Source organism: Cervus canadensis, chromosome X (genome assembly GCF_019320065.1).
Source record: "Cervus canadensis isolate Bull #8, Minnesota chromosome X, ASM1932006v1, whole genome shotgun sequence".
NCBI lineage: Eukaryota > Metazoa > Chordata > Mammalia > Artiodactyla > Cervidae > Cervus > Cervus canadensis.
Window position 1 is genome coordinate 137,989,277 of NC_057419.1, and position 72,089 is coordinate 138,061,365.

At 40.4% G+C, this 72,089-nt stretch overlaps 3 protein-coding genes across 8 annotated transcripts in view; 1 reads left to right on the plus strand and 2 right to left on the minus strand.

The window, feature by feature from the left end:
- ATG4A (autophagy related 4A cysteine peptidase) overlaps window positions 1-9,526 on the minus strand; it is a 75,646-nt gene extending 66,120 nt beyond the window's left edge. For 2 of the 5 annotated variants that reach the window (XM_043457822.1, XM_043457818.1), the window contains exon 1: window positions 6,954-7,169. In XM_043457822.1, the coding sequence (XP_043313757.1) occupies window positions 6,954-6,963 (10 nt within the window). In that variant the 5' untranslated portion in view covers window positions 6,964-7,169. Of the gene's footprint in view, window positions 1-6,953; window positions 7,170-9,503 lie in introns of those variants that run through there. The other 3 variants (XM_043457820.1, XM_043457817.1, XM_043457819.1) reach the window with 2 other exon arrangements.
- PSMD10 (proteasome 26S subunit, non-ATPase 10) lies at window positions 7,152-15,636 on the plus strand. Of its 2 annotated transcripts, none has more exons than XM_043457823.1 (5): window positions 7,152-7,375; window positions 9,637-9,735; window positions 10,871-11,017; window positions 11,118-11,284; window positions 14,001-15,636. In XM_043457823.1, the coding sequence occupies exons 1-5, from the start codon at window positions 7,262-7,264 to the stop codon at window positions 14,152-14,154; spliced, it is 681 nt and encodes a 226-aa protein (XP_043313758.1). In that variant the 5' UTR covers window positions 7,152-7,261; the 3' UTR covers window positions 14,155-15,636. The 2 variants fall into 2 exon arrangements, with proteins under 2 accessions (XP_043313758.1, XP_043313759.1); XM_043457824.1 differs by having other exon boundaries at window positions 11,118-11,205.
- A 6,054-nt stretch (window positions 15,637-21,690) lies between these two features.
- Window positions 21,691-53,198, minus strand: VSIG1 (V-set and immunoglobulin domain containing 1). Its single transcript, XM_043460079.1, has 7 exons — window positions 52,985-53,198; window positions 38,926-39,089; window positions 30,921-31,119; window positions 24,834-24,989; window positions 24,327-24,446; window positions 23,853-24,000; window positions 21,691-23,066 (listed from the first exon to the last, which is right to left on the minus strand). Exons 1-7 carry the CDS (start codon window positions 53,031-53,033, stop codon window positions 22,751-22,753), a joined length of 1,152 nt encoding a protein of 383 aa, XP_043316014.1. The 5' UTR covers window positions 53,034-53,198; the 3' UTR covers window positions 21,691-22,750.
- Between the last annotated feature and the right edge of the window lie 18,891 nt (window positions 53,199-72,089).

The following is a 72,089-nucleotide window of genomic DNA, read 5'->3' on the forward strand; positions in this document are numbered from 1 at the left end:
CCTTGGAAACGAACAGAGATCATTCTGTCGTTTTTGAGATTGCATCCAAGTACTGCATTTCAGAATCTTTTGTTTACTATGGAAGAAGAATACAAGAGCATTATACCTTTGTTCCTCATCGCCGAGCCCTGACTGCAAGCCTTCATCTTATATAAGCCCCTAGACTCCTCATGGAAGGAGGGGGGCACAGTTCTTAAGGCATGAGCCTGCTGTATCTCCCCTCTGCCAGTTGAAGATTAAAGTCGTCTTTCTATTTCCTCCAAACTCTCCATATTTTTTTTATTTGGCTTTGGTTGCCAGAGAAAACCAAGATTTTGACTGCAACAATATCACTATGCGAGAATGGATAAAATAAAAAACAATGACAACAGTGGCAAGGATGCAAAGAAACCAGATGTCTCATATACTGATGGGAGTGTAAAACGCTATACAGCCACTCTGGAAAAGTTTCTTTAAAAACTAAACATACACTTGCCACATGCAGGCATGCTAAGTCGCTTCAGTCATATCGGACCCTTTGCAACACTATGGACTGTAGCCCTCGAGGCTCCTCTGTCCATGGGGATTCTCCAGGCAAGAATACTGGAGTGGGTTGCCTTGCCCTTCTCCAGGGGATTTTCCCAACCCAGGGATCAAACCTGCATCTACTGCAGCTTCTGCATTGCAGTCAGATTCTTTACTACTGAGCCACTAGGTATGTGCACACTTACGATATGACCCAGAAACGACTTTCCTGGGCATATATCTCAGACAAATGAAAGTTGTGCTCCGTTGCCCAGTGGTGTCTGACTTTTTGCAACTCCATGGACTATAGCCTGCTAGATTCCTCTGTCCATGGGATTATCCAGGCAAGAATGCTGGAAAGTTGTGTGTGCTAAAGTCACTTCAGTCATGTTGCACTCTTTGTGACCCTATAAACTGTAGCCTGCCAGGCTCCTCTGTCCATGGAAGTCTCCAGGCAAGAATTCTGGAACGAGTTGTGTCCTCCTTCAGGGGATCTTCCCAACCCAGGGATCATACCAGAGTCTCCCGCATTACAGGTGAACCCTTTAACCGCTGAAACTCCAGGGAAGCCCACTGGAAAGTTATGTCTGTGCAAATTCTATACTCAGATGTTTATAATAGTTTTATCTGTGACAGCCCCAAAATGGAAATAACCAAAATGTCCCTAATTAGGTGAATGGTTAAACAAACTGTAGTATATCCATAGCATGAAACACTCCTCACCGGCAAAAAAGAACAGACTATTGATACATGTATCAACTTGGATAGATCACAAGCATTGAACAAAGCAGAAAAAATTGGAAAAATCACATTCTTTATGCCGTCATTTACATAAAATTCTCAAAAGGACAAAATTATAGAGTAGGAAAACGAATTCATATTTGGCAGGGGTTATGGATGATGGGGGTGTTAGGTGTGCCTATGAAGGGATAGCTCTCTAGTGAAGGAATATTTCTACATCTTGGTTGCAATCATGGTTGCACAAATCTACACAAGTGATAAAACAACATAGACCTGTACATATACAACATTCCAGTGTCAGTTTCCTAGTTTTTTTTCCTAGTTTTTTTTTATATTGTAGTATAATAATGTAAAATGCAATGATTGGGCTAAACAGGATGAAGAGTATGTGGAGCATTTCTGTACTGTTTTGGCAACTTCTTGGGAATCCTTCATTATGTATCATAAGTTAAAAAATAAACCACTTATAAAGCAAATAACTCAGAAAACAAGAGTGTGGAAGCTAAAACCCAAAGAGCAAGTAAATAAAATATTTTATAATAATAGCCTATAACAACATGCAGTTTTATGAAGAGAGATTTTAAATGGGGAAGATTTGCATAGGCCAGTTACGTATAATACCAAGATCATTTTTATCTGTAGGATTAAAACATGAGTTAAAAAATATTAGAGCCACAGATTAAAATACCTCATCGTAAACCAGCCAACTGGCTATTATGAATTGCTTACAATTAGTCACATAAACAAACAATGAAAAAATTCTGCAAACAATGAAAAAATCATTCGTGAAGTGTCTTCAGATTAGTTGTTCAAACTTTATCTAGTAAGTGGTGGGAATGAAGAAGTTTCATATTCCTATGACTGTCATACAGTTAATTGATTTGTGTATGCTCTGTGTAGGATGTCCTCAAGTTTGTTTCACTACAGATTATATTCATTTCCAGCTGTGGTAGGGAAAGAATATTTGCACTGGGTAAAATTTTTAGTGATAATTAGAAAGGAGCAAATAGGGGAAACCTGCCTCTCCCACCTTGGACACAAAATGATAACCACTAGCCATATGAAGCTATTTAAATTTTTAAAATTAAAATCAAATTTAAAATGTAGTTCCCAGATACATTTCAAGTGTTCAGTGTGACTAATGGCTACCATATCAGAACAGCTTAGATATAGAACTTTTCCATCATCACAAAAAGTTCTCTAGAAAAAAGTGTTGCTCTAGAGCATGAAAAACGTCATTTCCCCACAATCATAGGTAGTGTTACAGCCCAAAGAGCTCTGACAGGAATTAGTATTGCATTATCTGAGGTTTTCATTTACACATAATTTTATCTTCAGCAATACTGAGCAGTATGTTGCAGTGGTCAAGTGCTAGGGTTTTAGGGTAGAATAGCACTGGATTACCATTTTAGCTCCAACCTTTGCCAAGTTGTGGGACCTCAAGCATGCTATTTTGCTTCTCTGTGCCTGTATTCTCCTTTTTTTCTTTTTCTTTTTTTTTTAAGGTGGGGACTCGGGAATATGGAAACTCCCTCAAAGGGTTGTTGTGAAAGACTAAATGAGAAAAGTGCAATACCTGACATATGTGATCTGTAAATATTATTCTTGAAGTCCAGATGATGGATTTGACTTGTTCTAGTACCTAAACTCTAGATGGCCAATAGAAAAGGGAATATTCAATTGTACAAGTAGCAAGGGAGTCCATCCCTAACAGGGCACCCCTTTGACTTTTGATAAATAAACAGTAACCACACTGTTCCTCCATACTTGGGGACAGTAACAAAAGAGAAGACATCTTCTCCCTTAGAGATCTATTTGTCTTGCAGCTTTCAAAAAGTGAAAGAATACCTTACCCTTGTCCTTAAGGGATTCAGAATTGAAAGCTAACCACCCAGTCATATCAAATAATTTAAAAGCACAACACACCATCTATAAAAGGTTACCTGAACAAGTCACTCAGTAGTAGGGGCACTTGGAGTTTGTCTCCAGCTGTTTCTGGCAATCAAATCCAATTTATTGATGTATTATTATAGTAAAATGTTACTATACCCAATCCTTTGTGAGTACCACACAACAGGCCTTCTGTACCTCTGAAATCAACTGGATATTTATTGAACACCTACTAAATACAGGACACTTTCACTATACACCAGCCATTAGCAAGCTACATCTGGCAAGTCAAATTAGGTCCATTTTGTATTTTCCTTATGGTAAGGAAGGTATGAATGACTTTTACATTTTTTCACCTGTTAGAACTGCCTTCACCCACTCATACCAAACACCAAATGGCCCTGGACATTAGCTTTTCCTCCAGACTTGATAATGTTTCTTAATTAATTCAACCTAAAATTCCAAGGCAAAAGAGCACTTATATGTGAAACTTATACAGTAGGAAAGTCATTTCAACAGCTAACACTGTTTGAATCATAAGTGATGCCAACACGCTTTATACACTTTCCATGCTGTTACAAATCAAAACAACAAAATCACAATGAGATAACACTTTGCACCCACTAGAATGGCTGTAATAAAAAAAATAGACATTAACAAGTGTTGGTAAAGATGTAGAGGAGAATAGTATACATTGCTAATGGGAGGGGAAAATATACAGTCACTTTGGTAAATTCTGGCAGTTCCTCACAAATTTAAACATAGAATTTCATATGGCCCAGCAATTCTACTCCTAGGTAGGTACCAAGAGAAATGAAAGCATATATCTGCACAGAAACATGTACATGAATGTTTATAGCAGCATTATTCATAATAACCAAAAGGCAGAAGCCAACCAACTGATGAATGGATAAGTAAAATATGGAAAGTCATATAGCGGAATATTATTTAGCCATTAAAATGAAGTATTGATACATACTACAATTTGGAAAAACTTTAGAAACCTTATGCTAAGTGAAAGAAGCTAAACACAAAAGATTTTTGTATGATTCATACACATTGTATGATTCTATTTATATGAAATCTCGTCAAATGAAAATCCATAGAGACAAAAAATTAATTAGTGGTTGCCCAGACCTGTGAGTGGATATGGGGTGTAAGTGAAAAGGGGCACAAGGTAATGGAAATGTTTCAAAAATAATACTGTGGTGATGATAACACACCTCTAAATACACCTCTAAATACTAGTAACAATAAATTGTAGAGTTTTTAAAAGTGTACAACACCAAAAGCACATCTCATAAAAGAAAAAAAGGATAAATTATATCTCATCAAAATTTTAATTTTTTGCATCATTAAGAAAATGAAAAGACAAGTAACAGAGTGGGACAAAATATCCACATACCATGTATCTACAGAGACTTGTATCCACAATGTATAAATAATTTTTACAATTCAACAATAAAAAGTCAGTAAAGACAATAATTCAATTTAAAAATGGAAAAGAGGTATGTATGTTTTAATAAGTAAATGAAAACATGCTCATCGTCATTAGTCTTTAAGGAAGTACAAATTACAACCACAAAGACATATCATTTCACATATATTCAGAATGGCTAAAACAAAAAAACAGACAACAACAAATGTAGGTGAGGAGGTGGAGAAACAGAAACCCTCATACATTGCTAGCAGAAATGCAAAACAGTGCCACCGCTTTGGAAAATAGTTTTGTAGTTTCTTATAAAGTTAAAGATAAATTTGCCATATGATCCAGTCATTCCACCCTTATGTTCCTATCAAAGAAAATGAAAACATTTGTCCACACAGACTTGCACACCAATGTCCTTAGTGGCGTTATTCTTAATAGCCAAAAACTGGAAACAACCTACATGTCTAGTAAGCAGACAGACAGAATGTGTTATAGCCATATAATGTAATATTATTTGGCAATAAAAATTAATGAAGTACTGGTACATGCTATAGTATGGAGGAATCTCAAAAATATGCTAAGTGAAAGAAGACAGGCATAAAAGACCACTTCTTACTTGATTTAATTCAGATGAAATGTCCAGAATATGCAAATTTATAGCGACAGAAAATAGATCAGTGGTTACCTGGAGTTGGGAGTGGGAAAGAACTGTAAATAAATGAGTATGAGGGATTTAGCGGGGAAGTGAAAATGTTCTAAAACATGATTATGGTTGCATCATTCAGTAAAGTTACTAAAAATATTGAACTATACACTTGAAATGGGTGAATTTTATGATATGAAAAATATATCCTAACAAAGTTATTAAAAATAGGAAAGGAAGAGTAGGGGAAACTGGATGAGGAATACACAGGAATTCTGCATTATCTTTCCAACTTTTCCATAAACCTCACACTATTCTGAAATTTAACTAAAAAATAACAAGAATATGTTTGTGCATTCATACCTATCTGTGTGAAAAGACATTTATAAAGATGAAATGTGTAAAATCTCGTTACAGATGAGCATTAACATGAACATTTGAAACTATTTCGATAACAGAGAATAATATTAGCCCCAAATAAACAAAATGTTATCCCCCAAAAAGAATTTCATTATTCTCATTAGTTGTCCTGTATTACCTAAAATAAATGCTCAATTATTATTACTATGAATTTTATCAATAAACATTTGCTGAAATTTGTTTTCTCCTTTGTCATATAAGTACCTACACATTATCTTCGATTTTGTTTTTTAGCCCACAGAGCCTACTATCTGGTTCTTTAGGGAACTCTGTTCTACAATATTACAGGATAAATATAATCAGTCTCCTTCTTGAGTGTATTGTTATCATTACCTAGTTTTGGCATAATGCCCTTAGTATATTAGGTGCTCAGTCCTGTCCGTCTCTTTGTAACCCCATGTCCGTGGAACTCTGGAGGCAAAAATACTGGAATGGGTAGCCACTCCCTTCTCCACGGGATCTTTCTGACCCAGGGATCTAACCACGGTCTCCTGCATTGCAGACAGATTCTTTACCATCTGAGCCACCGGGGAAGCCTGTCCTTCCTTAGCATAGATCCTATAATTTTGCCTTTTGACTGACAAAGTCTAAAGATATTTACTATGTAGCTCTTCACAGAAAAGTTGCCAAGCCCTGTTCTACACCATAACAGGGTAAATATAATCAGTCTCTTTATTGAGTATATTCTTATCATATTTAGCTATGGTATGATGCCAGTCTGGATATCCCCTATAAAGGATAAGCCGTGCATCTCTTTTGCTGTGGCACTATTTAGGATTCCCACAAATAGAAACACTATTAGCTTAATAGTCTAGCAAAACCTCGATGTCACCTTTATTATGGTGATATTAAAGAGTCAACACTATAGAAAGAGTCAAGATGACCCTCAGGTTGTTATGTCACCACGCCATGGACTCCGTGAGATCTCTTAGATATCAAGTGGCTCCTATGGCATCACACCCTGCCTTTGGCATCACCCTGGCACATCACCTTAGTGTCATATGCTATCACTGTTGTGGCAGAATTCTGCCCTAATGCCACTCCACCGAAATGTCAGCATAAATAACCCCTACTTCCTTCCAATCCTTTGGCAGCAGCAGGAGCGATGGGGAGGGTGGCCGCAGGCACTGGTTCGAGCTCAAGAGGTAATACTCAGCTGCTTACCGTCTTCCCTTCCGCTTACCACTGCAGGTCAGGGCCCCCAGGACAGGACTTTTTTGGCTCCCATAACTCTCTTGCCATGACCCCGCACCCATTTCGCGTCACCGACTTAGTGCCCCAACAGCGACCACCCACCCCGGTTCTACACGAAGCCGCTCCCCATACCTGACTCCATTCTCCAGCTGTCATCCTGGGCCAATTCCACCGGCCACTTGACTACGGTGGCCGCAAGGGACCCTGGGACTCGTAGTTCCGCGCCGCTAGGGGCAGAGTCAGGGAGAGTGGCGAAGGCGCCTCCCTGCCCGGAACTGCGCTCAGACTGCAATTCCCAGAGGCGCCCTGCGATGGGAAAAGCAACGGAAGACGAGAGGATGGTGATTGGTGGAGCTCTACGGGCTCTTGTGATTGGCACTCGGAGCCTGCGAAGTGAGGAGGTGGTGGGTCTGGCTGCCCCGTGATCCTGGGAAAGCGAAATGGAGGGGTGTGTGTCTAACCTAATGGTCTGCAACCTGGCCTACACCGGGAAGCTGGAGGAATTAAAAGAGAGGATCCTGGCGGATAAGTCCCTGGCCACTAGGACTGACCAGGTAAAGCAGCGCTGGACCCTCTCCTCAGGCGGCGGCGGCGGCGGCGGCGGCGACAACGTGGCTGCGCAGCCCTGCCCAGTCCAGGGGGAGGCCGGTTCCGAGAGGGCGGGATTCCCGCCCCCGCCTCCCCATCCTTACCCCTGGGTCACCTCAGGACTCGGGATAGAGCGGCCCGATCTAGCCTCGCAAACCGCCAATGTTTCCCCCCCTCCCCCTTTGGCCCGGTACTTAGCTCGCTGTATTTTGGATATTTCTAGAACGTTTAGCTCATTTCTCAGAAATGCCCAATCTTTGAGGCATCTGTGAGAAGGAAAGTTTTTTTGGATTTTTGAAATGGATTTCTTTGCTTTTATTAGTGATTTTATTCGAGGCAACATGTGTAACTGAACGCCTCTTGTGTGTCAGGCAGTTACTGGAAGGAGCAGACGTGTATAAAATAATCCCAAATCATATGTCCGATTCTAAATGTGGTATTCTTCGGGAGAGAAGTTGACGTGGTGCTTTCAGAACATATCATGGAAGGACCTGATTTAATCTGGCTTAGAAAAGCCGAATCTTGTAACCCTAAAGGCTTTGCAAAGGAGGGAAGATCGACTTATCTTGAAGAATGAGAGAGGTTTCCCTGGAGGATGAATGGGCAGTTTAGGCAGAACCGAAACAAAAGAGAGTGGACCTTGGGAAATGTTTCTTTCTGCTCTCCTACTTAAGGAACCCTCATGCGTTCACCCTGAGTTTCTAGAAAGATTCATGGTGCCCTCAGTAAGCCAACAAACATTTATAGATTGCTTCCTGTTTGACAGGCACCGTGCTAAGCACTAGCAAGACAGTGTCACATAATTAAAAATCTCCATTTTGTGTCTTTGGGAAGAGAATTAGAAGTCGGGAGACTTCTCTGGAACTTTCCTTTGTTGCTAGGAAAAATCCCTTTTCCTAGTTTGCCTTTTAGTTTGGTCTGGTAGTGTTTAATACTTTAGATTTAATTTAACAAAATTAAGATTTAATAATACTTCTAACCATTCTTCATCAAATCAATGGCATAAAAAGGGGAGAAACTATTCAGGATCAAAAGACTTAAACAATTGTTGGAACTTGTGGACCTTGTATGGATCCTGATTGAAAACAAGCTAACTGCAAAAAGACATTTGGGGTACTGTTGGGGAAATCTGAATACAGACTGGGTATTTGATGTTATAAAGGAGTTAGAGTTAATTTTAAGCAGTGTAATAGCTATGTAGTAAAGTATTTTTTTGGAGAAGGAAATGGCAACCCAGTATTCTTGGCTGGGAAATCCCATGGACAAAGAAGTCTGGCAGGCTACAGTCCATGGAGTCACAAAAGAGTTGGACAGGACTTACGGACTAAACAACAAAGTGTTTTTTAGACACTCAAATATTTAGGGATGAAAAGTCATGATATTTAAGATTTGTTTTTTAAAATCTCTTTAAGAAAAAAAAAATGAAGCAAATGTTAGAAAACATTTGTACAATGTAAGTGATTGGCCTATTTTTATATGAGTTTGAAATTTTTGTAATAAAGCTTATAATACTGTTTTCTTTTGCACAGAGCTAAGAAATATAGCAGTCACTGCAAAAAAAAAATAAGAGCGAGAAATTCTTTTTGAGAAACATGACTAACTCCTTTCTAGCTTATTTTTAAAAAATAATGTTGCTTTCTAATTCTGTGTGTAGTATGTTTTTAAAATGGCTGTATAGGGAATCTCAACTAGTTTTATGAACATTTCCTTTCCATAAGATTCACTTGTTCTTTCTAGAGCATCTAGAAAATTCAGGCTTGTGTCCTAACATTTGCTAGCTATCTGACCTTGGTCAAGCTGCTTACCTTGAGGAATCTTAGTTCCCTAATCTGTAAAATGGGGATAATATATACTATATAGGATCATGGGGATTACAGGAGATGATAGACGTAAAATTTTTAGCACAGTGCCTGACATAAAAATATGTACATAGCCAAAGTTCTATTGCTGCCAAAGCACTGAAGTAAGTTTTTTGCTCTATTGCTTTCATGGGTCTATTCTACCCAGAATTACCTACATTCATCAATGTATTCTCCGCATGGTACTAAAACCTTAGGCTCTCTTATATAAGTAATGTAGTTTAAGGTTACCTACCTGAGGATCCAGTCCTCTCCATTTCTTGTTTCCAAACCGTATGTTCACTGGCTCAGGATTAATATGTTCTGCTTTCTTGTCTTAGTTCTTCTACTTCTTTTCAAGAATTACTGCTTCTCTGTTTCCCGTGTAGGACAGCAGAACAGCATTGCATTGGGCATGCTCAGCTGGACATACAGAAATTGTTGAATTCTTGCTGCAGCTTGGAGTGCCAGTGAATGATAAAGATGATGTGAGTACTAGGCAGAGTTGATAAATTCCCTGTTATCTTTAGAGTCCAGACTGGTGTTTACTGAAGCCCAAGAATTAAAGTCACAAACAAATTTTAACGTTTATGACTAGGAAGTTGCAGCATGGCACCAGTGACCAAATACAGGACTGGTGGTAGCATTATTTCAGAATGTTAATTTTGCCACTCATAGCCTGTAATTTAAGGTAAGCATGCAGATCAAGTCTTATTGCAATGACCACTAAGAGACTACAAACCCTTTTTTATTATGTTAAAAACTTTTTGGTAAATAGTGCCTAGATATTAGAATGAGGGCCTAGAACCTTTTTTGTTATATAGAGATTTAGTGCAATAGTACTAGTTATATTAGGGTAAGACTTCTTGCAGGAGACCCCGGTTCGATTCCTGGATTGGGAAGATCTGCTGGAAAAGGGATAGGCTACCCACTCCAGTATTCTTGGGCTTCTATTGTGGCTCAGCTGATAAAGAATCTGCCTGCACTGCGGGAGACCTGGGTTTGATCCTGGGTTGGGAAGATCCCCTGGAGAAGGGAACGGCTACCCACTCCAGTATTCTGGCCTGGAGAATTCCATGGACTGTATAGTCCATGGGATCGCAAAGAGTCGGACTCAACTGAGTGACTTTCACTTTCACTTTCTGAAGAATAAGGGTGAAAACTTTTTATAAGCAGGTTCCTTTTCAAGGATGCTTGAGGAAGTAATATTCTTAATGGCAAAAAAAGAAAAATAATGGAGGAACAGTTGAGCACAGTATGTATGTCCACATAATAGTATGCAGTCAATAAAGTTATGATTCCAAAGAATGACAGAAAAATTCCTACAACATGATGATAAGTGGAAATTGTGGAAAATACAACTTAACGGAGCTTGATATCCTATGATCCCTATTTAAAAACACATTAGAGTTAGACTTAGGTAGTCTCCATGTTACAGAATTATGGATGCTTTTCTTTTGTATGTATCTGATTTCCAAATATCCTGCAGTGCTTAATGAGGGAAAGAGAAAGAATATATTTTTTTAAAACCTTTCATACACAGCTCTGTAAACCCTGTCTTAATGTTGGCATTAATCCCTGTGACTTTTCTGCCTTGTTTGTGTCCGTCCACCTCTTTTACAGGCAGGTTGGTCTCCTCTTCATATTGCTGCTTCTGCTGGCAGAGATGAGATTGTCAAAGCCCTTCTGGGAAAAGGTGCTCAAGTGAATGCTGTCAATCAAAATGGCTGTACTCCCCTACATTATGCGGCTTCCAAAAACAGGCATGAGGTAGGGTTCCATTCCTAGGCTGCTGCTTTTGAGTTCTAAACCTCTACGCAAACACAAATATTAACAGATATCTGCATTGTTTTCTTTTACATCTTCCCAGATTGCTGTGATGTTACTGGAAGGTGGAGCTAATCCAGACGCTAAGGACCATTATGAGGCCACAGCAATGCACCGGGCAGCAGCCAAGGGTAACTTGAAGATGATTCATATTCTTCTGTACTACAAAGCTTCCACAAACATCCAAGACACTGAGGGTAACACTCCTCTGTAAGTGACGAGTAGCAGTCATTTGTATTCTACCTGACGTTAGCCCTCTTGCACTAATTCTTACACATTATTTTTTTTAATTCTGCTTATAATACATGTTTATGGCCAAAAAAAAATTGAAAATACATAAAAGTATAAAGATAAAAATTCAAAGTGCCTATCAGCTTGCCACCCGGAAATAACCACTGATAACATTTTAATGTATTTCTTCCCTGTCTTTTATATGTAAATATGCATACTTTACATATGCTTTTTTTTAAAATTGGAACCATATTGTGTATGTAGTTTCATATCTTGTGCTTTTTACCTCATACTGTAAGCATTTTCCAATGTTAATAAATATTTCTAAAGTGATTTTGAATGCCTATACACAACGCTATTTTATGGATGTGCCAGAATTTAATAATTCCTCTATTACTGTATATTTAAGCTTTTTTGAGTTTTCCACTATTATAAATAATGCTGCATTGATCAAACTTTATATGAAAACCTTTGGCCATATTGCTGATTAGTATCTTAGTGTAGAACTAGGATTGTTGGGTCAACAGATACACATTTTAAAACAGTTGCTGTGTATTCCCAAATTACTTTCAGAGAAGTTGTATTATTGCCTCCTTCCAACAGCAGTTGGAGAGTGCCTATTACCCCTCTCCAACACAAAAAATATCCTTTTCTTATAGGAAAAATGGTGTTTCAGAGTTGTAACTTGCATTTTCTTACTATCAAGGAAGCTAAACATTTTTAGTGCCTATGACTATATTTCTTCTCTAAATTATAGCTTTCTATATCCCTTTCTCTGTTTCCTTTTGGAAGATTAATTTATTTTTACTGAGTCATTTGCATATCCTTGACATAGTACAAATATTAACATTCTTCCATGCTAGTTGAAAATATTTTCCCAGTTTGTCTTTAAATTTTGTTTATTATTTTTTGAAATAACAGAAGTTTTCAACTTCTATATAGTCAGATCTATTAATCTTCCCTCATAGCTAGAAAATGCTTCCTCACCCTGAAGTTAGATAAATATTTACCTGTATTTTGGGGCTTCCTGGTGGCCTAGATGGTAAAGAATCTGCCTGTAATGCAGGAGACCCAGGTTCAATCCCTGGGTCAGGAAGATCCCCTGGAGAAGGGAATGGCTACCCACTCCAGTATTCTTGCCTGGAGAATTCCATGGACAGAGGAGCCTGGCAGGCTACATTCCATGGGGTTGAAAGAGTCGGACACGACATAGCAACTAATATACTTTCACACACTACAATCAAGAACTTAGGCATTTTCATTGCAGATCCAGTTTCTTTATATCTTTTGGGCTTCCCTGGTGGCACAAATGGTAAAGAATCTGCCTACAATGCAGGAGACCCAGGTTTGATCCCTGAGTCGGGAAGATCCCCTGGAGAAGGAAATGACTACTCACTCCAGTATTCTTGCCTGGGAAATCCCATGGACAGAGGAGCATGGTGGGCTATAGTCCACAGGATCACAAAGAGTCAAACACAACTGAGTGACTAACACTGATTATACTATGTACACTTAAGTCACCTGTATTTTATTACTGTTTTACAAAAAAAAAACATTGCATTGGTTTGGTTTAGTTACTGTTTTTCATTTAACTCAAATGCATCTGGCATTGATTATGTATGACCTGAAGCCATCCTCTACCTTGATATTTCTTCTACAGTACTTGGCCACTTTTATGCCTTATTATATGGTGACTTTTTTGAACCAGAAATTCTATGAGTCTTCTTCTTAGTCCAGAGTAAGATTCAATTTTCTTAAAAGTATTGTTTTCTTAACTCTGTTTTAAAATTTTTCTCTGTAGTTCTGAGTGGCTTTATTTAGAAAAACATGCATGTTCTAGCCCTTTTCTCCAAATAAGAAAGGGAGGGTGGCCTGGAGGAAATTTAGGAGTCACAGGCAGTGTTGGGCCCTGGGAAGAGCCAAAGATTAAGGAATAGTTAGATGCTATTTGCGCTATCCAAACTCAGCCACTTAACAGCTATATTAAATACTTGCATTAAATAACTTGGAGAAGTTATTTAACTTTCCTGAGTCTAATTTTCTTATCTGTAATATGAGATGTGTAAAATTCCTTCCTCCCTAAGGTTAAATAAAATAACATGTTAAGTGTATAGTACTCTACCTGGTAAACTGTTAAGTGCCTCACAAGGTCCCCACCCCCACCCCCGCCCAACTTACTGCTCAGCCATGTCGTCATCATATACAAAGACTTTAACCTCTGTTACAATTTCAACTGTAAAATGGTGATAATAATACCTTGTTAACCTACAAAGTGCCTATAAAAATCAGGTGACATAAAAATTTTTGTAGACTGCTTTTCCAATATTTAAACCACCCAAGTTTCTATTAGCAGATTATGTATAGAGGTTTTTCTAAATTCTAACCCAGAATTATATGTGTTTGGTGTAACCTACTAATCTCCATAAAATGAGGGCATTGTTCCTTAGGCTGGCATTTAGATAACTTTTGTTGTAATAGGGTCAGAATTGTTATTTATGATCTGAGATTATAAAGCTATATTCCACTGAATTTTAACTTATAAACACTCTTCTCCATGGAAATAGATTTTCCTTTCAAGATTAAATAACTTTCCAACATCACACGACCATATGCAGTTTAGACTACCTGTCAAGAACTCCTAACCATTACACAGAATTGGAAATGATTAATCAATCTCTGTGGTCCTTCATTTCAGACACTTAGCCTGTGATGAAGAGAGAGTGGAAGAAGCAAAACTGCTGGTGTCCCAAGGAGCAAGCATTTACATTGAGAATAAAGAAGAAAAAACACCTCTGCAAGTGGCCAAAGGTGGGCTGGGTTTAATACTCAAGAGAATGGTGGAAAGCTAAGCAGCTTGGATTTAGTCTTACTTTGTTAGTTTTGTGGCTGTTCCCTAATGTACTGGTAACTAATGTACTTGTGCACAAGACATCATCTATGAATGACGAAGTTTTTTCATCTCCCGTCTTATAAACATGTTTACTATTGTTCCTGCCAAGTTATTTGTTCTTAGCTTACAACTTGCTTTCCAGGCATTGAATAACTGTTGACATTGTTCTACTCTTTTATATTATTCTGTATTGAATTTTGGTTAATTCTGTGCAAGTGATTCTGTGGCTGTTGTGAGTCTTAAGCACCCTATCATGCACCCTCTATCCCCCTTTGAGGCAGAACAACCCCAGTAGCACCAGGCCAATTGTTTTGCCAAATGTTTCTAGGTAGATGCGAGAATGTTCCTCCATACAGTTGAAACACATCGTAACTCATTTTTCAAGATCACTCAGAAGCCTATGCCACATATTTCTGTTTTTTCCGACAGTACGGTTTAATTTGTTTTCGTTATCGGAGGAATACTTACATCTTGTGAGGACCAAGTTTTCGGTTCGGGGATCCTGTCCAAGTTTGGCATTCATAAACACTAAAATAATAAAATATAATCACTTGGGTACCAGTGTCTTTTTTAATGAGCTGTTTCCCTCCAAAGTAAAATGTATTGTTTTTAAAAAGAAAATTTTAAAGTACCTATATTAAATCACACCATATTGAAAAGAATGTCAATTTTGTTACCATGATGTATAACAAAAACGAATTTTGATTTGTATTTCAGTAGCTAAAAAAATAAAATGCTGAATCTCCTGATTCTTCTTTCAAATCAGTTAGATACTCACTTAAGCCTTTAAAGGCTTTATAAAGATACTTTTTAAATTTTTGGTAGCTCTAAAGTCAGTAAAATTAGTGAAGCTTGAACTGCAGCTAAAATATGTAAAAATCTTCTGAATTGCTAATTAAATTGGAGCAAAAGAAAATTAATAAGTATAAACTTGATCTCAATTTAGGGAAACATTTTAAATGATTACTAGCCATAAAATCTAATGAACTCCAAGTGACTCTTCTAATTATTTTTTATTTGAATTTTATGCTGCAAATATTGCTTGAAATAAGTAATCCAAGTGAGTCCACAACCTTCAATTAATTTGAGGTCAGAAACTTAATGACTGGTATCTAAAATGAGTTTTGTAAACACAAATGTGTTGTTGATATGCAAACCCTTTTACATAAGTATTTTGAGTGCTAAGCTTTACAGTTATTAATCAGGGAAGCATATTCTTATAGAACTAGACTTTGTTTATTGAATGCGAGAGATAGAATTGATGATGGGAAATAATTTCTTGCTAATGTTTTTAGCGTGATAACAGAGTAAAGTTGTATCTAATAGAGCCTGTTAGGCCTGAAGGTATTCATAAGTGCTGAGTCTTTTTGTCTGAGGTAGTAAGTTTTATGAATGTAAAAGAAAACTCATCTTAATTCTTTAATAAACAATACAGATGGAACCAAGCCTCATGTAATTTGTAGGCCTTTGGCATTTTATTCCATTTTATTTTTTTGCCTGTATCATGTGACACTTGGGACCTTAGTTCCCTGACCAGGGATCCAACCTGCATCCCCTGCATTGGAACTGTGGAGTCTTAACTATTGGACCACCAGGGAACTCCCTTTTGGCATTTTAAATGAAGTGGCTTAACATTTCAATCACTAAAACTGAGGGTATTGATGGCCTCAGATATTGATCAGATTGTTTCATGTTCCCTATAGGAAACCCAATAGAGATGAAACTGATTCAAGTTCAGCAGGTTTTACAGTTATGTTCAAAATGAACTCAGGAAAGATGACAATTTTAATTGTAGAGCTTAACTGAAAATATAATATGGAAATAATAGATAAATAAAAGAGTGGAAAAATTACATTCCTATTTATTGGAGGGAGTCTGCCTTATCAGTGTGGTTCTTTGAGATTCAAGATAATTAATTGTACATTTTCCTTCATAATCTCTGACTTAACAATTTAGTTGACCCTAGTGTTTTGATTTCCCAATATAACTATACCAACTACACTGAATTCATTACATGGCAGTGTTTTCTGCTTTTTGTTTCCATATCGTTTTACACGATCAAGCCCCCAGATTCTTCTGTTAGCAAGTTTGATATAATATGGGAGCTCCTCACTTGGAGGTGTATGACTATAACTTCACAGTTGTACTGACTGCCTAAAATTGAATGCATTTTAATGTGCATTTTTCTGGCAAGAGGGTTTTGTAGCTTTCGTCAGATTCTCAAAGGGATGTATGACTTCTAAAAAGGTTAAGAATACCTGGTTGAGGGGAAGGATGGGAAGAAAGAATAGTTAGGGCGTTTGGGATGGACACTGCTTCCCCAGTGGCTCAAAAGAGTCCACCTGCAATGCAGGAGACGTGGGTTCAACCCCTGGGTTGGGAAGATCCCTTGGAGAAGGGCACAGCAACCCCACTCCAGTATTCTTGCCTGGAGAATCCCATGGGGAGAGGAGCCTGGCAGGCTGCAGTTCATGGAGTTGCAAAAGAGTCGGACATGGCTGAGTGACTGAGAATGCACACATATACACACTGCTATATTTTAAATGGATAACTAACAAGGACCTACTGTATAGGACGGGAAACTCCACCCGATGTTATGTGGCAGCCTGGATGGGAAGGGAGTTTGGGGGAGAATGGATACATGCATATTTATGGCTGAGTCCCTTTGCTGTCCATCTGAAACTATCACTACATTGTTAATTAGCTAAACTCCAATACAAAATAGAAAGTTTAATTAAAAGGAATCCCCAGTTGAGAGAAAAAAATACTGAATCAATTATCAGCAGACATAGGTTCTCCAAAAGTAGAATACCACACTTTATAAATTTTTACATCCATTCGCCATTGTAGCCATTAAGAGGGCAGAAATCATCTCCATTTTACAGATGATCAAACACCAAGAGCTAGAACTACAGCCAACACTAAATTTCCTGGATCTTGATCCTGAAAGAAAATGATTCATTTTCTTTCCACCTCTACTCAAAAAACAGTGGGCCAAATGGAAGGTACTGTGACATTTTGACAATAATCCATTACTTGTAATACCCACCCACTGAAGCTGAAGCTCCAATACTTTGACCACCTGGTACAAAGAGTCGACTCACTGGAAAAGACCCTGATGCCGGGAAAGACTGAGGGCAGGAGGAGAAGGGGGCAACAGAGGATGAGATGGTTGGGTGGCATCATCAACACAATGGACACAAATTTGAAAAAACTCTGGGAGATGGAGGACAGGGAAACCTGGCATGCTGCAGTCCATGGGGTCACAAAGAGTCGGACCCGACTTAGCAACTGAACATACACGCATACACACACACACACTCCAAACCCTGTGCTTTTCTTTACATTGGTGGACTTGCGGGTGATTTATTTTCTGGTTTCCCAGAACCTTCATTATCATCTTTGAATTATTTTTTGTTTTTAAACCAAAGCTTCAAAGACAAATGGGATTATTGAATCTTTAGATTGGTTTGAACCTTTTATGAGACCCCATAACCTGTTTTACGGGCTTCCCTGGTAGCTCAGCTTGTGAAGAATCTGCCTGCTATGCAGGAGACCTGGGTTCGATCCCTGCGTCAGGAAGATCCCCTGGAGAAGGGATAGGCAACCTGCTCCAGTATTCTTGGGCTTCCCTGGTGCCTCAGATGGTAAAGAATCCGCCTGCAATGTGGGAGACCCCTTGAAGGAGGGCACAGCAACCCACTCCAGTATTCTGGCCTGGAGAATCCCATGGAGAGAGGAGCCTGGTGGGCTGCCGTCCATGGGGTCACAAAGTCGGACACGACTGAGCAACTAATCACAGCACAAGCAAGCACGACCTGATTTACAGCATGTAGACATTGTAAAACCACCTTTTATTACTAAACCTTGGGTTTGTTTCATTGAATTTAGTAATTTGGTGCAGTTAAAGGAACATTACACTGGGAATCAGATTGGGTGGGGTTCTATAGGAATGACCCAGCTTTTTAAAAAATATTTTTGTTTATTTGGCTGCACCTGGTCCTAGTTGATGCATGCAGGGTTTTCCATCTTTGTTGCAGCACGCAGGATCTTTAGCTGTGGCGTGTGCGATCTAGTTCCCTGACCAGAGATAGAACCTGGGCCCCCAACATTGGGAGCATGGAGTCTTAGCCACTGGACCACCAGAGAAGTCCCAGAATGACCCAGGTTCTTAAACAACATTCATCTCTTCCTGTCTCTCCCACCAAGATTATAATTCTGCATGATCTCCTACTTCCACCCCATCATTGTCAGGAGTGGGCCATTATGTGCATTACTATCCTTAGGTGCACTGAATTTGAAAAAAGCTTGAGTCCTATTAATCTCAAAGCGCCTTTCTAGCTCTTCTTACTGGAAGTTCAGGGTAAAAGCTGCAAATGCTAACTTCTCAGCATACAATACTGGGGGGAATATTTGCTTGGTACTCCAAAGAACGTAAGAGATCTCAAATATTAATAAATAGCTTCTGGGTTGTTGGTCAAGAATTACTATGTTTTAGTCCTTTTAAAAAAAAAAATTCATAGATCACTATTACTTGGAGGCCCTGTGCCATGCCATACAAATTCCAGCCTTCTTGCCCTTTAGTCAGTGCACTACTGTTGATGACATGTAAGAACTTGTCACAGTTAGTAAAGCTGTATACTATTAATACATGAAGACAAGTCCTAGCTCTGATTCTGCTCAGCACTGTGTCACCAGCCACAGTACCTGGTTCATAGTAGCTATTCGGTAAATATCCAATGGGTGACTGAATAAACAGATGAATTTGGGGACAATAAGGACCGAAAGCTACAAAGCTGTTCCATTGACTTTATCATATCCTAGTTGCTAAATGCAGAAACAGGTGAAAGAAGTTCCTGGAAATCTCTTTGGGCAGTGAGAAGTGAATGGTTAAGAAGTCAAGGCTGGTTGGGGATTTGGTTGGGATGACCCACCTAACTTTTAACTACCTGTAGCAAAATAAATCAGGTTGTACCCTATCTGAATGAGAATTATGCTGAAAGAATTTGGTTGAAGCTTAACCCATCTTCTAGAATATTTGGGTGATGACCTATCCACTACTTATCTTCTGATCTACTGATGAATAAGCAGGGGGAAAAAAACTTTATTTCCTTATTGGGAATCTCTTTAACATAGGAGCCCATTTTCCTACCCAAGTAAGATTTAGTGAACACAATTTTGCTATGAATCTGTAAAATGTCTCAGGATTCATCACAAACATAAATATATGGTATATTATGGATGTATTGATACTAATAGAAGATTAACAGCCTGGGATAAAACTTGCACTGACCCAGAGTGGCCTTACAAGTAGATGGAGTAGTTAGATGGTAACCCATATGGTTTGATTTGAGAGGGGCTGAGAAAGCTTCTTTTGCCAGGAATACTTCCCCTCTGGATTGTTCCAGTACTTGAAATTCCACCATTATTAGTATCTTTGGACCAAAGAATTATTTTCAAGAGTCCTGTTAAAAGATAATTATTTCTAAGAGGGCTAGCTCATTATCAGCTTGAATGACATCACTGGTTGATGAAAGATCATATCCACTGGACAAGAACAGGCCACAGAACAGCTACATTTGGAAAGGGTGGCAAAGGGAGAGATAGGCTGAGTAATAATCCTGCTGAAGGGACACAGACCTGAATGGGTCACAGAGCCAGCAGGCACATGACAATCCCAGGTGTTTGGAAAATAAGATGCCAGAAGGCCAAGGGCACTGAAAACAGAGATCCAAAGATATCACTTCCGATTAACCTCACCTGCTTCCCAACCTTGCCCAGCTAGGGTTTCTGCATGGGCAACATGTACTCTTCTATCCTTAAAACAGGACCATACCCTCCATTCCTGGCAAACTCACTATGTTGATTTCAAGTCAGCTCCCAGACTATCAAGATCATTTTGAGTCATACAGCAGAGTATCCATGCACCCCAGGAAACATGATTTTATTAAATGTGCCTTCTGTGTTTTTATATAAATCACTAATTCTTATTCTTGGATTCTGGGCATCTGCAATTTTTCTAAAACTGGACATGACACTGTGTGTGTATAAGCATTTTTCTAAGGAGAGGGGTCCAGAGTTAACAGCATTTTCTCAAAGTGATCCATAGCCTAGAAAAAGGTAAAAAAAAAACCACTAATCTAACTATCAACATTTTGATCAGAAGTGAAGTCTCTCAGTCGTGTCTGACTCTTTGTGACCCTATGGACTGTGGCCTGCCAGGCTCTTCTGTCCATGGAATTCTCCAGGCAAGAATACTGGAGTGGGTTGCCATGCCCTCCTCCAGGGGATCCTCCCATTTTGATCAGAGCAATACTAATAAGAACAGAACTTTAAGAAGTAGCTGAAATAGCTCAGTTGGGAGAGCATTAGACTGAAGAACAGAACTCTATAAGACCAGCAAGAGTTCCTGCCTTCCTGCTCAGCACCAATTCATCGAAAATTTGGGAGTGGTGGTGTTAACTGTTATATATTATAAGTCTCTTTTCTTGTAATTTGCCTCTATCGTAAAAGTAGAAGGGAAGGTGAATTTCAGCTACTTTGGTGTTCTGGTCATTAAAATTTTTACACTGCTGGTATTTGGTTTTTAAGATCTAAATATCAAGTCATTCTTAAGACTGTCATCATTTTGCTTCCTGAACCCATCAGACACTATATGTCATAATATTATATTTAGTCTGAACAAAATTACAGAATCTTCAAAAATCCCTGCAAATGGCTGAAAATTAACACATCAAAGAAAATACATAAGTAAAAACTTGCTGTCTCTTTTCTCCGTGACTCTGGAGAAGTGTAATGTTATTTTCAATGTCTGTCTACCCTAAAACTTTCTGAGACTCTACCTCCATTAGTGTATAGGTATAATCTATATACAAAGAGTTTCTCAGTTTCCTCTACATGAAAACCTAGATGTGATAAGTTAAAGAATCATTTCTTTATTTAAAAAGGCTTCACTTATAAGGAAGTAAGACACACAAAAAAGTGCACACCGTATGGTCCTTTTTATATGAAGGTCAAGAGAAGACAAAGCTAATCTCTAATGATGAAAAACAATTCAATGGTTGCCTGGGTCCAGAGTGATCGTGAGAGTGCACAAAGGGGCATAGAAAACATTTTGGGATGATGGAAATGCTCTATTTAGACTACCATGGTGCTTTCATGAGTGTACTGCTGGCTCAGTTGCAAAGAACCTGCCTGCAAGTGCAGAAGCCACAGGAGACACAGGTTCGATCACTGGGTCAGGAAGATCCCCTGGAGGAGGAAACGGCAACCCACTCCAGTATTCTTGCCTGGGAAATCCCTGGCGGGCCGCCAGGCTCCTCTGTCCATGGGGTGGCAAAGAGTCAGACATGACTGAAACAACTGAGCATGTATGCAGGCATTTGTGGGTGTATACATCTGTCAAAACACATCAAAACACTTGAAATAGGTGCAGTTTATTATACATAAAGTTAAAACCAATAAAATTATTCATAAAAGATTTACCTTAGGCTCATTAAAGTAAGATTTTTATTGAGTATTACTTAAAAGATGATTTAAAATCTGATTACACAAATGAAAAAGTCTACCTGTAAATTTATTCAAAGTGGAGTGTTGATAAATATAATCAAAAGAAAAGCTTTTTAGCAGGTGAAGAGGTGATATGAATGCATTTTAGTTAATAGTTAGCATTTACACAAGAATTATATCTCTTTGTTAATGTGAAATATCCCAACAGTAAAACAGTTAATGTGTTCAGATTATCTAAGATAGATCTTAAGTGTTCATTTAGTTTGGCCCTTCCAAAGTAGAGATAGCATCAGACAGTGCGACAACATAATAGCTCATTCAAAGCTAAACAGTACATTACCTGTGATATCAACATTTTGTATTCATTGAAGGGAAGTTGTATTTGGAAGTGTTTGCCCGTACATTATTTTGCGTTTAAAAAGTTAATTTACTTTAAAATTTTGCTGTGCTCAGATATTGGATAGCACAGTGGTTCCCTGGGAAATCTAATATGATAAATGAAGCATTAATTTTAAGACCTAGTTTTAAATGCTATGTACCAATTAATATGTACCCTTTCTTCTCTGGAATTTTGAGGATTTTTTCCCCAATCTATGAGATTATTGCTGGTGAATTCTTAGTGATCAATGTGAAAATGAATAGGGAAGCTCTGATAACAGCAAATCCAAGAAATAATATTGAATCCAGTTAATGGCACCTTGTCATGTGTGCATGTGGAATGCCAAAGAATAGCTAAAAATAGAGAAACAAAATTTCTGAAATAAGACACATGTGTGGCAAAACACCTTCAACGAGTTCAAAATCACTTGTCATTAATTGTGTTTACAGGTTAGTGAAATTAAGTCCTTTAGACTGGTAATGCAGGAACCCTTGCATTTATTTAGTAGTTATCTTGATCTGTCTATTCTGGATTGATGGGAAGAGCTCCATGTTAGAAGAGGGTTGGCCAGAATGGAGGCAGGTGGTGGGAAATTAGTTAGGTCAACTCAATTCCACATGCCACTAATGGATTCCTTGGTGATGAACACTGTACTCAGGCCACTGGCCTATGGCTTAATCTCCCCCTTCTCCTCATCAGAAAATGGCTCATCTACAATCAAGGGCTGGGGCTCCTGCTGGGGCGCAGGCTCCGGCTCCAGCTGGATCTCGAGCTCAGACATGGGGACAAGCTCAGGCCCAGAGGGTGGCTCCGCAGCAGGCTGCAAGGCAGGCTCAGGCTCGGGGACAGGCTCATGATCTGGCCCCAGGGTGGTATCAGGCTCAGTCTCATGGGTGGAAGACGGAAGGGCGGCTTCGAGTTGGATGACATCATCATGTGGCATTGTCTCACCCTCTGTTCTTTGGTTTATCTTTGTCATTGGTCTGTGGGAAGAAGGCCCAGGCAAGAACGAGTTAGGGTCTGACATCTCATGTGGAGCCATAGGCTCTGTAGCCTCAGTGACCATAGGTCCCAAACCCCTGTGATTTCTGATAGTCTGACTCACTGTCAGACCATGGGTCTCCATTTAGGGTACAGAATGGTTAGGTCTTAACTGTCAAGAGAAACAAACCAGTGTTTAAGAGGCAGGAAAACTCACATCAGGAGGAAAGGGTATAAAGATCTAACAGGATCGTTGGGGGCCAAATCCATAGCTCCAATGCCTCTCTAGCACCCACTCCATCTAGCACAATACTTGGCACTTGGTTGGTACTCAATACATAGTTGTGGAAGCGCAGAAATGGAGGGAAGAACAAATGAATGTGTGTGATATACATTTGATGAGGAAGAATAGAGTGGGCAAGAGCCTGGGCTGTCAGCAGTTTTGTGTCTATTGACCCCTTGTTCCATAAAAAATAATATTAAAAATTGTATTTTATTTGCTGTTCATAGAAAGACAAGTAGATGAATATATTGTAACATTTTCTTAGCCCTAAAAGGACTGTTGTCACCGGTAAATGAGTTGATATACATAAAATTGCTTAGAACAGAGTCTGGCACACAGTACCCAGTACGTGATAACCATCACCACTCTTTCATAAAAGCAACGAGAGCGAGCAGAGAGATGGCCCTCTATCTTATGCTAAGAGGCGTGCTTAGGAAGAGCTGACTGAGAGAGATAGGCCTGAGACATGTCTATTCAAGGAAAGGCAGCAGAAGTAAGGTCTTACTCGAGTTCTGTGGTGGTTTTAGAATTCCTCTTCCTTTCCTTCCCCTTCGCCTTTACCTTACGCCTCACGAACCACACCACAGAGATGATAATGATGACACCTATCAGGGTCCCCACAAAGGCCCCAACAATGATTCCAGTTCCTGGATCTGGAGGATACAAGCAGCTGGTTAGTAAAATGGAGCACAGTGTCTGCCCCATCCCGTGAATCTGTGACCAGTGGGAAATATTCAGGGCATTCATATAGTGGGATAGTTCCTTGTATAGGCTGGGACCGTGGAAAGCCCTAGAACTCTACATATATGAAGTATTATATAAGCATTAGATATTAGGATGGTTGTCCATTGTATCATTCTATAAATAAAGCACCAAAATCTCCAGAGTCAGGAAGGACTAACCAAGAATTCTAAGTGACTTGATTGGCAGGCACAGGATACTTAAGGAGACACTGTTAAAAGTTATATAATCCACTTACATGAAGTAGTTAGGTCAATTTCACAGGAACTATTGCCAAGGATGTTAATAGCGGTGCACTGGTAATAACCTTGTTCAAAACTGGTCAGGTTTCCAATAAACAAAATCCCGGTGGCTGGGTCTGTCAATATCAGGAAATAATGTTTTCAAATCTTGTATATGGGTACAGATCATGGGAATGAAGCAGACCATCCAATGCCCACCCACTTCCTCAGATTGGCCTCCCTTTCTGGAGATGGATCAACTAGACCCCTGAGGACTCCCATCTGGGACCATGCCTATTTTCTCCATACCCGCTACCTCCAAGCCAAAAATGGTCTTGACTTCTAGAAGCTGGGGAGAAGACCAGAGGACAATCATTTTGATGACAGGCTGACATTCTTTGTACATTTCCCTCCCAAAAAAACAGAGGACTGAGCTCTAAGGACGAGCAGCCAGTCACATATACATGCTGTCAACCAAGCCCACACACCAGGCCTTGCCAGGTGCAGCAAAGATATATACTTACTGAAGTTTTCTTTCACTGGGACGATGTTTCTTCCTTCAAGTTTATACCAGTAGTACACAGGGGAAGGTGTTCCAAGCACCGAAAGGCAAGTAAGAGATATAGGATGGCCAGTTTCTGCTATTCCTTGGATGCTGCAGAAGGGCTTAGAAGGTTTGACTGTAAGACAATGACAAAGAGTAAGAAATCAGGTATGATGAATTGCAGTCTGTACCACTTCCTCACTCTCATTTTGGAGACTATGAACACTTTTTTTTTAATCTTAAAAAAACTTGTTTTGACAGTTTTCTAGTTGTACCACCAGATGGCAGTAGAGCACTTCAGGTGCAAAGACCTCTCTCGTCACTGGGCCATCTAGTAGCATCTCTTCCATCTGACTCTTCCTCAGATTCATAACCATGAATTTCCACATTGTGTCTTAAAATATGCCATTATTAAAACAGTCAAATGTAAACAAACATTAAACTAGGAACAGAGGTTATATTTTGGAAGCATGGTTTTAAAGGAAAAGAGAACATTAAACACTTTGAGATAGCTAATTTTTTCTCCCCAAAATTGTCTTATTAATGCCATATTTTTCTTTTCCTTTGTGAGTTATTTTTTGGCATAAATTCTCCTGGTGGTGACACACAATGGAAGGTTTGAATTTGCCCGTGTCCCTCATTGGGAGGGGAAACCCATTGTGGGGGAGGGGTGTGCCACAAGGCACTGAAATCTTGTTTCATCCTTCATGCCACTAGCATTTACTTGAGTGCCTCCTGTATGCCCAACACTGAACTAGGCACCAGAAATTCAAAAGTGCCTCTTACACAGTTTTGAAATGGGGTGGGGGGAGTGGTAAGAGATTAGGCTAGAGAGCAATGGAGACCAGAGCTTCAGGGGCTTTGTGTTTCACGTTTTTTATCCTGAGAGCAGCAGGTTCACAGAAGGAATTTAAGTAGGTGCGGAAGCACAATGATCATTCTAACTGAACTGTTCTGACTCCGGGAGTGCATGAGGCAAGGAAGGGGAGGAAACAGAGTTAAGAGGTATTAAGAAGTCCAGAGGGCTTGGATATGTGGCATGAGGAAGAGGGTGGGCTCAGTGATGACTCCCAAGTTTCTGATTTGGACAGCTGGGTACACCATCTTGCCACCCCCTGAGATAAAGAAGTCAAGGAGAGGAACAGGTGTTTGGGGAAGGAGTGAGGAGGAGGAAGGGGCAAAGATGAGGTCAGTTTGGGATATGCTGAGTTTCTATGCTTACGGATAAGTCTTGTGGGAAGCTGAAAATCTGATTCTTGCCACTCGTCTTACTGCTCACAGCTTATTATAACCTCAGTCTGACATGCAGATAAGGATCTGAATCAATATTTTCCCATTCACCTGCCTTATATTAATTTAGATATAAGACACTCCAAAGGCATAGATTCTCTCCCTTAGGCTTAGGCTGTAAATGCTCCGGACTACCCAGCTCTCTGACTCTTACTTGGGAGGCAGCAGTTAAGAGCACAGATCTGAGTCCACACTGAACCCTGGGTCTGCAGCTTTACACCAGATGTATTTAGGCAAGTAACCTAACATAGCCAAGCCTCAGTTAATTCATCTGTAAAATGTGCACAAGAAATTATCTGACCTCCAGCTAATCCAAATATATTGTGTTTATACAAATAAAATCATGCATATAGTATCTTACACATGGAATTGCTGTTGCCCACAGGCAGGAGTAAACACTGCGGTCACATTTCTGACATTGCAACTGACAACCTTCCAGTCTCGGACACTAACCCACTATACATATGAGCAGAAAAACAGATACAGCTATAGCTGTTTGAAAATTTCACCATCCCCTCTTTTTTAAAATTATAGTATACTTGATTTGCAATATTGTGTTATAGTTTTGGGTACACAATATAGTAATTAAGTATTTTCGCAGATTTTTATTCCATTATAGGTTATTACAAGATCCTGTGAAGTCGCTCAGTCATGTCCGACTCTTTGCGACCCCATGGACTCTAGCCTACCAGGCTCCTCAGTCCATGGAGGCAAGGGTACTGGAGTGGGTTGCCATTTCCTTCTCCAATGGGTATAGATTCCTTCTGTGTTATACAGTATATCCTTATTGCATATCTATTTTATATATAGTATTTTGAAGCTGTTAATCCCATACTCCTAATCTGTCCCTCCCCCTTCACTCTTCCCTTTGATAGCCATCAGTTTGTTTTCTATGTCTGTGAGTCTGTTTTGCATATATATTCATTTGTACTATTTTTCAGATTCCACATATAAGTGAGATACAGTATTTGTCTTTCTCTGTTGGACTTATTTCACTAAGCATAATATCCTCTAGGTCCGTCCACGTTGCTGGAACCAGCAGTATTTCACTCTTTTTATGGCTCAGTAATATTCCATTGTATATATGTACCATATCTTCTTAAACCAATTGCCTATTGTACAATCCCTTCTTTTGAACAGGTATCTTTTAATTAAAAGGAGTATTTTTCTGTTTAGCTCTTTATTCTCTCTTTCCTGGTATTGATCCCTTAGCTGCAGACAACTCTTTGGATTTGCCTATCCTAAATAAACTAGGCTATTTAACCAGAAATCCAACTATCACTAGATTTAGATACTGCCTTTTTTTTTTTAAAGATACTGCCTTTTAAAAAACATGGTGAATTTTATAGCTTTTACAGTGGAACAGAATAATTTGAACAGAAAATTAAATGGGGGTGTTTCATCACAAAGCCAGACCCCAGGACTTGAACTAATTATGGACCAAAACCTGGAATGACTTGCATTCATTTCTTGAGCCCAGAATCAAACCCAGATATTTTTCTGAACACATTTTTCTCCTTTTGTTTTTATTAACCAAACACTCAGTGAATCACTTTGAACCAAATCCCAAACCCATACACTTTCTAAAACTACTGATTCAGGATTGAATTGACATTTCATCCAGTTATAGTCCCCGACAGAACTTGGATTTTTACTGGCAAAGCCACTGATCTACCATTTAGCTTTATTGCTTTCAATAGAATTGTGGTGGGAAGAAGAGGCTCACCTCAGAAAATAAATGAAAATGTTTCAGTGTGTTCTCAAACCTTCCTAAATTCATCATTTTCTTTTTACGTGCCAAGTTGCAGAAGGAAGATGATGCTCATTCCAAATGCATACAAAATAATTATTCAAATTTCTTCTGGGTATTTTTCAGAGATTCATTTTCCAAGGCTGTCATACCTAATGGAAGTCTTTCAGATGAATGATCATGCAAACCACCTGGTCCTTTGCGCATTGCTGCTTCCTTCACCTAAACTGCACCCTGCCACCTCAGCCCCTCTTCTGCCTGACATGCTCTTACATATCCTTCAACATTCACTGCAGAAGTCACTTTCTCCAGGAAGCCTTCTCCAGTTTCCCCTGTGATCTCCCAGCTTACCTCTCCTCCCTCCACTATAAGCTTATGTGATACATCTGCCTCCCCCACTACATACTTAGAACTTTAGGAGGGCTGGGAGCCTATCTTTTACATCTTTCCATCTCCACTGCCTATCACAGTGACTGAACATCTGTTCAGGGTGTGCCAAATGAATATATGCATGAATAAGTGAGTGCATGGGGTTTGTGTCTACCACTGGGTTACAAAAGTTTCTGAAAGATGCATTGCTAGGAAGAGCAATATTTAAGGAAATGTCAATACCTCTCTCTCTTGGTCTCCCTCACATGCTTGCCTGGGCTTCTCAGGTGGCACTAGTGATAAAGAACATGCCTGCTAATGCAGGAGACGTTAAGAGTCGTGGGTTTGATCCCTGGCTTGGGAAGATCCCCTGGAGGAGGGCAGTGTAACCCACTCCAGTATTCTTGTCTGGAGAATCCCATGGACAGAGGAGCCTGGTGAGTTACAGGCCATAGGGTCACAAAGAATTGGACACGACTGAAGTGACTTAGCACGCACATGCTTGCCCCCACCATGCCCCACCCCTCAGTCAGGGCAGACAGAACAGGCACTCATGTGCAATAGAATTTGAGAGCTGCCAACAGCCTCTGCAATTTTTAGAGAAAATTATCAGTCTCAAAATTTCCAGAAAGCATAAATTTGTAGAACATCTTTGTTCTTAGCCTAATTAATTAAAGTGGGATTTTGAGAATTCCCAAAGAAATCCAGAGTCTTTCATCTCTTACCTTGCCTGGATACTGGAGGCTTAAGGAAAAGTCATGACTCTTGGGAAAGGAAAACTTAGAAGGGAAATGACCCTCAACTTCTTACGGAAGTTCATTAGGAATTCTCTAAACTTTAAGAATATTAACTACCCTGTCTAACTTTACCTCAGGGCTAATTCCAAGCTCAGATAAAAAGAGGCTTGGCTTCTTTAGGTTGTTTCTGGTCAGAAGGACAACCCAGAGCTAGGGAGTAACAAAAATAGTAGAGGACTAATCCCTTAAACAGTCCTGGGTGTTCATTGGAAGGACTGATGCTGAAGCTGAAACTCCAGTACTTTGGCCACCTCATGCGAAGAGTTGACTCATTGGAAAAGACCTTGATGCTGGGAGGGATTGGGGGCAGGAGGAGAAGGGGATGACAGAGGATGAGATGGCTGGATGGCATCACCGACTCGATGGGCATGAGTTTGAGTAAACTCCGGGAGTTGGTGATGGACAGGGAGGCCTGGCGTGCTGTGATTCATGGGGTCGCAAAGAGTTGGACACGACTGAGTGACTGAACTGAATCCCTTAAATTCTTTGAACACTGAATCTCCAATATGTCATTTGATTCTCGTAATAATATGACTGGGCAGAAATTACAACCCCATCTCAAAATGGCCAGAGAAAGGTGAACTGACTAGCACTGAGGCCAGTGCATACATCATTTAGCTCCCGTGTATATGGCTAGTCTTCCAACCCAGAACATCAACTCTCCCAGGAAAGGGTTTATGGATATGTGTCTTGTTGTCCCCTGTACCCCCAAAGCCTAGCACAGGATGCAGCAAAAATAAGAACACGATGGAGTTACCTCGCTCCTAGAAATCAGCTCTTGATTACCTTTTCCTCTTTTCCAGGTGAGTAGATGCAGTAGCAAGCCTCACAGTAAAGAGTTGGTTCTTTGTTGGCATCACTTGGGCCGCAAGCTCAGACAATACTGGACAGTTCTCCTCCTTGTGCACCTTGTTACCAATTGAGGCTTTTCCAATTTACTCAATTATTGTCTGATCTAGTTCCTTTTTTTCCCGGGATGGATGTACACAGCTCAAGAGCAGCCATGGCTAGACCAGTTCCACTTGAGGTTACATAGAAGTGGGAGAGCCCTTAGCTCAACTTGGTAATGGGTGAAGGTTGACAGCCCTTGCCTCCCTCCCGTCCATACGTGTGAAGGCCTGCAGGTAGGACTTGCTAAGCAATACAGACAGGGGCAAAACTCAGACAGAGATTGGAAGGAGCCCTAAAAATCACCAATATTGTGAACTTCCCCAAGAGCAGAAACCATGCCTCTATCATGGCTCCTGACCCGAAGCAGGCACTTAATAAACACCGCATAAATGAACCACTCCAAATTCATTTGAAGAACAGATATGACTTGCTCCATGTCACAGAATGAATATTTGTGTATAAGTAAATGAATCAACTCTGGTCCTTTTTCCAAATAGCATTAATATTTTAGAAAAGGACCTTTCTGCCTTTATTTAAAAGAATAATTTAACAGTGGGAATTGTGGCTGGCTTAGGAGAGGTCAAAAGTTGACAGTTGTCTCCCCCAGGTAGGACTGGCTTCAGTTGGAGGTTCTCACTGAAAGAGTTGCTAGTGATCATTTGGTGAGACTGTGGGTTGTCCTGTCTGTTCTCACTGCATCCTTCAGAGATAGGGACCCAAGAGGTTTGGTCATCCATTGCTATCTGTCATGGTGGCAGCCCCATTTGTTTTGACAACTGTTTCAACATGTTTTGTGAGTGATTTTTCAGTGTTATTCTATGGGTTGGATTGGTGTGGTGTGTCTCTATTTTCCTGGTAATAAAAGAAGTAGGGAGGATATTCACCCTTGGGACTTAATTGGCACCATAACTCACTGCCTTGGCTCATTCAAATTGAAAACGAGAAAAAGCAGAAAATAAAATGTCCATACCTAACACGCTGACACTGATGGTGCCTTGATTTTTGCCGAAAAAGTCAGGGGGGTTGTTAACATCACAGACGTAGATGCCACTGTCTTCTGGCTGCATATGCGAGATGGTGATGGATGCGTTACCTGAAGTGTTGGACCCTACAATGCGATCTTTAAATTTTCCTATGGCTGTAGCTTGTCCACCTTCAGAATAGTAAATCTAGGAGAGAAAATGACATAAATGAGAACTGGACAATGTCTCAGGCTAGGATAAACTACTTGGAAGTTCTCTCTATCCAATGTTTCCTTCTTGGACGATAACTAGAATCCCCCCACCCCTCCCACCCCTGGTAAGACCCCTGTGGCAAAGATTTCTCAGCTCAGTGGGACACTGTAGGTCTCTCAAGGCTGTACACAGTTGTGACCTCATTTGTGCTCAAAGTAGCTCTATGATATCATCAGAGCACAAAGGTATGCCTGTCTTGTAGACAGTAGGCAGCCAGAGCTGACAAGATTCAACACCTAAGCTTAGGCCAGGAGATCAGGATACTCCCCAATGAGTCTACCTGAAAGAAACTCATTGTTTAGGACACAAGTGTCTGATGGGGAAACCAAACCATCATTTTATTCTACTTTACAAACTTTCTTTGCCTTGAGTTTACCCAGTGGGCTTATCTAGAATATCTGATTCCTCTAAAAGAATATTCATGCTCCTTTTGAACACACATATTCTTTTGGGTAAGCAAAACTGAGTTCATTCTGTTTGTTAGAAGAATAACATTTCAGAGCAGAAAGGCTCCTGAGAAACCATGTGGCCCCATCCCCTCACAATGGTGGTATAAGGATGAAGCAAAGTCACTTAGTCAAGGGCCTAGGAAGTGCTTGGTCAACAGTAGCTATTACCTTTCTCCTCACATGGCAGGAGGAAGAAATGGAATTATTAATGCTTTCAGATAAAGGCAGGCACTCAAGTACAGACTAATGACCCACCCAAAGTCATAAAGATTTATATATTATTATTTTAATTAACTAGATTTAAGAAATATCTTGATTCTAGTCCCATCTGTATTATAGAACTTGGATATTAAATCATAATGGTAACCATGGGAGCAGCAGAGTGTGATGTAAAAAGGCCTGGTCTAGGAATAAGACCTCGGTTTTAGCCACACTGGGCCTCTGATTATAACATGGGAGAGGTAGCCGCTGGTCATGTCTCCATGGCAACCTGCTTTGCAGTAAGAAAAAAAGTCATTTAATCTCTTCAACCTTTAGTTTCCATATCTGAACAAGGAACCAGAGCAGTGTTCTCTAAAGTATGATATGTATTCTCCTAGTATAGGCACATAAGTTGATTTTAGGTTGTAAATAATTGAAAACTTAAAAATCTAATGTGTATTAGAGACAAATCTAACACATCAAATCTGTGAACTCATGGATGTTATTGTTTACAGTGAAACTAAGGCAGATGCTTTTAAGACTTTTAAAAACCAAGTCAGGGAATTCTTTGGCACTCCAGTGGTTAGAACTGAGTACTTTTAACTGCTGAGTGGCCCAGGTTCAATCCCTGGTCAGGGAACTAAGATCTCACAAACCTCACAGTGTGGCCCCCCCAAATGTCAATATAGAAAACATTAAACAATTACTGGTGCTGGTAATACACAAATATGACAAAAAATCATGAAGATGAGACATGAATAGACTAAAGCTTAAGAATCACTGGATTAGGTGATCCCGAGGTCCCTTCATAATACGCAGTCTATGTACACACTTTGTTAGTTTAATATAAATGCCTGTGACTCCAGTGATTGTTTTGCATTATCAATAAACTGGGATTGCCCTAGTCCACTGGCAATTGATATTTAATAAAATCTACTAGAAGAGACTTATGGTTCATTTAATTCACTCTTCTCACTTTATAGAAGAGATTGAAGCCTAGAGAGCTTTAAAAAAGACACACAAAGTTAACAGCTGAGTTGGGTCTAGAACCCAGTTCTTCAATTTCCTTGTCCAGCATTCTTTACATTAACAGGCTAATGAGACAGGGAAGGCAATCAGAAAACCAAAAGATATTGTCTACATAAATTCAAATGTATTCTCTTTCAGGGAAACAGTCAGGAAGTTTTTAAACTAAAGCACAGAGGGAGAGTCTGATGGAAAATTCAAAGAAAAGAGTATCTTTAAGGAGAAAACAACTTGTCTCTCTCCTGCGGTCCTCTAACATCAACTAGCTTTCTTTCGTGCCCTGAAAGAGCCATTTATAAGTCAATTCGCCCATTCATACCTACTGAAATCATAAACTCTTGCTCCAGAGGGGTCTTGTTTGACTTACAAACTGGTAAGCCAGTGTAACCTAAGGTATTCAAGTGGGGCAGGAGGAAGTTCAACTTGTCAAAGGTCTATTTCCTTTAAGTGAGTTGACATCCAAGATATCCGGCTTTCCATTTCACTAGCCAGCCTAGCCTTATTTACTTTCTAATTAACAATTTGTGACCCTGTAGACTCTTACCTGGAATGCAGCCTGTGGTCTATCAAGGAAGCCCTTTGCAGCTTAGGTATCTGGCCACATCCCCTGCTCCCAGGAAGACTGGGGGGTTGGTCAGCCTGTTTTATATTGAGGCTTTATGACATCACAATGAGAAACATCAGTCCTGCCTACAGCCTGCAGCAAGTCCCAGAAGATCTAGGGGGAAAGACTTTATTTCTACAAAGAGTAGGGGGCCAAGAGAGTGTGTTTTAGGTCAAGACTAGGACATGAAAAGAAGCCACACTAAAAGTTTCATGGTTGGCCATGTATCAATAAGCAAATAAGTCATGAGGCCCTAGACTTGTAACTTCCCTGAAAAAAGGACCTTCACCAACCCTTCGATCCTAGCTCCTCACACTGTGAGCCTAATAAATTCTGTTGTCCCACAAATAATACTGAAAATGTCTGGAATGGAAGCAGAGGTTAAAGAGGTGTAACAATGGACACCTAAAAGGGAAAGGCCCTGGCCTCAGGGTGCTGTGTGAGAAGGAAAGTCCCCAAGGCTAGCCAGTGGCCAGACACATAGGTGGAGGGGCTTTCTGTTAGGGGAAGTCCACACTGTCATATCGTCCTTGTGAAGAAAGAAAATGAAATGCTTTCCTGAAACTACTTATCTAATCACACAGGAAGGAACTGCAACTTGGTTCCATTTTCCACAAAAGAATAATTCTTTTAAAAATCAAAGCTGAACGATGGCCAAAGCCTGGCTCATGATCCTGTGAGGCTTGTACACTTTTCAAGGAAAGTATATTGTCAATTTAGAGATCAAACAAATTGAGGTCCAGGAAAAGCCACGGCTGTTCAACAGGCCACATTCTTTGGGGGTGATGATGGGGGTGGCAAGTCTGCCCTGAGAAAATCCATCCATGTATTCCTTTAAGTGGCGCTTGTTCATTTTTTGGCCACTTGCCTTTTGTGGCTGTGTTCACAGGAGAATGCCCTACTTTCCCCCCAGGGTCCTCTCTGCCTGCCCCGTGGTGATGTTAGAGGCTGATTACGGAGACATAACAGCACATTAGTTATAAGACTCCCAAAGAGATAACTCATCGCATGGTTGCTAAGGCAGTGGAGCCTTCAGGAACCAGCTGGATACTGGAAATATGGGAACTAGCTGGGAGGGGCTGGTGGGTAGTGGTAAGATCATGGAGGATAGTAAGGACTGTGGTGAACTGCAGAGCCAAAACAAACAAGGCTTTCAAACTGAGCAAATAAACAAAATACTGGGTTGGCCAACCAACATGCATTTACTGGCCAAATAGGGCCCAGAGGTTGCCAGTCTGCAACCTCTGATTCATCCTCTTCTACTACAGGAAAGGACACACAGGCCCCATAAGAGGAAGTGATCATCCCAAGGTCACACACTTGGTAGTCAGACCTAGAATCCAGACCTCTCAAGTCCCTTGAATCCATGAACATGGCACTCACATGCCTGCCTTGGACCAAGAAGATGACTTCCAGGCCACCCTACCCTCTTGGGGCCATTCCATCACCTTCTCCAGCCCAAGCCTTCTTCTTCCAATTGCTGCTATTCATTGGCATGATGTTTCCCATGCCAAGTGGGTTCACCACATGATGCCTTCAGTGGATGCCAGCTGCAATAACAGCCTTTCTCTTCCTCCTGTGCCAAGCTCCTATTCACATAAGGCTGTGCAGCTGGGAGCCAGATTTGTCCAAAAAGATTTTTCCCTCAGCTTTGTGATACTGCTCTCTAACTAGCGCTGGAATATGAACAAGAAGGGTTGAAGGAATTCAGTCTGCTTTCTGTTTGAGTCTGAGTCTGAGCTAATAAATGCCTTTAGCCTCCAGAGCTGCTTTTGTGGGTTCCTTTTGGAAATGTGCAAGTCCACAGCAAACCACCTATTCTTTCCCTTCCAGCTTCTTCCTTTCCTGCTCTGCTCATAAAGGCACTAACCATGGGAGAAGAGGAATGTAGAGTAATGATGGTCTCAAGCCTAGAATTTTCTCTAGGCTATTTAAGGAGGCTGGGATTGCACATGGAAGGAATATAACACCAAAAGGAAGGCTTGCCTGTTCCAAACCACTCCCTTCCCAGCCTGCCATGTGCCTGAGACACCCACCAGTTGAACTGTTTCTGTAAGTCACGGAAGGTTTCTGCTTAAACAGTTTTTGTGAGAGAGAACAAAGTAAATGGTCACTAGCATTAGTGACCTTAACACCTTAGCATTACATTAATTTATCAGATTTAGTAAGAATAGACATCTGAAGAAATGGGACACTGAAAAGAAAAAATTTGATTGGGAGGGGTGCTGGGAAGGGAAGAAGCTGGAGTATTTCTCAATGGGAGCCACACTGGCATTTGGGGCAAATGATTCTTTCCTGTGTGGGTCTCACCTACATATCACAAGACATTAAGCCCCTCTAGACACCATCCACTAGCATCAGTAGTGACTCCCATTTATAACAATTAGACCAACAGTTTGCTCATTTTCAAGTGTGCTCCTAAGGAGATGAAGCACCCTCACTTCACCAATATTTGAAAAGCATTGGATATAATACTATATGTAGAGGCCAAGCTAGAAGAATCTAAGCAGCCATGGAGTATGATGATACTAGGTTCTAGGTTCTAGGTTGTTCACATTATATGGGTGTTAGAGAGACGAAGATGGTGCAGGGTTTCTTCCACTGTGGCTATCCTAGATGCGTATGTGTTGTTTGAGAGACTCATGCTAAGTAGGTTCCATGCCTGTCCTGTTCAAGGGCAGGTGAGGTCCCTGTATTAATAATTTTTCCAGTGACTAGCTGAATGAAGAGGCAGCCATTCATAAGAAGGGAACCAAAACTTCCAAGCTAGCCTGCCTGTTCTGGGGTCTAGAGTCGTCAGCTGTGACTCTTGCTGAGGAACTGACTATCTGAATCTGTCCATGTCTTCTGAAAGGAGGGCTTCTCTAAGACAAAGACCATGCTAATGAATATCCTTTGGCCACCTGATGTGAAGAGTCAACTCATTGGAAAGACACTGATGCTGGGAAAGAATGAGGGCAGGAGGAGAAGGGGGTGGCAGAGGACAAGATGGTTGGATGGTATCACCGACTCAATGGACATGAGTTTGAGCAAACTCTGGGGGGTAGTGAAGGACAGGGAAGCCTGGCATGCTGCAGTCCATGGGGTCGCAAAGAGTTGGACACAACTTAGTGACTGAACAAAAACAACAACAAATGAATATCCTGGCACCTGGTCAGAAGACTTATGGAATACCTCCATAGCCTCTATTCACAAAGGAACCCTATGGAGGGGGTAGTCCCTAGGAGATAATATTCTCCCCTGGGTACTGAGAAGTACTAGGTCTTGGAGTCAACTGCTCCTTTAACACAGTGATTTTGGGGGAGGAGAAGATGAGCTTATTACAAGAGTTGACCACTGCCCTGATCAAGGCAGCAATAGAGCCTGAAACTTTCAGAGGAAGATGAAAGGAATTCCAGACATGGGCATGAGAAAGCAAACTCAAGACTGTCTCAAGGCTTCCCTGGTGGCTCAGTGGTAAAGAATCTTCCTGCCAATGCAAGAGACATGGGTTGGATACCTGATCTGGGAAGATCCCACATGCTGTGGAGCAACTATGCCTGTGCACCACAGTTATTGAGCCTGTACTCTAGAGCCCAGGAGCTGCAACTATGGAGCCCACGTGCTACAGCTACTGAAGCCCTCACACACTAGAGCCCACACTCTGCAATAAGAGAAGCCTGCATACTGCAACGAAGAGTAGCCCCTGCTCACTGCAACTAGGGAAAAGGCCCATACAACGAAGACTCATCACAGCCAAAAAAAAGACTGTCTCACCTCTGCCAGGGGTTTGTGCTGATCTCAAATGTTACCAAACTCTGACCCTCCTATTCCACTTCAAAAATCTGGTGCCACTAGCCTAGAGACTCCAAATAATGAGGGGGTCCAACAGTACAGGTGTTACTGCCTGAGAGGTCCAACTACATCTTCCCCAAGCATCTCTTGCACGCACCAGTTTTAGACACTGACTGACTGCCTTTTTCTCAATATTGAGGCATGGGCCGTGCTGTGTTTGAGCAGAAGTGGGTGGATCTGAGGACTGAATGCTACAAGGTATACTGCCCATGTAGAAGAATATTACTGTTCTACCATAGTTTGAAGAGAGGCACAGAGTGATTCAAATACTTGTGTGACCCCATGGACTGTAGCCCACCAGGCTCCTCTGTCCATAGGATTCTCCAGGCAAGAATACTGGAGTGTGTTGCCATTCCCTTCTCCAAGGGATCTTCTCGACCCAGGGATCAAACTCAGGTCTCCTGTATTGCAGGCAGACTCTTTACCATCTGAGCCACCAGGGAAGCCCCTCTAGGGTAACCAGTACTGAACAAAGCTGTTGAACTTTGACTAGAGGGCGGCACTGATAGAGTCTCCTCTTGAACGATGTTTCCTTCTGAACAAATGTTCAAGACCTTTGGTACAAAGAGGAGTCAGCACCTCCGAAAGCTCAGTGATGGCTGAAGTGACACTGGCGCTCCTCCTTCTCCACCTCCACCCTTGGGCCTCCTCCAGCCCACTCAACTTGCCTCTCTCCCTATCTTCTCTCATCATCACCCTTGCTTTCCTTCAAGGCCCAACTCAACTATATCCAAACCACACTGATTTGTCTCTTCTCTGAACTCCTTGTTTTGGATCATACATCCTTTTGAAAATCTGATGAAAGCTACAGATTTTTCCCCCTCAAGGGATATGTATTGGCATACATGCTTGCACACTCACATGCATAAATGTACACACATATGCCCCCTCCCCCAACACACACACATAAACCACACACTTTTGAGTATATTCATTTTAGTCTTTGGACTGATTTAAAGGAGGAATTACCCTTAAGGCCAGATGAAAAAAAATCTAGGAATAGGCAACTTGCAAGTAGAATCATCCTCCTCTGACTTTCATCCACCCTCCCCCAGTTACCTCTTACCCAGACCCCAGCCTCCCTTCCAGTCCCTTATCCTCTAGCCTCCAGCTGCCTCTGATTCCCCAGGGTTCATTACGACTTTGCCCTTACCCACCCATGTAGGGAGTCTCATTCCATTAGGACTCAGTCTGGTACAATGAGCTAGCTCACTTGACAAGCAGTGTCCAGATACTAAGTTTCACAGAGATCTGCGGATCAATTAGGACACATATTTGAACTAGAGTTTTCTGAAAATAATAGGGAGAGATCTGGAGGAGGGGAAGCCCTTTCAGAACTACTGCTCATTTCACCTAAGAAAGACCCTTCCTGCCTACTCTAGAATATATGATATACTTGATGCTGACCTACACAGAATGGAGGTCACAGGCTGTAACTAAATATGAGGAGAGGACAAAGGCTGTCACTTAGAGGATGATCTTCCCTAAACAGCTATCTCCAAACTTCTAGTATCTGAGGCTCTGCTCCTGTTGCCACTGGCTTACCATTCCTTCTTCACACACTGACCCCAACAGTTTATGTCAGAACTACTGAAGGGGAATAGTTCATGGGGAAAAAGTTCTTACAGAAACTGGTTGTGACTCCTCCTTATGGAAGAATGTCCACTGAATGGAGAGCTTGTTCAGTGAGGCCACAGTGGTGGTGTAGGTGCAGATGAGAGTGACATCAGATCCAACAGTCACATTCACAAAACTGTCTGGGATGGTCACTTGCACTCCATTAACTTGACCTGAAAAGATAATCATCAAACAACAATGGCACACCTTCACATTCTAGTGACTTTTTTTTTTTTTTTATTACATGACATCTTATTTGAGGAATCCAAGGTGAGGAGGAGAATGTAGAATGAACCATGTCTGAAAGTCAAGCAAGCAACTGGCATGGGGTAGGAGAATTTCTAACTAATTACAGTGTGAAGATCTTCAACTTCTATGTGGTGGTGAGTTAACAATATTAAACTGAGAATTTCTTCTGTGTGAGTATGGCCTGACACGGAAGTTCTTAAAGTGTTGTCCAGAGACCCAAAAAGTCCATGACTATTGAGAACAACCAATGCAGTTGGTCCAGGGCTGATGAAGTTCCTTGCATGTGGCACATTCAGTTTTAAAACCAGGTAGGTCTTGAGCAAGTGATGCTGGTTTTGCTAGGACTTTTCAGTGCTTAAACCAGGAAAGTCCTAAGAAAACTAAATGAGTTGGTTATCCTAGCCCTAAGACCATTTTAGGGAGGCTACAAGACCTGCAGTGGTAAAGAATCAGCCTGCCAATGCAGGAGATGCAGGTTTGACCCCTGGGTTGGGAAGATTCCCTGGAGGAGGAAATGACAACCCACTCCAGTGTTCTTTCCTGGAAAATTCCATGGACAGAGGAGTCTGGCAGGCTACAGTCCATGGGGTCGCAAAGTCAGACACAACTGAGGAACTTAGTGCAGGCACAAGATCAAAATTATGTTCATAATATTTTTGTATGTCTTTATCTGGTTTTTGTATCAGGTTAATACTAGTTTCAAAAACAAGTTTGAGATGTTCCCTCCTCTTCTTCTATTTTTTTGAAAAAATTGTATAAAATTGTTAATTATTTTTTAAACATTTGGTAGAATTATACAGTGAAAGTATCTAGGCCTGGAGATTTCTTTTTTCAGGAGGTTTTTAAATTATGAATTCAATTTCCTTAATGATTATAGAGATAGTCAGACAATACATCTTCTATTGAGTGAGTTTTAGTACTTTGTTGTTTTTGAGGAATTGATCCATTTCTTATAAGTCATCAAATATGTGAATAAAGTTGCTCATAGTATTCCCTTATTGTATTTTTAATGACTGCAGGATATATAGTGATATCCCATATTTCATTTCTGATATTGACAATTTGTGTCTTATCTCTTCTTATTTTTATCAATCTTGTTAGAGGTTTATCAACTTTTTTTCAAAAAAACAGACTTTATTTCATTTAATTTTCTCTATAGTTTTCCTATTTAAATTCCATTGATTTCAGCTCTTGATTGTTTCCTTCCTTCTGCTTGTTTTGGGTTTGTTTTATTCTTTTTTTCCTAGTTCCTTGATATAAAAATTTCAATCATTCCCTTGAGACTTTTCTTCATTTCAAATCTAAGCATTTAGTGTTATAAATTTCTCTCTCAGCACTGCTTTAGCTGCATGTTACATTTGTCTGTATTTTATATTTCAATTTTCACTCAGTTCTATATATATTTTAAAAATTTCCTTTGAGACTTTCTCATTGATCCACAGATTATTTAGAAGTGTGCTGCATAATTTTCAAGTATTTAGAGACTGTCCTGTTGTCTTTCTGTTCCTGCTTTATAGTGTATTTCCACTGCACTCAGAAAATAAACTTTAATTTCAAATTTTTTAAAGTTGCTGAGGTCTGTTATATGGACATGCCTATGGTCTATCTTGCTAAGTGTTCTTGGGTGCTTGGGTAAAAAAGTGCATTCTGCTCTTTTGGGGTAGAGTGTTCTATACAAAGAGCCTTGTGTGCATCAGTGCCAAGTCACTTCAATTGTGTCCGACTCTTTATGACCCTGTGGACTGTAGCCCACCAAGTTCCTCTGTCCACAGGATTCTCCAGGCAAGAATACTGGAGTGGGTTGCCATGCCATCCTCTAGGGGAATCTTCTCTACCCCGGGATCAAACCCACATCTCTCATGTCTCCTGTACTGGCAGGTGGGTTCTTTATCACGAGCACCATCTGGGAAGCCCATCTATACAAAGAGATGTACTTTGAGAATAACATTGAAACAAAACATGTATATTACTGTATGTAAAATAGATGACCAGTGCAAATTCTATGCATGAAGCAGGGTACCCAAAGCTGGTGGTCTGGGACATTCCAGAGGGATGGGGTAGGCAGGGAGGAGGGAGGGGGGTCAGGATGGTGGCAACACATGTACACCCATGGCTGATTCATGTAGATGTATGGCAAAAACCACCACAATATTGTAAAGTAATTAGCCTCCAATTAAAATTAAATAATTTTTAAAAAACACTATGATTACTCACCAAGACAGACCACATTCTGGGCCATAAAGAAGACCTTAACAATTTTAAAAGAACAGAAATCAAACACTGTCTGCTCTCAGACCACAATGAAAATAAAGTAGAAATCAATAACAGAAAAGATTACTTGAAAGTCCCAAAATACTAGGAGATTAAACAACATGCTTCTAAATAACATATGGGTCAAAGAAGAAATCTCAGGAGAAATTTTAAAATATTTTTTAACTAGATGAAAGTGAAAATACAACTTATCAAAATTTATGGTATGCCACCAAAACAGGGCTTAGAGGAAGATTTACAACACTGAATGTGAAAGCTCTAAAATCAATCATCTGAGCTTGTTCCTTAGGAAACTAGAAGAAGAAGAGTAATAAACAATAAGGTCCTACTGTATAGCACAGGGAGCTATCCTCAGTATCCAGTGATAAACCATAATGGTAAAGAATATGAAAAAGAACATATATGTATAACTGAATAACTTTGCTGTACAGCAGAAATTAATACATTGTAAATAAACTATATTTCCATAAAATTAAAAAAAAATTTAAGAGTATATTAAATTCGAAGTAAGCAGACGAAAAGAAATAATGAAAATTAGAGTAGAAATCAATGAAACTGAAAACAGGAAATAAATAGACAAAACCAATGAAACCAAAACTGGTTATCTGAAAAGATAAAGAAAATTGATAAGGCTCTAGTTAGGCTAACTAAGAAAAAAATACAAAGGCTATAATTACTAATAAAAGAGGGGCCATCACTGCAGATACCATGGACATTAAAAAGATTAATAAAAGAATACCAGGAACAAATCTATGCCCACAAATTTGACAACCTAGATTAAATGGCCCAATTTCTTGAAAGACACAATCGCCAAAACTCACACAAAAAGTAGCCAATTGGAACAAGCCTATGTCTATTCTGTATCTATGAAAGAAATTGAATAAATAATTAAAAACTTTCCAAAATAGAAAGCACCAGGTTCAAATGGGTTCACTGGTGAATCCTATCAAATATTTAAGGAAGAAACTGTATCAACTGTCTACAATCTCCTTTAGAAAACAGAACAAAGGGAATGCTTCCTAACTCATCCTAAGATGCCAACGTCACCCTAATACTAAAACCAGAAAAAGATATTACAAGAAAACTATAGACCAATATGTCTTATGAATACAGATGCAAAAATCCTCAACAAAATATTAGCAAATCAAATCCAACAATGAGTAAAATGAATTTCTACACCAAGACCCAGTGTGATTTATACCAAGCATGCAAGCCTGGTTCAACACTTGAAAATCAATTCATTATCACAGAAATAGGCTAAAGAAAAAAAATCACATGATATCAATATATGCAGAGAAAGCATTTGACAAAGTCTAACATGTATTCATAATAAAGACTCTCAATAAACTAAGAATAGGGAACTCCTTCAATTTGATGTAGAACAGCTACAAAATTCCAACAGCTAATATCATACATAATGGTGAAAAACTAGAAGCTTTCCTACTAAGATCAGGAACAAGGCAAGGATATCCCCTCTCATCACTCCTTTTCAGTCTTATACTGGAAGTCCTAGCTGATGCAATAAGACACAAAAAGGAAATAAAAGGTATATGGATTGTGCAAAATGACAGATGACATGCTGCCTATGCAGAAAACCAAAAAAAATCAGCAAAAAAACTCCTGAAACTAGTTAGTGATTATAAGAAAGTTCCAAGATACAAGGTTAATGTACAAAACTTTATTGCTTTCCTGTATACTAGCAATGAACAAGTAGAATTTAAAATTAAAAACACAATGGGATAAATTAGGAGATTGGGATGAACACACACACACTACTATACATAAGACAGGTAACCAAAAAGGACCTTCTGTGTAGCACAGGGAACTCTACTCAATATTCTGGGATAATCTATATGAGAAAATAATCTGAAAAAGAATGAATATATGTGTATTTATAACTGAATCACTTAGCCATACACCTGAAACTAACACAACATTGTAAATCAACTGTGCTCCAATAAAATTAAAATAAAAGAACACACAATCATTTATATAAAATACACAAAATTTAAATCAAATACTTAAGTCTAACAAAATATGTACAAGATCTATATGAAGAAAACTAACAACTCTGATGGAAGAAATGAAAGAAGAAATAATAAATGGAGAGATATTTCATTCCTAAGGATAGGAAGACAATATTGTCAAGATGTCAGTTCTTCCCAACTTGATCTATAGAGTCAATGTAATCCCAATCAAAATCCCAGCAAGTTATCGTGTGGATATCAACTAAGTTACTCAAAAGTTTATATGGAGAGACAAAAGACCCAGAATAATCAACACAAAATACTAAAGGAGAAGAACAAAGTCAGAGGACTGATATTACCAACTTTAAGACTTCCTATAAAGCTACAGTAATCAAGACCATGTAGTACTGATGGAGGAATAGACAAAAAGATCAATGGACCAGAATAGAGAGGCTAGAAACAGACTCACATAAATATAATCAACTGATCTTTGACAAAGGAGCAAAGGCAACACAATGGAGGAAAGAAAATCTCAACAAACGGTGCTGGAACAATGGATGTCCACGGGCACCATAATAATAATCTATACATATATCTTACACATTTCACAAAATTATCTCAAAATGGATCACAGATCTAAATGTAAAAAGCAAAACAAAAACTCCTCGAACATAGACAGCATTGGAGAAAATCTAGATGACCTTGGGTTTGATGATGACTTTAGATACAACATCAAAGGCATGATCCATGAAAGAAAAAGTTGACAAAACTGAACTTCATTAAAACTGAAACTGCTCTGTGAAAGACAATGTCAAGAGAACTCTTAAAACTCAGTAATAAGCAGACAACTGGATTTTAAAAATGGACTAGGTACCATCAAGGGACATCTCACCAAAGGTAATATATAGATGGCAAATGAGCATATGAAAAGATCTTCCACATTGTATGTCATCAGGGAAATGCTAATTAAAACAACACTACAGGGGGTACTTCCCTGGTAATCCAGTGGTTAAGACTCCAGGTGTCTAATGCATGGGGTGCAGGTTGGATCCTTGGTCAGGGAACTAAGATCACACAAGCCACATGGCACAGCCAAAAAAAAATTTTTTTTAATTAAAAAAATTCACAACACACAATGCTGATGAGGATGTGGAGCAACAGAAACTCTCATTTGTTGCTGGTGGAAAGGCTAAAATGGTACAGCCACTTTCAGTTTGGTGGTTTCTTACAAAACCAAACATACTCTGACCATACTATCCAGCAATTGTGTTCCTTGACATTTAACCAAAGAAGCTGAAAACATATGTCCACACAAAAAAATCTGCACAGAGATGTTTACAGAAGATTTATTTATAACTGCTACAACTTGGAAGCAACCAAGATGTCTGTCCTTCAGTAGGTGAATGGATTAAAAAACTGTGGTATATCCGGACAATGCAATGTTACTCAGTGCTGAAAATCAATGAGTTATCAAGCCGTGAAAAGACATGGAGAAATCAAGAAGTCAATCTGAAAAGGCTACACACTGTGTGAGTCCAACTTAAATGACATTCTGGAAAAGGCAAAACTATGGAGACAGTAAACAGATCAATGGTTGCAAGGCACTGGTATAGAGGAAGGCATCAACAGGTAGAGCAAAAAGGATTTTTAGGACAGTGAAAATACTCTGTACAATAATATAATGGTGGATATATGTGATTATACATTTGTCAAAACCTATAGACATTTTGTCTATTAAGTTAGGAAACTTCTATTTTAAATCTTTCATTTTAGCAGATAGTCCATTTTATTTATGTTCTGTGCACAGCTCTCAGCCTACTTTGTGGGCTGTATTTATAATGCTAGTTTAATTTTCGGTCTTTGTGGTATTGTTTTGGTCTGTTTGGTTATCTGGAGTCAGCAGGACTTCTGTACATCGCTGACCCTGTTGCCTGAGTGGGTGGAAGCATTTCCCCAGGTCAGGCTGCTGAGTGTCTTTCAGCGGAGGATAGGTATGGCGAGACACCCCTACTGGAACCCCCCAGCTGCTCTGGTGTCTCTGTTTGGGGGAGGAGAGACAAAGAGCCTTCTAGAACCAGGCACTTGCTGTGACTTCATCCCTCTTTTCTGTTTCACCCTCCCACCTCAGAATCGCTAGGTGAAAGTAGGGAATCTCAGGCCCAGTGAGGAAGGAGATTGCTTCTTTTGTCTACTATTGTTGGCGGGATTCCTGATGATTCCCTCTTGCCACTGTGTTTAGCTCATCTGATGTCAGAGGGACTCCCACTCATTCTGGGTTCTCTTCCTCCTTTGGGTAAAGAGACATAAGACATCCTGCCTCTCTGTTGTTTCCAGAGTCCCAAGCAAGTTTGCTTTTTCTCTTCTCTTTAAAAAGTTTTTATGTATTCATTTATTTTTGGCTGTTCTGGGTCTTCGGTGCTCTGCAGGTTTTTCTCTAGCTGGGGAGAGAGGGGGCTACTCTTGTAGCTGCAGTGTGCTGGCTTCTTCATTGTGGTGGTGTCCCTTGTTGTGGGGCAAGGGCTCTAGAGCACAGGCTCCACAGTTGTGGCACACAGGCTTAGTTGCTCAGCGGCATGCGGGACCTTCCCAGATCAGGGGCCAAACCCACGTCTCCTGACTTGGCAGGCGGATTCTTCATCACTAAGCCACCAGGGAAAGCCCTGCTTTCATCTTAATATCTTTCTGAGTTCTCCTTTGGTCGTCTCTTGCATTATTTCCAGGGAGGCTTTATACTTGTGCTTAGCAGGGAGAAGCAAGGAGAAACAGATCTGTGTCATTTTGTCCAAACCAGAAATCTTCAAGATTTAAGATTGTAAAAGGGCGTGAGACCACGATGTCTGAGAACTGCTGACCTTACAAAAGGATCTGCTGCCCATATGATTTGGAGGAACACTGAAGAGCCTCCTACTCCAAAATTCAGCCTACCAGTGTACTTGAAATCCTTAGTACTATGCAAGCAATTTCCCTAGGGGTGTTACAGGCGATGTTACTTTGGATAACATTATAGAGGCATAGTATCTTCCCTGGTGGATCAAATGGTAAAGCGTCTGCCTACAATGCAGGAGACCCAGGTTCGATCCCTGGGTTGGGAAGATCCCCTGGAGAAGGAAATGGCACCCCACTCCAGTACTCTTGCCTGGAAAATCCCATGGACGGAAGAGCATGGTAGGCTACAGTCCATGGGGTAGCAAAGAGTCGGACACAACTGAGCGACTTCACTTTCACTTTATAGAGGCGTTAGCTCATTTGAATAACTGGTTATTATCCATTGCAAAGTCAGAGTATAGAATATAGAAGCTCTCCAGGGTGGAACATGACTGTCAGGCAGGTGTTAAAAAACGGTCAAGTTTAAAAGATGCTCTCTATGCTGCAGGGGGGCTAGAATGAGAAAGCTAGCTACCTTCAGGGTTGGGACAGGATGAAGATACAAAGATGACAGGAAGATCAGAGGAAATAGTACAGAAAGACAAATTCCTGGCCCCCTTCCCAAAGATGACTTTAATTTTATTTTTTCTTAGTGACAGGGGTCAGGCAAAAGGAACTCAGGGATTTAACAAATATTTTGAAAATTTTAAAGAAAAAACAAACTATTGTACTGATTACCCCTAGTTTCCTGGACTCAATAGCCATGTTCTCTGTCACAGCCAGGTCATCTGATCCAGATGCTTCTCTCCCGGAGTTGGCTGTTTACATCAATGTCTTGATGAATTGAGAGAAGTATTTTAGGGTAGGCACTCATGCAGCATCTTCTGACTCCATACAGTTTTCCCTCTCCCAATGTTCTCCTTCCTATGCATTCCTGGTTCCCATAACACCTCCCCACAAAACAAAGCTGGAGTGCAGAAAGCAGCTACTCTTTTTGATGGAAAATTCACTGGAGATCGCTAAGTGACTCTCCCCCCCTCAAAAGCCCTTTTTTTTTTTTTTTTCTCCTGGAAGTTAGGCTCATCCATCTCTGGCTATGCGCAAATAGTGACTTCCAAATGTCTTTAAAGCATCCAAAATTAAAGGGATAGAATGAGGATTTGGTGGCCATTAAAGTTACCATAAACTTTCCTCTAAAAAAGGGATTTTAAAGATATTATTTGGCCGTCATTTTTGTCCTCTAGTTTACATCCCAAAATCTACTATGGAATTGAAATGAAGTGAAGTGAAAGTCGCTCAGTCGTGTCCGACTCTTCGCAACCCCATGTACTATACAGTCCATAGAATTCTCCAGGCCAGAATACTGGAGTGGGTAGCCTTTCACTTCTCCAGGGGATCTTCCCACACCAGGGGTCAAACCCAGGACTCCCGCACTGCAGGTCGATTCCTTACCAGCTGAGCCACAAGGGAAGCCCATTATGGGATTGGGTAATGGTAATAACTTTTGATAGGTAAAGTAAAAAAAAAAAAAACACAAAACAAAACAGAAAAGCCTCTAAGGGCTGCTCTCAACAAAAGTGCCTGAAGGCAGAGTGAACACAATTCTCACACAAAGCAAGCCATGGAAAAAGTCGTGATGCCTATCAACTAATAATATCTGCTGAGCACCTATTTTATACCATGAACAGCACTAACACTGGGGAAATAATAATGAACAAGACAGATACTATCTCTGCCTGCCATGTCAATGCACCACGAACCATTTATATAGCACAGACCAGAATGGAGGCAAATGAAAATCAAGGAGTTGGTAACACTCTGATTTAAATATTTTCAACATATTTTTAATAGAAGCCATATAAATATGGCGCTAGTGGTAAAGAACCCACCTGCCAATGCAGGAGACGTAAGAGTCATGGGTTTGATCCCTGGGTCTGGAAGATCCCCTGGAGGAGGGCACAGCAATGCACTCCAGTACTCATGCCTGGAGAATCCTGGCAGACAGAGAAGCCTGGCAGGCTACAGTCCATAGGGACACACAGAGTCGGACACAACTGAAGCAATTTAGCACATATAAATATGTCTATTGAGGTGTATAAAAGCTCAACAATATCACCTCAGAATAAGTACAGTAACCTCCAAATCTATTGTGAGACAAAATATTTTTAAGGATACAACACGTTGTTCTGTAAATAGGTAACAATTGGCAACGCAATATTTCCAGACCATTTTTATTGTCCTGATTCCCAATACTCAGCACCATAATCAATCCTTAAATTCTGAAGAAAAGACAGTTTTCAGAAACTGTCCATTTCTAATATAATGACAATGCACTTCAGAGTTATATACTTCCAGATGAACTTTTAAAAAATGTCACATCATTCTATTAGTGAACATTACTTAAGCCTCTGAGATCACTGTCCAATAGAACTTTCCGTGATGAAAGTAGCCATTGAAAGTGAAAAAGTAAGTGTTAGTTGCTCAGTTGTTGTGTCCAACTCTTTGTGACCCCAGCAGTTAGGACTTCGCGCTTTCACTGCTGAGGGCGTGAAAGTGTTAGTCCGCCAGTCTCCTTTGTCCATGGGATTTCCCAGGCAAGAATACTGGAGTGGGTTACCATTTCCTTCTTCAGGGGATCTCTCCAACCCAGGGATCGAACCCAAGTCTCCTGAATTGCAAGCGAATTCTTTATTGTCTGAGCCACCCCCTGGGGAAGCCCATTACCCACATGCAGTTATGGAGCACCTGAAATATTGCTAGTGCAACTGAAGAACTGAATTTCTTATTTTATTTAATTTGAATTAAGTTATATGTGAATAACCACATGTGGATAGTGAAAAGTAAAATTTAGTCTTAAACTGAAAGTGATTCTGTGTGTGTCAGGGGAAAAAATGTTCCCTTCCTTTGGATTCATTTAGTCTAAATTGAGAAATTATTTAAAAATTGAAGAAGGAAAAAAAACCTATACATTGACAAGACTGACTGTACAGCAAAATAAAGATTAGCACCTGATTTAAACAAAACTGAGCACTGCAATTTCACTCACTGACCTGGCTGAATTAAAAAAATACTCCCCCACCCAAAGAACACATACGTGGTTGAAATATGTGTGACTGTTTTTAAAAATCAGTGCATATTATTAAAGGAAAATAATCCAAGGTGTATACACTTGAGTTAATCAACACTCTAAACAGATTTTAAATGCCTCATGTTTTGGTAATGATTGTTCATTCATCAATTTAATGCCTACAATGTGACAGGCTCTTTTCTTAGGGGGATTATTATTGTAACATACCAAACAGACATATTTGACCTGATGCAATCTAAGTGATTTAATTTCAAGCAACTTCATGTAAAATTGCTTCATTTTTGAGTTAGGCAATAATCAAGTGATCACTAACTTTATGGATCTGACTAAAGTTCAAATATGTTACTGCATTCAAATGCATAGCACGTAACTTGTGAAAATGGAAACAACATTAACATATCTTTCCAACAGGTGACTATACTACAAGCATCCAAAATGATATGCTTGAACTTTCTGAAGATGTTTTTCAATAAAATTATTTTCCTGAAGTGGAATATACCTGACTTCCTTAGAAGTCAGTAGAAAGGCTTTCATTAAAATAAAATCTGTCTTGCTTAGTTGTCCAAAAAATTTATTTTATATATGTATGTGAAAATAATTTCTGAATGTTTGGGGTTTGAGAAGGTAACTCACTCTTTTGTTTTTCTACCTTTATTCAGATATAATTAACATATAACATTGCATAAGTTTAAGCTGTACAAAGTGTTGATTTGACATATATTGCAAAATGATTACCACCAAAGCATTAACTAATACTTTCATCACATCACATAATTACCATTTCTTTTTTGTGGTGACAATATTTAAGATCTACTCTCTAAATAACTTTCAAGTATACAGTATTGTCAATTACAGTCATCATGCTGTACATTAGATCCCTAGTACTTACTCATCTTCTAACTGGAAGTTTGTTACCGTTTGATCAACATCACCCCCATTATCCCACAACCACCATCCCTGGTAGCCACCACTATACTCTCTGTTTCTATGAATTCAGGTTGTTGTTTTTTCAGATTCCACATATGAGTGAGATCATACAGTGTTTGTCTTTCTCTGACTTATCTCACTTAGCATAACGTCCTTAAGGTCCATCCATGTCACAAATGGCAGGATTTCAGAAGGTAATTAATTTTCAGTAAACATTTCCTATGTGCCCACTATGTGCCAAGCACCATGCTTGACACCAAAAATGTGACATTCTTCCTGACCAGGAAACAAGTTCAGATAGCACATCAAATTACACATTGATGGAAACACTACCAGCTGCCTCACAGCCATTTCTGGATCAACTGATGGACACTACTAATACCAGGCATAGCTTACTGAATTCTTTCTCTGACTTCCATACATATGTAAGCACTGCAAACAACAATATATTGTACCATATTTCTTTTTTTTCCATTTATTTGTATTAGTTGGAGGCTAATTACTTTACAATATTGTAGTGGTTTTTGCCATACATTGACATGAATCAGCCATGGATTTACATGTATTCCCCATCCCGATCCCCCCTCCCACCTCCCTCTCCACCCGATCCCTCTGGGTCTTCCCAGTGCACCAGCCCCGAGCACTTGTCTCATGCATCCAACCTGGGCTGGTGATCTGTTTCACCCTTGATAACATACATGTTTCGATGCTGTTCTCTCTAAACATCCCACCCTCGCCTTCTCCCACAGAGTCCAAAAGTCTGTTCTGTATCGTACCATATTTCTATTCTATCTGCTAGACTGATACTACCACATTTTGTTGGGCCAGCTAGATTGTATATGTACACTATGCATTAGCAAAATCAGTTAGTAACTTAAAAACAAAGGCTCTGAAGTATTTATTGGTAACTGTGCTTTGTTCAGAAAGTCACAATCAAGTAAGATCCCGATATCATCTAAGTAAGTTTTTAAACAATAAAAAAATTGTATACAAGATATAAACTCAATTCTGTAATATACTATTTACTTGCAAGAGGAAAAAAATAAGAAATTCACCATAATCTCTGATAAGATTTCTGGTGACTTTTATTTTCTTGTTTATATGTTTCCATATTTCCAACTGTCTACAAAGACCATACATTACATTTATAATCAGTAAAAATTTTATCTACATTAGTTATAGTAGAAGCCACTCTTGTAACTGTTCCAAAATGGGTATCTAGTACAGGCCAGAGGTAAGCCTCAGAGAGGGAAGTAGGTGTTGACTACAGGTGTGATTTTAGAGGCTGCTGCAGAAGGCCCATGGCAACCCAATTAGCTAATGACCGGAATCTCTTTTAAAGGGACAAAGACTTTCACTGTCTAAAGTTAAGGTTTAAAATGAATATTCCTGGAGGAAAGGGAAAATAGGAACATATGTTCCCACCAGGATGGAAATTGAGAAAGGCAGCTTTTTCCAGTTCTAAGTCCTGGCTAGATCACTGGAGGTAACTCCACAGAACATGTCTGCTTAAACATTTAGCAATGAACATTTAGAGAATTATTACTAAATATCATATAGTTTTGAAAAGTAACATTTCTGATGATATAAATAGTGTAATACAGTGTTCTTTGTAGAAACCATAGAAAATATGAAAAGGCAGGGGAGTTAAGATTAAACTCATCTATAATCCCATCAGCCAGAGGTAATCATCATGAACAGTTTGGTACATAACTTTCTAAGAATTTATTCTAAGCATGTGGGTATATCCTGCTTTTCCCTTAGTATTTTATCTTGAGAATTTTCTTATGCTGTTAAATATGCTTAGTAAACCTCATTCTAATAACTGCCTAATATTACTTAGGGCTTCCCTTGTGGCTCAGCTGGTAAAGAATCCGCCTGCAATGTGGGAGACCTGGGTTCGATCTCTGGAGTGGGAAGATCCCCTGGAGAAGAGAAAGGCTACCCACTCCAGTATTCTGGCCTAGAGAATTCCATGGATTGTATAGTCCATGGGGTTGCAAAGACATTTCTTGGATAAACAACCTTATTGAATCTACCATGGACCTAATTTATCATAAGAAGAGATTCAAAATATATCTGGTATCAGAAAAAACTAACCAAGGGATTTTTCTGAACTAGTGATCTCTCCTGGGTCTACCAATATTAGGATTTTGACTCTAAAAATGATTTTGTTTTGCTCAGATCCCTAAAAACACCCATATTGTGCGCAACAATAAATTACTCATGTATTTTCCTAAATACCATCTTATCTTGAAAAGTACAACTCTTAGGAAATGTTAGATAGTTAAGCATGACAGGTGCTCCCAGCCAAGTTTAGCAAGTCGATCAAAATGAATTTGAAGGAAACAGTCAAATAAAACAGAGGAAGAAAAGTATCATTGGCACAAACTTCAGCTTCTGAGTAAATTCATCTGTTCAACTTTCAAGCTAAAAAAAGAAAGATACTGCAATTTGAGGGGGTGATTCTAATTCAGAAGCTACATAAAACAATTCTATTTACAGCCTGGGTTCCCAAAATATCAGCATAGCACATATTTGCTAAGCAAGTTTTCTGAAAATTGTTTTACTCAGCACACTAATATAGTTCCTTTTAAGCACAGGAGGGGAATATTCTATGTAAAAAAAATTTGCAATTTCAGTTTAAAAGGAAACTCCATTCCCAATGATCTTTGGTGGGCTGGAGATCTGCTCCCCTTACCTGCAAGGCAGTTGAGAATCAGAAACACCTTCCAAAATGTTAACCCCATTGTGCTGAGGTTCGCTGAGCGCAGTCAAGGTCCAGTAGCTTGCCTGGGCTAGGCTGAGTCTCAAACTGACTTCTTCAGTCACACCGAGGTTTGCCAGGCTTATCTGCCGGCATCACCAGGCAAACAAGCTTCTTGGGGCTTACTTATTGGTTACAGACCTTTCTCAGAGCAGATGTGTGTTTCTTTGAAATGTTTTTCATGGGGCGTGTTTCCTTGATATATTTGCTACTGTGTTAATGATAAACCCACGTATTTAAATTCTTACAGTTCTTTGTACACAGATTCCTAAGTTTTATTGTTTAAAATTAATCTTATTAAAAAGTTATACTTGAGGGGAAAAGATATAATTGGAAGAGAACCTACATAAATAAAAGTTGACAAGGTTAATTAATTTAAATACTTCCATAAATGCCTTATGGCATTGATTCACTAACTTTTTACAAATTAAGTTAGCAAATTAATGTTCTAAGATTTTCTCAGGAGACAGGGTTCACAGGAAGGGCACAGAGGACATGAAGCAAGAAAGCATCCAGTTTCAATGTGAACAAACTCTGGACACATCACACTTTTTTGAAGCCCTAGTGGTACAGTGAATTGCATGTTTTTGTCTTTCAAGTTAGAAATCCTGTTCCTTTTATTCATTCACCTAATTTTGCAAATTGGTTGGGCTTGCCCAATGGCTCAGCAGGTAAAGAATCTGCCTGCAATGCAGGAGATGCAGGTTCGATCCCTGGGTCAGGAAGATCCACTGGAGGAGGAAATGGTAACCCATTCCAGTATTCTTACCTGGAAAATGGATAGAGGAGCCTTGAGGGCTATAGTCCATGGGGTCGCAGAGTAAATAAATGAGCTAAGACTTCCACTGGATGAGTCTGAATTTTTTCAGAATTAGGATACTGAATAGGTGCCACAGGGTTAACTTAGAAAGGGGGTTCACTAGAAGGGAATGCACACTTAAGAATGTTCACTAGAAGGGAGCACACACTTAATTTGGATTCCCAACCTTCTAAGATCTTGCCCATGTCTCACCTGAATTTAAGTCAGGTTAAATCGTCCATCTGAAAAATGCTGTCAAAAGTTATTGCCCCAAAGAGTGTTCAATCACATGAAATATGTGCAAACTGCAGTGATATGTTTTATGAACTTTAAGTTACAGAAAGCATTTGACACCATCTCATCTCAGCCAAGTGAATTTCCCACCACTCCTCAGAAAGCCATTTGCTCTCATCAGATATCATACCTTCTCAAAGCATTCCCTGTCCATGCTCATGTCTGATGCCAAACCTTTGCTTCCAGTGAACTCGATCCCTACTTAGAACTTTCTCCTCCTTCCTCTTGCTATCTAAGCATATGCTTAGCACAGATCAGTCATACTGTCCTATGTGAAAATTTTGAAGAGCTCATAAACTGCCTCTCTCTGGACTCCCTTTTGGATAAATCTGTATTATACTTAGATCCAATACCCTCAGTTGGTACCAGATTACTCTTCAGTAGTCTGTGTATTAATGAGGTCCCTAAGTAGACTGTCTATGAGCCCCTCCAGGATGGGGACCAGGTCTTATACAGGCAGTTCCCAACTTAAGAAGGAGCGTGTCCCAAAATGTATTGGTTAGCCCCTTGAATGAATCCAAGAGTACACATTTCCTGCTAAAGCAATGCTTAAATGAAGTCTTGTTCCCAAACCCACACACAGCATAGTCTAGCACTGGCTTGAATTCTTGGTGCTGGGCAATACGGGGTAGGGGAGAAGAAGAGCGAGCTGCAGGTGGCAGAGAAAGAACATTCCTTTCCTTTCCCAAGACACAGCTTGAGTGCAAGGCAACGCTTTTTCCCCCCAAATAACTGTTACATGTCTTTGTCACCCACCTTCCCTTATGCCCCCCACTCCATCGCCGCCCACATGGGTACCTAGGCTTCCCTAAGGGAGGGTCTTGTGCTGTGCTATGCTTAGTTGCTCAGTCATATCCAACTCTTTGCAAAGCCATGGATTGCAGCCTGCCAGGCTTCTCTGTCCATGGGATTCTCCAGTCAAGAACACTGGAGTGGGTTGCCATTTTCTTCTCCAATTACATGAGACAGATAGCATAAATCATGACAGTCCCAGGCAAACCTGAACGTCTGGCCTCCCACTCACAGGGGAGTGCTAAGCATAAAGCAAGTGCTAAGAAGACCCTGTTAATTAATTCGGTATATCCAAGATGGTTGACTCTGAGATGGGGAGAGGAAGGGTTGGCTTAAAGCTGTTGCTAAAACCCCGCAGCATCAGACAGAATCTCTCATACAAACACAAAACACTCTAGAGGATTTAAGTAAAATGCCTGCACTGCTGCTATGTGTGACCTAACTTGGACAGGTAGAGCTCTGTGAAAATAAACTCTAAGAGAGAAAGTTTCCACTTTGGACTGAATTTGGTATCACTGACTATCTCTCAGAAGAAGCAAGTCACTAACTGGGACATGAAATATTATCAAATATCTTGCACAGTTTTACAGAGCTTCACAATTTTTAAAACTGTTTTTCCATTTTATCTTCACAACTAACAGTAAAATAGATAAGGCAGGTATTATCTACATTCTCTATATAAGAAAATGGAGGCTCAGAAATGTTGTGTCTTTCCCAAGGCCACATAACACAGCATTCGATGCTGTCCCTCCCATCACAATGCACAGTGGCCCAGTGTGAATATATAGTAACAAACATACTGCCTCCAGGGTTCTTCCTTGGGAACATTCAGAAACTGGCAGTATCTGATTTTTCCCTCATTTTTATACTTAAAAATTACAAAAGTAATACATTTTGCTTGTGAAGGGATATCAAAGAACAAAGAAGCATACAGAGGGTGAAAAGAAAGCCCCATTCTCTCACCCACGTGTGTAATCGCATGCCATGTTCACAAGCAATGGGAGTTTTGCATTTTTCTCAGCCTTTCTATGAATTTACATACAGGCATATGAGGTGGGATTTTTTAAAGGAAAGGTAATCATAATATAGATTGTTCTGTAAGTCGCTTTTTCCCCCCCAGGAAGCATTTTTGTTCTCTGTTTATGTCACCATGCACAACTACATCTATAGAGCTACCTTATCTGTTTTAAGGCCATATGATATTTCATAGTATGAATGTACCACAACTTATTTTAACATTCTCCTAATGGGGAATTCTTAGGCCATTTCCAGTCTTTAAAACAAAAGTCTTATAAACAATGGTGAAATGAACTTCCTTTTGCTTGTATCTCTGCCCACTTATGTGATGATTTCTCTAGATTGGGTACCTAGAAATGAAACTGCTAGATGATCAAAGGGTATGAACATTTTAATTTTTGGCATATTATGAAAAATTGCTCACCAGAAATTCTTTACAAATCTACACCTGTGTTAAAAGAGTGTATGAGAGTGCCCGTTTCTCCATGGCTTTGTCAACAATGAGATTTATCAGTCTTTTAATTGTATTAATATCACAGCTAAAAACTGCTATTGCATTTTTATTTAAATTTGTATTTCTCTAATTAGGTTGAGCCTCTTTTCATAGATTTGTTGGCCTAACTGGTGTACTTTTTCTTGTAAATGCTTGTTTTATGACCTTATACCATTTTCCCACTTGAGTTTTCTTTTCATATTGCAGAAGTACTCTTTACAGTTATGAATTTTAACCTGAGTTTGGTATATACATTATAAATATTTTCTTATAGTCTATCACTTTTTTAAAAAAATTGTCTTTTACTATAAAGACTTTCGCATTTTGCAGTAGTTAAATCTAGCAATCATTTCTTTGTAGCTTCCGGGTTTCATGTCTTCTTTAAGAAATCCATTTCCAATCTAAGATTATAGAAATAATATTATATATTATTATGTTAATATTAAAATATTATATTTTTTTCTGATGTCTATAATTTTGTCACATCTTTCAGTTATGGGAATTCTCTCCTTCCTCTCCCTCAGGCCAACAGCCTTTGGTTATCCTTGACTCCTCTCCTTCCCTCACGAACATCTAATTCATCAGCAAATTCTTTTTGGGTCCATGTCCAAAATATTCCCAGGCTCCAACCACTTTCCCCACTTTAACTGTTACCATCTGACTCTGAGCCACCAGCATCAATTACCTGGCTCACTGCAATTGCCCCTAACTGGTCTACCTGCTTTTGCCTCGTTCCCATTGTCTATTCTCACAGCGATTGGAATGATTCTTTTCTATGCAAGTCAGATCACATCTCACTTTTGCTCAAGATCCTCCAGTAGTTCCCAATTTCTCTCAGAATAAAAGTCAAAGTCTTTAAAACAACAATAACTTTGTTGTTGTTCAGTTGCTAAGTCGTGTCCAACTCTTTGTGACCCCATGGACTACAGCACACCAGGCTTCCCTGTCCTTCACTATCTCCTGGAGTTTGCTTAAAATCATGTCTATTGAGTCAGTGATGCTGTCTAGCCGTCTCATCCTCTGCCAACCTTATCTCCTACCATTCTTTCCTCTCTCATTCTGCTCCAGCCACCTGCTCTTTTTTTTAAAAGACATTTATTATTACTATTTAATTCTTTTAGCTAAGGTGGATATGGGATCTTAGTTCCCCAACCAGGGATCAAACCCATGCCCCCTACAGCAGGAGTGCAGAGACCTAACCACTGGACCACCTGGGAAGCCCCTAACTGCTCTTCTTGTTGACCATCCAATCCAGCTAAGTATGCTCCCACTTTTTAGGGCATTTTCACTGCCTCTGTCTCTGACACTCTAGCCCAGATATCAACAGGGCAAACTCCCTCATCTTCAAGTCTTTGCTCAAATGTCAGTTTTCAACATCTGCCTTGTTCACACTTTAAAACTACAGCTTACCCAACTCCAGCCTTTCCAACTCCTACTAGCTTTTCCTTTTTTCACAGCACTCATTAATGTCCAAAGTACTATACAGCTTACTTACTGTTTACTTTTTCACCTGATCAGAAAGTAAGTTTCAAGAGGGCAGGGATCTCTGTATATTCTTTTTTTGTTAAATGAACAAACTTGTGACCTGGGTTCGATCCCTGGGTTGGGAAGATCCCCTGGAGAAGGGAAAGGCTACCCACTCCAGTATTCTGGCCTGGAGAATCCCATGGACTATATAGTCCATGGGGTTGCAAAGAATTGGACACAAGTGAGTGACTTTCACTCACTAACTCACTTGTGAAACTGGATTTAATCCATTTGGAATTTATCTTTGTGTATTGTGTGAGATAGGGAGAAATTTTTTTTAATGCCCTCATGTCCTAAATAAGAGCAAATCTTTACCCTTTAAGAGAATTTTCTCTGACAATAGCTAGATCATTTGAGGCTAATTCTAATCAATTAAATAGGTGATCAAGTTCGGTAATGCTGTTCTGTGGTCAAGAAATGAGGCATAATTATAAGGCGATGAGCCTGCTGTCTTTGTGTGGCTTGGGACCTGGCTCAGAAGTCAATCTCAGGTTTCCAAAAGACAGACCAAGGCCATTCTTAGGGCACCATTATGAGAGAGAGACAAACAGAGATTTGGGAGTAATGCTTTCCATATATATTTTTGATAGTTGAAATGTCTGATTTTTGTGGGAAAGGTCAGAATTTACTGGACTTCCTAATGCACATTTTATGGTTTTGTATGATTTTTTACAATGTTGAATTATGTATAGAAGGGCACAATCTAGTCAGTGCTTTGAGTCTAAAGATTCTCATTCATTCCTGTTGGAATGGTTCCGAAGAACTTGTTTCAAAAACTCCTTGTGCAATCACCATGCCATTGAAGCTTCAGTGCTTTTTCCAACTGCCTGCCACACGGCCCTGCTTATATGCCCCACTAGTACTGCAAATTTTATCTCACACAAGTCACCCTCTGTTGCCAAACCTGTGCCATTCCCCAATCACTGTTGCTGGTGCTCCCACACATTGACTTGTACTTTTAGTCACTCGGTCAATGCTCCAGTATCAAATCCTACTGAGAACGTCTTTGTAGTTCATCTTCTTCTTTCCATCTCCTGTCATCCTTCAGTGCAGTCACTGTCATCTGTCATTTAGACGGCTGCAGTAGCCTCCGAGCCCATCTCCTGGACTCAAATCTTCTTCTCAAATCCATCTTTTGTAACCCTGTCTGATAAGCTTTCTGAAAGTCCAATGTAATTGTGTCATTCTTATCATCAAAAAGCTGCTGTGACACCCCATCACCTTTTTGCCAAGACATAAATGTTTTTAATCTGGCATCCTCAACCTACCTCTCCTGTCTATTTTCTGCTATTTGTAACACCTAAGAGCGTCAGAACTGGCCAAAGTCTTACAAGTAGCCTCCAAACAAAATTACTCTGTTTCCTGAACCTGTGCCTCACTTTCCCACCCCTGCGCCCTTACGAAGCTACTCCCTCCCTCCCCATCAAGTTTAATTGTCAAATACCTACTCATCCCCTGAGCCTAACCCTCCATATATGGTTTCCTGATTGCCATATGATGTGACCTCATCTTTACAGCACTAGTGAATACCATTTGCCCAGCACTTAGATGATAGGGCAGATATTCATGTACTGGTCTTCTGCATGCTTCTAAGAATGCAAGCTCTGAAGGAGGATAAGGACTGTGTTTAGGTGATTTCTCCCTCCCTCCCTCCTCCTCCCTGCCCCCTACACACACTGAGCTTGTTATGGGCCAGACATTATGCTAAGCTCTTTATATTCATTATATCACAATCTTCTTCGAAGCCTTATGATGTAGGCAGTTTTATGATGCTTATTTTATAGGGGAAGAAACAGAAGCACAGAGAAATGAAGCAATTTGCACAAACCTCAAATATAGCAACACATAGCCTCAGGACTCATATTCTCATCCTCACAACTGGCCTCGAATATTCCTATTATATATAGCCTGCATCCTACTCACCTGCACACTTAAGTGGTCTTCTGCTCTCTTCGGAAGGCAATACTTATTGGCTCCTGCTCCCCTTCCCCATCCTTTACTGCACACATCTACTGAGCAGCCATATTTATCTTGCTTTACCAGCTCCCTGTTGTGAAATGGCTGTCAGTCATCCTCCTCAGAAGTAAAACTGCTGGTGGTCAAAACCTCAGTTCCAATAACCACCTTATTGCTGAAAATGAGGCTCAGAGAGAATTTTTCCAAACATCACATAAATGCCAGAGTCAGGACCTCAGCCCAAGATACCTGGTTCTGGGACACATACTATTAACTTATGGTTTTGTTGTTGTTGTTTAGTTAATTAGCCTTAGTCGCTAAGTCAAGTCCAACTCTTTTGCAACCACATGGACTGTAGCCTGCCAAGCTCCTCTGTCTTGGGGATTCCCAGGCAAGAATACTGGAGTGGGTTGCCATTTCCTTCTCCAGGGGATCTTCCTGACCCAGGGATTGAACCCACATCTCCGGCATTGCAGACAGATTCTTTGCCACTGAGCCACCTTTAGAAGTACACTAACTTATGGTAGACTGTGATTTAAAGGACCTGACCTAGTTATGTTTGGTGAATTCACTTTTCCAGATTCTTGATATATCAAAGTGAATATTTAAAAGGCGGAATTTATTTGGGTGTGCATGATCTGGTATATTTGTTAATAAACGAATCTAGAGTAATATCAGTATCATCAACAACAACAAACTTCCTTATTCCAAGTTAACACTGAGTTGCCTTGAAAACGATAAAAAAGAAGTGACAAAAAATTTTGCAATTCTCCACACAAGGAGGCTGGGAGTTCCAAACTAGGGGTTCCAGAAAGAAAATCTGTCAAGTGAATTCTGTGATGGTGTTATTCAGTGAACGAGTCCCTCCTCTCCCTCCCATCCCTGCATTGTAAGGACTGGAATTTCCCACGGCAATCAATCTGGTGTGAACTCACACCCACTAAATATGCTCTCTGGAAACCTTGTTGAGAGTCTTCCAGCAGCCTTCAGTAAAGCTGTTAATCAAAGGTACTATGGGAATATATTTAGGTAGAGCTATGGAGGTTGCTGTCCTGTTGAATTTGGGGAATCTTTGTTTCCTGTCCTGGAAGAGAGAAGCATCCAAAAAATTCTTCTTTGGTAAGTTGTGTTTTAACAAAAAGTATGAGTCAGCTTGTGTCAAGTAGCATGGGATTGCTTACCTAGTGATAGTAGGGAGGCTGGAAAGGGTTAGTACCAGGAACCCTATGTTAACTGATAGTGTGACTCAACCCGCTGTGTACATTAATGTGTTTGGGGAAGCCTACTCCTAGGCAGTTTGTGTTGACGCACTGTACAAACACATGTCATAGGCTGTGCTTCAAAAAATACATATGTGCAGGTGCAAGCATGTGCAAATGTGCACACATACAGGGACACATCTACATCTATTCAGCCCAAAGAGGTCCCAGACCCTCCCATTCCTTCCAACTGGGAGAGACAAAGTTTGATTTAAATCCTGAAAAAAAATCACATTTTAATTGTATAATTGCAGGGCCTTGCTTTGGTTTTTGTTTAGTTGGTTGGTGGGTTGGTTTAGTTGTTCAACAAGTCCTATTCAACACTTCCTAAAATTGCCATACCTGAGTGAAGTTAACCCTGAAAATCAGAGATTTTTTTTGGAGCCAAGACATTGAGGAGTTTCACAGCTCCATGAGCTGATTAATGGCACTGTGACACAGTAATAAGAGCTGCCAAATGCTGAAGGCTTACTAGCTGATAGGCCCTGGGTTAAGCATTTCATATGCATTGTGTCTCACACTAATCTTGTGAAGGAGGTGTTAGGAGGTATGCTCCTCGTTTTACAAGTGAGGGAAATGAAGTTAAGAGAGGTAAAATGAGTTTTCTTTGGTCACAGAGTTTGTAAGCGGCAGAGCGAGGCCTTGGGCCCAAGTGTGACAGCTCCAACTCCCATCCCCTTGCCAATTAAGTGATGTGACCTCCTGGCTCTGAACAAGGGGCAGTAGAATACACAATTAACACAGCCCCTGCTTAAATGGCTCACACTCTTGTTGGGAAGACAAGACAAACACATACTAAATACACACTTAGGGACTGATGCTAAGAAGTACACAGTTATGAAAGGCCACATTATGCAACACAGAGGACAAATAATCACAAGTACAGAAAGAGGCGTGTGGGCCATTGAAAGGGAGGGCTGCAAACACCCAAATCTTCTTTGCAGAATGAGTTCCATGGGATCCACCTGGCAAGAGAGAGGGATTCCAGGAGGATGTGAGTAGGATTTTTGAAGGTAAAAATCTAGAATGAACAATGAAAACAGACAGGTAGAATGACAATAAGGCAAAAAGGCCAGGTTGCTTTATGGACAGGCTGGGGAAAGAGTGTTGGGAATATCTAAAAAAGAGTTGTTAAGATGGAGGTCAGGCATGAAAGAGCTTACCAAGAAGACATTACAAAGGCAGGAGAAAACAGAAAAAGTGTCAAATCCTGTTGGATTTGGTTTAAAGCATATGAAAAGCCTGTTTTTGTGCTTACTTGTCTGCTTGGTTTTTGTCCTCCATGGTGTTTTGTTTTTGCTGTTTATATAAGGTTTGCTTGTTTGCTAGTTTTAATGAGGCAGCCTAGCAAAGTGACAAAGAGCACGGTCTACAGAGTCAGGCTGCTTGGCTTTAAGCCCGGGCTTTGCCATTTACCAGCTGAGGGATTGTGGGTAAGTTACTTCAATTCTTTGTGCCTCATTTTCCTCACCCACAAAATGAGACAAAAGAAGACTGACCTCATGAGACTGCGATTACTGTAAGAATTATACACCTTATTATTTGCAAAGTGCTTAGAACAGTGCCTACATATAGTAAGTGCTATAGATGAGCTTGTTGTATCAATACAAATGTAATTCTTTATCAATATTGAAATACATGGGAAATTTCTAAAATCACTTTGTAAAGATCTTTCTCCTAAAACCACTGATAGATGAGGCCATCCAGGCAGACTGCAGTGTGGCACCAACTGAGGATATCTGAGGAGTGGCTGCTGCCTTTACACGGGGCTTGTAAACCTCCAGTGCTCACAGTCCCTACAACCCTCAACTGCTTATACCAGGCCCACCTCACATGATCTTGCAACTTCTGGTTTAAAGTGACAGGGACACTGTGGCTCATAATACACCCCTATATTTACAGAGCTAATAAAGGATGAAATTTGGGCCAGGAGCCCAGGCCCAGCTAAGCTCACAGGATGCTTTAACCCTAGAGTCTAAGGAAAGTGTCTGTCCTCCTCCCCCACCTGGGGTCCCTTCTTGGCCCCAGGTGTTGGGCCACTGGGAGGCACCAGCACCCCCACCTCCAAAGCCTCTTCCACTGACTCAAGTCTTCCTGGGCAGTTCAGCACTTCTGATGTGAAGGAGGACTTAGGGTTCCCATAATCCTTGGCAGCAGCAACTCTGGGGGAAGCACAAAACTGAGATCAGCAAAGCAGAAGTAGGGAGGCTTCCTGGGAGTGACCAGACCTTGATAAGTTGTATCCTTCTCCTACGCTCATCTAGGAGATTAAACTGTGCCTCCAGGTCTGAAAGCTCCACGACTCAGCAATAAATTACAGAATAGCTAGCCCCAAATCACGCTACAAGGTCAGTCACATTTTCCTTCAGAGCCACAATCCATTATAGAACTCCCAGGGAGTCAGCTCCTAGTGGCCCCTGGCACTTCGTGTGCTAGAGCTGCTCAGGGCCACTCAGCAGAGACCTTGGCCTGAGCCTCCCCCACTGGTTTTTCTGACAGTCTGGAAGCCTGTGTGTCTCTCACTCAAAGGAGATATTCTGTCTTTCTGCCTTCCAGGAGCTTGATTGAGTCTTGCTTGGGTAGGGTGGGTGTTCAGGCCTGCTGGATCCCAGATGTTACCCCCAGAGATAGCCCCTCACCTTTGCTTGTGAGGGATGATTAATGGCAGGAATGCCAGGGCACGCAGGAGAAGAGAAGCTGGAGGAGGCAATGTTTGGGAAAAGAGACCTTGGGGTTTCAGTCAAACCATGCCACCACCACTGTTTTTGAATAAGCTGCACAGTTATGCTTACACCTGCATGCAGCTACATGAAGAGGCCCACAGGAAGCCTACTTCCAGGGTGAGAAATCAGGTTGCCTGTCATGCAGGAAGAGTTAAGACACAGACATGATGTGACAGCTCTAGACCATCGGGTCCAAATCCTTTATTTCATGGAGTGAGACCCAGGGCAAGTTTGAAGACTTCTTGGGAAGAGGGATGGGATGGGGAGGGAGGTGGGAGGAGGGTTCAGGATGGGGAACAAATGTAAATCCATGGGTAATTCACGTCAATGTATAGCAAAAACCACTACAATATTGTAAAGTAATTCACCTACAACTAATAAAAATAAATGGAAAAAAAAAAAAAGAAGACGACTTCTTGGGAGAGGAAAGCTCCCTCTTCCTGGGAGAGGAAAAGGTGTAGAAGTGGGAAACTTGAGACTTGTACTAAACATCCATGTATCTGATGAATAACAGCTCCGGAGCCCTTTCCAGCTGGGTGGAGGTGTGCAGCCTGGTTCCAGCCCCAACCAGCAGGAAATAACTGACCAATCTCCACCACTCCATGACCCTCCCAAGGCAAACAGCGCCTGGTCTCAGGTGGGACCTGCATCTTGAGAGCCTTGCAGTAAAAACTCTGGATAGTAAGGGCATTAAGAGAAGTATGTATCTGTAAGAAAAGCCATTTTGACTCATGTGTATCTCCCTGGCACTGCTACCACACAACTCAACAAGACTGAAATTCCTTACCCCATTTTTCAGGTAAGGCTCTGTGGTCTATGGGCGGTTGAGGAGGGTGACGATAATATGGTCTAGCCCTCCGTTGCCTCTCTGACCTCCCACCACTCCCCACCTTGCTCACTCCGCAGTAGCCACCCTGGCCTCCTTGTTATTCCTTAAACATGCCAACCATGCTCCCGCTCCAGGGCCTTTGCACTTAGTGTTCTCCTCCAGCTATCTGTATGGTTTGCTCCCACCCTTCCCACAAATCTTTGTTTGTGTCACCTTTCCAGAGATCCCTTTCCCAACTACCCTATCTAAAAGTGCACCTGTCACCTTCTAAGGCTTCACCAGCTTTTATATTCTCCTTGTGACATTTATTACCATCTCACATTGTAGTATATATTTTGTTTAGTGTCTTCCCACACTAAAATATGAGCTATGTGAAGATAGGGACTTTGCCTGGCATGTTCATTCCTGAATCTCCATCACCTAGAACAGTCCCTGGCATATAATTGGTGCTCAATAAATATCTGCTAGATAAATGGATGAGTGGATAGAAATGGGGCTTCATATTTTTCTTGATGCATGGTTACATATAGCAAGTGACCTTGTAAACACACATTCATTCCATTTATTCATTTATGAAGTAAATATTCATTGCATGTCCTTATGTCCCAGGCACAGTATACTCAGACTAGTGGAAAAGAAATATGAACAGACAGGGAATGACAACACAGTGCAGTTAAGTAAGTACCAACCAGGGTTTTGGGAATAACAGAGGAGGAGCTGGTGAAGGCTTGCTTCTTAAAGGAAGATAGCTCTTAAAGAGTAGGAGATGTTAGGAAAAGAAAATTGAGGTGGGGATGTGGAGAAGGACATTTCAACTACATATGCATGAACATAGAGGATCATGTGGAGAACAACTTTACTGTGTTGGGCCACAGAGCAGCAAGGAAGGAGAGATATAGAGAAAATCAAGGCTGGGATGAAGCAGAGGTGTTGGCTAGAGGGCTCTGCTTGCTGTACCAAGTACAGAGTTAAGCCTTTAAGTCAGAGGGGACAAAGTTTTCAACCATGGAGTCAGCCACAGATGTATATAGTTTGACCTACAAACTTATTCTTTGAAATGAAGCAGCCTATACTTTAAAAATTAAAAAAATTCACATAAAAATCTAGAATTTTAGCTTTTTTTGAATTATCAGAGTATCACCCCCAACTAGCCCACATAGCTATGACTGTCAGCATCTGAGCTGTTATCCCCATTAAACAGGGATTTTGCTCTCCAATTTGTCAGTCTCTATTCTGTGTGCTTCACTGATTAAGTTATAGCTGATTTCCCAACGCCTATGGCTAGGAAGTGGCAAGGCTTGGGATTAAGTCTTTGTCCTCAAAATCCATACTCTTAGTCAGTATACAATTGGCACCTAGTGCCAAGAAGGCTCTCCACAATACTTTATTTGAAGAATGAACAAATTCATACTATTATCTCTTACTGGAAAGTCTTTCTTACCGTCTCAGCTTAAGCAGATCCTGCCCCATCTGTCAAGGCCCCAGCTCAGATACAGCCTCCTCCATGAAGTCTTCCCTGATTTCATGCTCCTCACCCAACAGAGGTGACCTGTCCTGTGGCTATGGGGTGGAGTTTATGAAGGCAACAAACCTGGGGTGCAAAGATATCTTGTGGGGAGCATTGGAATGGTTCGAGCTATGTAGTACAAGAAAAGGAAAATCTGGCGTTTGAACTTGAGAATCTGAGTATCTGAGTGGAGAGTGAGTAAATGGTGGAAGCTGAAAAACAACTGTAAAAGAAGTAAAATATATCCCAGTTTTTTCCTTGCTTGAAATATCTCTCTTTATTTTTCTTATTTTTGCTCCCTGTCCCCTGGACCTTAACTGCCATTCAAGAGTTAAGAGAGGACCCATAGGCTCAAAAAAGTCAGTTTTCCAAAGAACTGTTCTGCAAGCAGCCAAAATGAGATTGCTCAGAGAGTTGCCATAAACCAGAACAATCTCCAACCATTCCAACCATAAGGTGTGCAGCACTAACAGTTAAAGAAAACTGCAACCTGGGACATGACAACAATCCTATAACCCTCTCTTCTTCTCATCCTATGAAACTCCCAATCCTGGGACTTCCCTGGTGGCCCAGTGGTATAGAATCCACCTTGCAATGCAAGGGACGCAGGTTTGATCCCTGGTCAGAGAACTAAGATCCCACAAGCTGCGAAGCAACTAAGCCTGCACGCTGCAACTACTGAAGCCCATGCACAGAACTAGAGTCCGTGTGCCACATGGAAAGATCTCGCATGATGCAACTAAGACCCGACACAGCCAAATAAAGAAATAAACCCAATCCTGCTTTGGCTCAGGAAGAGACCTAATGTCGAGATGCTCCCAGATGCAAATCACCTGAATAAAGTCTGTAACTTCAGATTGAGTCGGGATAACCCTCAGGCCTACTGAGATTCAGCTACGGATAGAGCATTCTGGGGAACCTCTTCCTCCCTTCTTGGAGGCCCCTGCTGGGTCAAATGGTGAGTACCATTCCCGCTCATGTGCTCCAGTTCTTTTTTGTTGCACACAAGTTGCAGGCTTTGATTCTTTGAAAGGGTGAACATATTGTCTGACTGCCTCTATTTTCTTTTTGTATTTTGAGGTTCTCTGGGAACAGAGTATGGGATGATGATTCTAAGTTTAAGTGAGGTCTTTCTCTTTTCTTCTATGTTGATCTCTTTTATTATGGGCTGAATGGAGTGACTTTGAGGAAGACAATTTTGTTTCTTTTAAATTTAATTTTTATTTTATATTGGGGTATAGTTGATTTACAATGTTGTATTACTTTCAGCTATTGTAAATATTCCTGCAATGAACATTGGGGAGCAAGTATCTTTTTGAATTATGGTTTTCTCCAGATATATGGCCAGGAGTGGGATTGCTGGATCATACGCTAACTCTATTTTTAGCTTTTTAAGGAACCTCCATACCGTTCTCCACAGTGGCTGCACCAATTTACATTCCCACCAACAGTGTAGGAAGGTTCCCTTTTCTCCACATCCTCTCCAGCATTTATTGTTTGTAGACTTTTAGATGATGGCCATTCTGACCTGTGTGAGATGATACCTCATTGTAGTTCTGATTTGCATTTCTCTAATAATCAGCAATGCTGAGCATCTTTTTGTGTGCTTTTTGGTCATCTATGTGTTGAGGAAGACAATTTTGAACTGCAGTGGTCAATTTGGGACTCTCGGGGCCTGTCGAAGTGTGTACCTTAGAATAAAAGGAAATAAGATGGCTAACTAACAATGGACAGCTTTCTTTAACTGGTAATGAGAAGCTGAGAAAATAACCAGTTCAGAACAATTCCAATTTATTGAGTTCTCTCTTAAAATAATCTCAGCCTTCTCTCTTCCTAAAGATCTTCTCCTTTCTAACTCTGTGACTGACTCTTATAAACTAATTACCTCCTAGCATTCCTCCTCTCCTGCTCTCTGTCTTTTGCTCTGCCCTCTTTCTCTCCTCTTTCCCTTTCTTAGCTTCCTCTCACCTTCAGATCCCTACCTTCAGAACTCTCCAGATGTGCAAAAGTCATAGAGATAGGAGAAAGTCTTTTCAAGGCAATCCCTGAAGGTTTTCCCTCTTCTATTGACTAAAGAATAATCCAAACCTGTCAACAAGAGCATGATGAATCTGTTTCTAATTGTAGGGACCAAACAGAAACCCCTTCTAAAGAATATTCAGGGTTGGGTATTAATGCTAACACCCCTACAGCAATCTGCACATTCTTTGTTAAAGGCTTTAAGCCTGAAATATTGGAAGCATAAAACAGGCTGGCAGACTATACCCATTCATGAGTTCCACTTGGTGTCCAGCACTTTTTGTTCATCATTTTGTGGAAAGCATAATAAACAAACAGAAAACCACACACCACAAATTTATGTAGTAATGAGTTGAACAGCTTGAAGGAAATAAAAGGCCCTCCACAAATATAACATGGATAGGCTTGAATACCTGCAGGTATTACAGAGAAAACGACATTGGGCCTGCAATTGTCCCACTTTGGCCAACTAGGGTTGCCAGATTTAGCAAAATAAAATACAGGATTTTTTTAAATTTTCAGATAAACAACAAGTAATATCTTAGCATGAGTATGTCTCATGAAATATCTGGGACACATGTACACTAAAAAATGATTTGTTCCATATCCGACATTCAAATTTAATTCCTGTATTTTACCTGGCAACCTACACAGACTGCTCAATAAGAAACAAAGCAATTCCTCCCCTCCGAGGAAGACATCCTAGAGTATCCCTAATTGCCTTTGGATCAGCAAAGAGAAATAACTCTATTTATTCATAAATGCTGTCCCTGGGACAGCAAGAAGATCAAGTCAGTCAATCCTAAAGGAAATTAACCCTGAATATTCATTGGAAGGACTGATGCTGAAGCTCAGTATCAATACTCTGGCCACCTGATGTGAAGAACCAATTCTGATGCTGAGAAAGACTGAAGGCAGGAGGAGAAGGGGATGACAGAGGATGAGTTGGTTAGATGGCATCACCAACTCAATGGATGTGAGTTTGAGTAAGCTCTGGGAGATGGTGAGGGACAGGGAAGCCTAGCGTGCTGCAGTCCATGGGGTCGGAAAGAGTTGGACACCACTGAGCAACTGAACAACAATTCATAAATGGTCATTCAGTCTCATTTTTAGTAGACACTGGAGCCACACTCTCTACCATTAACTCCTTCTAGTTTCCCACCACTCTCTCTTAGGATAATAAAAAATTCTCCATAGTGGGATTTACCAATTGAACAAACTCTCTCTGTCTTGCTTAGCCCTTTGCCTATCTTAACCTCTAACTTTGCCTAACTAACCCTGAGACCCGTAACTTCTCAACATACCTTTCTCTTCAGTCCTTCCACCTTCTCTAACCAATTCAGATGGGACCTTTTGGCTCAATGGGAAACTACTATTAGGTGTACACCCAAAGGACTTTTTCTTGATCTTTTAAACTCTGATAACACATCTTATGTTGGCTTTGCTTGAATACCTCAGTAGTACCTGAGAACTACTCTTGAGTCCTCCATTCACTTTCTCCCTAAAATTACCTCAGTTTTCTGATTTAAGTTCTTCATTACCCAATATCCTTGGGGCCCCCTTATCTACAGATACAGGAAAAATAAAGGCTGTAGAACCCTTACAAGTCAATACTGACCTTACAATGTCTCTGCCTAAATGGGCTTAAAACTCAAAGCACGAGAAGGAGTATAACCCACTGTGACAGATTTCATAGTTAAAGGCTTAATCATTCCTTGTTCCAGTGTCTGCAACACTCTTATCCATCCACTAAAAACATCCTAATGGACATAAGCACCTCTTTGTACAAGATGTAAGGGTACAAACCATATAGTATCCCATGATGTACAGGTACAAACTGTATAGGATCCCACATTTCTCTATGGTTCCCAATCCCACATTGTCTTGGTTTCTATACCTCCAAAGTGTCTGTTCAGCCTTCCTTAGTGATGCCTTATATCCTGCTTTCCAATACCTTTTCACTTTAACATGGAAAAACCAACAGTACACCTTGACTGTGATGCGACAAGGCCTCCCTGAAGCCCCTTCATACTTATCTCAGGTTCTAAATCATGATCTCCAAGCATTACAATTTCTCTGTTCCTTTACCTTGATCCAATATTCAGGTGAGCTGCTCTTTTATTCACCTTATATCACCTCTTCTCAAGAGGGCTCTCTTTATCTCTTAGAAATGTTGGCTATGAAAGGACATACAGTTTGTAAGAATACACTACAATTTTGTTACATTCAGATTCACTACCTAAGCCACGATATATCCTAGGGAGGCAAATCCCTCTGAGTAGATAGAAGTACAGCCATTCAAAATTGCCCTCGCCTTATTACCAAAAGGCAACTAAGCAGATTTAGAGGATATTGTAGTTCGTGGATTCCTGACTTTTCTGAATCAGTTGCCATCTTCTATTACAGACTAAAAATGGCACCCCTGAACCTCTGCCTTCAGAGGGCACTACAGAGTCAGCTTTGGACCAACTCAAGGCTACTATCTACAACCCTACCATTCTGGGTCACCCTCAAATTTTACAAAGGCTTTTTTTTTTCTGTTTAAACATAAAAGTGGCTTCCCTGGTGGCTCAGACGGTTAAGAATCCACCTGCAGTGCAGGAGACCCAGGTTTGATCCCTGGGTCAGGAAGATCCCCTGGCGGAAGGAATGGCTACCCACTCCAGTATTCTTGCCGGGAGAATTCCATGGGCAGAGGAGCCTAGTGGGCTACAGTCCATGGAATCACAAAAGAGTCAGAAACCACTGAGCAACTAACACCTTCACTTTTACGTCCAAACGTAAAAGGGATGGTCAAGTTCTTGGCGTTTCATCTCAGAAACATAACGGAAATCAGAAACTCATTTGGTATTACAATCTTTCTCCCTACCCAGTAGTTAAAACAAATCCCTCTTATCTTAGAGCAATAACTGCAGCTGCATTTGATCTTGGGGGTCACCTTTCCACCTAATGGTACCTCATGAAGTTCAAATGCTTCGCCAAAAGCACTTAACATTTTTCTGCTTTCAGACTCACTTCCCATGAACTGCTGCTTCTGTCCTCAGCTCATATTACCTTCTACAGAAGTAATACTCATTTTCAAAATTAAGATATAATTCATATACAATAAGTCCCCTACATACAAACAAGTTCCTTTCTGAGAGTATGTTTGTAAGTCCAATTTGTTTATAAGCCCAACAAAATTAGCCTAGGTACTCAACTAACACAATTGGCTATATAGTACTATACTGTAATAGGTTTCTAATACTTTTCACAGAAATAATACATAAAAACACACACAAAACATAAAGAAAACATTTTTAATCCATTCATATATCTTTTTGTCATGATCTTAATCCACCTATCTCATTCCCTCCTCCAGAGAAGTGAGAATCTCATGACTGTTTAAACTAAGAACTCCATCTGTCTCTTTCTTAGCTCCTTGAAATATCTCCACAAAACCCAAGCTTAGGGCTTCCCTGGTGGTTCAGTGGCAGAGAATCTGCCTGCCAATGCAGGAGACACAGTTCCGTGATCCAGGAAGACCCCACATGAAGAGGAGCAACTAAGCCAGTACATCACAACTATTGAGCCTGTGCTCTACAGCCCAGAAGCTACAACTAATGACCCCACGTGCTGCAACTATTGAAGCTCATGTGCCCTAGAGCCTATGCTCCACAACAAGAGAAGCCACTGTAATGAGAAGCCCACACACCACAACTAGAAAGTAACCACTGATCACTACAACTAGAGAAAAGCCTGAGCAGCAATGAAGGGCCAGCACAGCCAAAAATAAATAAATTTAAAAAATCATTAAAAAAATGAATCCTTTAAAACAAATCTAG

Excerpts from the sequence above, each read along its gene's own strand:
- PSMD10 (XM_043457823.1), top strand. The coding sequence starts at position 7,262 with ATGGAGGGGTGTGTGTCTAACCTAATGGTCTGCAACCTGGCCTACACC. Across the intron at positions 7,376-9,636 it reads TGGCCACTAGGACTGACCAG|GACAGCAGAACAGCATTGCA; the intron begins GTAAAGCAGCGC and ends TTTCCCGTGTAG. Across the intron at positions 9,736-10,870 it reads CAGTGAATGATAAAGATGAT|GCAGGTTGGTCTCCTCTTCA; the intron begins GTGAGTACTAGG and ends CCTCTTTTACAG.
- VSIG1 (XM_043460079.1), bottom strand. The coding sequence starts at position 53,033 with ATGGGGTTAACATTTTGGAAGGTGTTTCTGATTCTCAACTGCCTTGCA. Across the intron at positions 39,090-52,984 it reads GATTCTCAACTGCCTTGCAG|GTCAAGTTAATGGAGTGCAA; the intron begins GTAAGGGGAGCA and ends TTATCTTTTCAG. Across the intron at positions 23,067-23,852 it reads AAAACCACCACAGAACTCGA|ACCAATGACAAAGATAAACC; the intron begins GTAAGACCTTAC and ends TTCTTCCCACAG.